At 35.5% G+C, this 72,089-nt stretch overlaps 1 protein-coding gene and 2 long non-coding RNA genes across 3 annotated transcripts; all 3 read left to right on the top strand.

The window, feature by feature from the left end:
* Positions 1 to 38,459: 38,459 nt before the first annotated feature.
* LOC148100157 (uncharacterized) lies at positions 38,460 to 40,437 on the top strand. Its single transcript, XM_087848678.1, has 5 exons — positions 38,460 to 38,564; positions 38,764 to 39,123; positions 39,411 to 39,479; positions 39,588 to 39,734; positions 40,210 to 40,437. Exons 1-5 carry the CDS (start codon positions 38,466 to 38,468, stop codon positions 40,435 to 40,437), a joined length of 903 nt encoding a protein of 300 aa, XP_087704804.1. The 5' UTR covers positions 38,460 to 38,465.
* Positions 40,438 to 41,641: 1,204 nt separating this feature from the next.
* On the top strand, positions 41,642 to 49,893 carry LOC148100158 (uncharacterized). The gene is made up of 6 exons (XR_015719803.1): positions 41,642 to 41,719; positions 44,340 to 44,371; positions 45,225 to 45,250; positions 47,218 to 47,248; positions 48,333 to 48,359; positions 49,337 to 49,893. It is a non-coding gene; the product is annotated as an uncharacterized LOC148100158 (long non-coding RNA).
* A 9,609-nt stretch (positions 49,894 to 59,502) lies between these two features.
* Positions 59,503 to 60,201, top strand: LOC148100159 (uncharacterized). The gene is made up of 3 exons (XR_015719804.1): positions 59,503 to 59,641; positions 59,728 to 59,950; positions 60,069 to 60,201. It is a non-coding gene; the product is annotated as an uncharacterized LOC148100159 (long non-coding RNA).
* The last annotated feature ends 11,888 nt before the right edge of the window (positions 60,202 to 72,089 follow it).

Raw genomic sequence — 72,089 nt, forward strand, 5'->3', positions numbered from 1 at the left:
GTGTGTATGCTTCTTCTATCAAGACTTACAGCTATTTATATGAAGTTGTACAAAAACGCTTTATTTCGTCAAGACAGTGCGTTTCCTACGATTACATGCATTTGAATGGGGAACTCGCCCGAAACAAAGTATAGGTTTTCATTATGTGAATAACTTGAAAATCTTAGCTCAAACAGCTTCAAAACCTGTTTGCCCAGCACGGGGATCTTGAACTGTATAAGATAACGCCTTAAATATGTGTGTATGCTTCTTCTATCAAGACTTACAGCTATTTATATGAAGTTGTACAAAAACGCTTTATTTCGTCAAGACAGTGCGTTTCCTACGATTACATGCATTTGAATGGGGAACTCGTCCGAAACAAAGTATAGGTTTTCATTATGTGAATAACTTGAAAATCTTAGCTCAAAAACAGCTTCAAAACCTGTTTGCCCAGCACGGGGATCTTGAACTGTATAAGATAACGCCTTAAATATGTGTGTATGCTTCTTCTATCAAGACTTACAGCTATTTATATGAAGTTGTACAAAAACGCTTTATTTCGTCAAGACAGTGCGTTTCCTAAGATTACATGCATTTGAATGGGGAACTCGCCCGAAACAAAGTATAGGTTTTCATTATGTGAATAACTTGAAAATCTTAGCTCAAACAGCTTCAAAACCTGTTTGCCCAGCACGGGGATCTTGAACTGTATAAGATAACGCCTTAAATATGTGTGTATGCTTCTTCTATCAAGACTTACAGCTATTTATATGAAGTTGTACAAAAACGCTTTATTTCGTCAAGACAGTGCGTTTCTTACGATTACATGCATTTGAATGGGGAACTCGTCCAAAACAAAGTATAGGTTTTCATTATGTGAATAACTTGAAAATCTTAGCTCAAACAGCTTCAAAACCTGTTTGCCCAGCACGGGGATCTTGAACTGTATAAGATAACGCCTTAAATATGTGTGTATGCTTCTTCTATCAAGACTTACAGCTATTTATATGAAGTTGTAAAAAAACGCTTTATTTCGTCAAGACAGTGCGTTTCCTACGATTACATGCATTTGAATGGGGAACTCGCCCGAAACAAAGTATAGGTTTTCATTATGTAAATAACTTGAAAATCTTAGCTCAAACAGCTTCAAAACCTGTTTGCCCAGCACGGGGATCTTGAACTGTATAAGATAACGCCTTAAATATGTGTGTATGCTTCTTCTATCAAGACTTACAGCTATTTATATGAAGTTGTACAAAAACGCTTTATTTCGTCAAGACAGTGCGTTTCCTACGATTACATGCATTTGAATGGGGAACTCGCCCGAAACAAAGTATAGGTTTTCATTATGTGAATAACTTGAAAATCTTAGCTCAAACAGCTTCAAAACCTGTTTGCCCAGCACGGGGATCTTGAACTGTATAAGATAACGCCTTAAATATGTGTGTATGCTTCTTCTATCAAGACTTACAGCTATTTATATGAAGTTGTATAATCGCTTTATTTCGTCAAGACAGTGCGTTTCCTACGATTACATGCATTTGAATGGGGAACTCGTCCGAAACAAAGTATAGGTTTTCATTATGTGAATAACTTGAAAATCTTAGCTCAAACAGCTTCAAAACCTGTTTGCCCAGCACGGGGATCTTGAACTGTATAAGATAACGCCTTAAATATGTGTGTATGCTTCTTCTATCAAGACTTACAGCTATTTATATGAAGTTGTACAAAAACGCTTTATTTCGTCAAGACAGTGCGTTTCCTACGATTACATGCATTTGAATGGGGAACTCGCCCGAAACAAAGTATAGGTTTTCATTATGTGAATAACTTGAAAATCTTAGCTCAAACAGTTGCCTTAAAAAGAAAAAGAGCTATCAATCTGTCAATCCTTTCCGTGTCCGGGCCGGGTGAGGTTTCCCGTGTTGAGTCAAATTAAGCCGCAGGCTAACTCATTTGATAAATTACAAATGAGTTAGCATTGGGTTTCTTTGGATCAAGCTGAAAAAATCTACCACATTAGATTTTCCCTGTAAACTTCATCCAGAATTCACACAAGTGGACTGCAAACCAAGCTTTACCAAAGTTATTGTATAACTGTTATAGCTTATAACCCTAACCCTAACTCTAAATCTATTTGGAGTATCGATATCATTCTTTCACCGTAAGAGACAGCAGGCTTTGGTGAACAACCATGGAAATTTTCAGGTCTTTGTGGAAATCTATCAAAAAGATATGACGAGAGAAAAAAGTGGCTCATTTCCAGAGTTTGAAATCTGAAGAAATCTGAGCGAAGGACGAATTTCCTACCCTCAAACAAACGTAATTCATGGCCAAATGGTAATAGGTGAGAAAAAAATTCTTGAATTGTGAGCGTCAGGAGTGTCTGAAGATATATCGGGACAAGCCTTATGTCTTAACTTCGCTTCGTTAAGGAGATATGACGATTCGAATATGCCTCTCATTAGAGAAATCCAGCTGTGATTTTGAACAAACTCTCCATTGACTTTCTATGGAGAGTTTTCAGACTTTGTGTTGGTCTGAGGAGATTTGCCAAAATTCTATAAATCCCACAACAATGATAGTGACATTTTCTGAAAGCCAGCAAAAATACCTACGTTTTGATGTACAATTTGTGGGAGTTGAGTGAAAATTGAGCAAGTAGCAAGAAGTTGTTCGGACATGAAGAGAAGACTGCGAAACCTTCAGTGGCTCACTTAGAACCAACTGCATAGCAACCATAACAACGCATGTATTTTGTGAAAAATCACAATTTTGCAACTCAAAACTTAAAGAGGGATAAGATGAAAACCATAACAGATATGAAAAAGCTGAATCATACATGAAATACCCAATAATTTGTGAACATTTTAAAGTTTGAATGGTTGTTCTAGGCGAAAGTATAAGGAAGTAGTTAAGTTTCAAAAAAGAGCAAGTTTAAGCAGAATTGTGGAAGTTTTCCATTCATTTCAATGGGACAAATTAAAGGAAAAAAGCTGAATATTTTAAAAAGTATAATAGCAAAAAATAGCAAAAGTCATAGCAATCATTAGCAGAAATAGCAGAATAGTTTAAAATTTGAACGGTGAAAATCGGCTGAAAATTGTGGAAGTAGTTAGGTGCCAAAAAACGGGAAAAAAAGTGGCAACTAGAATAATAATAACTAGAAAAATTTGCATTTCCTGCGAAAATGCAGTGTGGATGCTTTAAAGCTGAAGCTGTCTGCAAAAACTAGCTGAAAAAGCTAAAAAAATTGCAGAAATTGTAAAAACTTTGCAGAAGCAAAGGAACTTTGCTAAAAAGCAATAACTTAGCAGAACTGCAATATCTTAGAGGAAACATAATACTTGTCAGAAATACAATAGCATAGCAGAACTTGGCAGAAATATTGTAACTTACCAGAAACATGATAACTTCTCAAATATACAAGAATTTAGGAGAAATAGTATAAGATAACAGAAAGAATATATTTAGCCAAAAATACTTAAACATTACAGAAACACTATGATTTAGAAAAATAGTACAACATAGCAGAAATACTGTGATTTACCAGACACTGCGATGAACTATGAATATTGTAATTTTAAATTAATACTATGTTTTAGCACAAATACTCTGGTTTAGCACAAATATTATAACATAGCAGAAATACAATTATATAGCAGAAATGCTATATTTAGAAAGAAAAATATAATATAGTAGAAATAGTATGATTTAGCAGAAATACTGTAATCATCACATATACTGTAACATGACAGAAATTCCTCCACTTAGTAGTAATACTATAACATAACACAAATGTTATGATTTGGCACAAAAACCATGATTTGGCAAAAATACTATGATTTAGCAGAAATACTATGATTGAGCAGAAGTACTAAGATGTAGTAAAAGTACTTTGATTTAACAGAAATACAATTATGGTGGAGTAATACTTTAAAATGGGAGAAATATTGATACACACACACATACACAGAGCCTAAAGGGAACAGTATTTGTGCCATGGAGTGTTAACAAGAATGTGAGGTCCATATTAGAAAAGCTGGTAAAATCATAAAAGTTTGCAGAATTGTAATAACTAATCAATATGAATTACTGGTCTGTGATAGTGTATTAATTTGTAGGGAAAAAAACATGTTGACCAAGGTGGGATTGAACCAACGACCTTTGGCTTGCAGACCCATGTCACTACCAACTGCGCCACTGGGGAAGAGTGTGCAGTCAGAATTAGATCGCGGTAAGAGGCGAAAAACGCCGTTTTTTGGAGTTACAAAACGTCATGTAAGTCAAAAACTAGGTGGACTAGAAGCATAATTCTTGTACTGGGTGAATCAGTGGACTTTGGTGTACTTTGACTGCGATTTTCATTGCTCTTTGTACAACCGTCGCTGAGATATGACGAGAGAAGAAAAGGCAGACCTCAGATATGATTGGCTGTCTGGGAAGCCGTGCAGGCCCTGCTATGTCAATTTGAATGTCTCAGGCCTTACAGAGGATTGGCTGCCTGGGGAACTGACAGTAATATATAGAAATAGTATTTCTACTAAATGTAGTATTTATGCTTAATCATACTATGTTTTAGCACAAATACTATAAAGAGCAGAAATACTATAATTTAGCAGAAATACTATATTAAGCACAAATACTATAAAAAGCAGAAATACTATAATTTAGCAGAAATACTAAAAAAAAGCAGAAATACTATAAAAAGCAGAAATACTATAAAAATCAGAAATACTATAATTTAGCAGAAATACTATAATTTAGCAGAAATACTATATTAAGCACAAATACTATATTAAGCACAAATACTATATTGAGCACAAATCCTATAAAAAGCAGAAATACTATAATTGAGCAGAAGTACTATGATTGAGCAGAAGTACTAAGATGTAGTAAAAGTACTTTGATTTAACAGAAACACAATTATGGAGGAGTAATACTTTAAAATGGGAGAAATATTGATACACACCCACATACACAGAGCCTAAAGGGAACAGTATTTGTCACAAATATTATATTAAGCACAAATCCTATAAAAAGCAGAAATACTATATTAAGCACAAATCCTATTAAAAGCAGAAATACTATATTAAGCTCAAATACTATAAAAAGCAGAAATACTATAAAAAGCAGAAATACTATGATTTAGTAGAAATACTATATTAAGCACAAATACTATAAAAAGCAGAAATACTATAATTTAGCAGAAATACTATAAAAAGCAGAAATACTATAATTTAGCAGAAATGCTATATTAAGCACAATACTATATTAAGCAGAAATACTGTAAAAAGCAGAAATACTATAATTTAGCAGAAATACTATATTAAGCAGAAATACTATAAAAAGCAGAAATACTATATTAAGCAGAAATAATATATTAAGCAGAAATACTATGAAAAGCAGAAGTACTATAATTTAGCAGAAATACTATAATTTTGCAGAAATAATATAAAAAGCAGAAATACTATAATTTAGCAGAAATGCTATATTAAGCACAAATACTATATTAAGCAGAAATACTGTAAAAAGCAGAAATAGTATAATTTAGCAGAAATACTATATTAAGCAGAAATAGTATAAAAAGCAGAAATACTATAATTTAGCAGAAATAATATATTAAGCAGAAATACTATGAAAAGCAGAAGTACTATAATTTAGCAGAAATACTATAATTTTGCAGAAATACTATAAAAAGCAGAAATACTATAATTTAGCAGAAATACTATATTAAGCAGAAATACTATAAAAAGCAGAAATACTATAATTTAGCAGAAATACTATAATTTAGCAGAAATACTATAATTAAGCAGAAATACTATAATTAAGCAGAAATACTATATTAAGCACAAATCCTGTAAAAAGCAGAAATAGTATAATTTAGCAGAAATACTATATTAAGCAGAAATACTATAAAAAGTAGAAATACTATAATTTAGCAGACATACTATAAAAAGCAGAAATACTATATTAAGCAGACATACTATATTAAGCAGAAATCCTATAAAAAGTAGAAATACTATAAAAAGCAGAAATACACACACACGCACACACACACACACACACACACACACACACACACACAGAGGGAGAGAGAAGCAACTTTGTAGGTCAGTAAAGCAGCCTGGGAGCTGCTGAATTTGAATCCACCAATCAGAGAAGCTGTGTACTTTTTCCCGCCAAAACAGCTGCAGCCGTTTTTACACACACAGCAGAGAGACAGGATTTTTGCAGTCTATTTCTCATAGTGAGGACTACCCTCCAAACAAATGGCCATAATTTCCTAACCGTAGGGGCTAGAACGGTCATTCTTACACCGTTTTTTTCAGAAGAGATGGGGGAATCTTCAAGTGTTGACAATTTATCATTAAAATATGAATTATTAAAGATATTTGACTTGTAATGCACCATAACTGAGTAGAGTCAAGCAAAAACTGCCTTGACTTGCCATCAAACAACGCTTTCTAACTCTAAATCTATTTGGAGTATCGATATCATTCTTTCACCGTAAGAGACAGCAGGCTTTGGTGAACAGTCATGGAAATTTTCAGGTCTTTGTGGAAATCCATTAAAAAGATATGACGAGAGAAAAAAGTGGTTCATTTCCAGAGTTTGAAAGCTGAAGAAATCTGAGCGAAGGACGAATTTCCTACCCTCAAACAAACGTAATTCATGGCCAAATGGTAATAGGTGAGAAAATAATTCTTGAATTGTGAGCGTCAGGAGTGTCTGAAGATATATCGGGACAAGCCTCATGTCTTAACTTCGCTCCGTTAAGGAGATATGACGATTCGAATATGCCTCTCATTACAGAAATCAAGCGGTGATTTTGAACAAACTCTCCATTGACTTTCTATGGAGAGTTTTGAGACTTTGTGTTGGTCTGAGGAGATTTGCCAAAATTCTATAAATCCCACAACAATGACAGTGACATTTTCTGAAAGCCAGCAAAAATACCTACGTTTTGATGTATAATTTGTGGAAGTTGAGTGAAAATTGAGCAAGTAGCAAGAAGTTGTTCGGACATGAAGAGAAGACTGCGAAACTTAAAGTGGCTCACTTAGAACCAACTGCATAGCAACCATAACAACCCATGTATTTTCTGAAAAATCACAATTTTGCAACTCAAAACTTTAAGAGGAATAAAAGTAAAACGGTAAAAGATTTGAAAAAGCTGAATCATACATTAATAGCCCAATAATTTGTGAACATTTTAAAGTTTGAATGGTTGTTCTAGGCGAAAGTATGAGGAAGTAGTTAAGTTTCAAAAAAGAGCAAGTTTTAGCAGAATTTTTAAAATTTCCCATTCATTTCAATGGGACAAATTAAAGGAAAAAAGCTTAATATTTTAAAAAGTATAATAGTTATAAATACCAAAAGTCATAGCAGTCTTAAGCAGAAAAAGCAGAATAGTTTAAAATTTGAACGGTGAAAATAGCACAAAAATTGTGGAAGTAGTTAAAGGACAAAAAACGTACGGAAGCAACTAGAATAATAATAATAATAAAGAATAAAGAGAAACAGGAAAACAATAGTGTGGATGCCTTAAAGCATCCACACAATAACTAGAAAAATTTGCATTTCCTGCGAAAATGCAGTGTGGATGCTTTAAAGCTGAAGCTGTCTGCAAAAACTAGCTGAAAAAGTTGAAAAGTTGCAGAAATTGTAAAAGCTTTGCAGAAGCAAAGGAACTTTTCGAAAAAGTAATAACTTAGCAGAACTGCAATTAATAGAGGAAACATAATACTTGGCAGAAATACAATAGCATAGCAGAACTTGGCAGAAATATTGTAACTTACCAGAAACATGAAAACTTCTCAAATATACAAGAATTTAGGAGAAATAGTATAAGATAACAGAAAGAATATATTTAGCCAAAAATACTTAAACATTACATAAACACTATGATTTAGAAAAATAGTACAACATAGCAAAAAGACTGTGATTTAGCAGAAATACTGTAATCAGCACATATACTGTAACATGACAGAAATTCCTCCACTTAGTAGTAATACTATAACATAACACAAATGTTACGATTTGGCACAAAAACCATGATTTGGCAAAGATACTATGATTTAGTAGAAATACTATGATTGAGCAGAAGTACTAAGATGTAGTAAAAGTACTTTGATTTAACAGAAATACAATTATGGAGGAGTAATACTTTAAAATGGGAGAAATATTGATACACACACATACACAGAGCCTAAAGGGAACAGTATTTGTGCCATGGAGTGTTAACAAGAATGTGAGGTCCATATTAGAAAAGCTGGTAAAATCATAAAAGTTTGCAGAATTGTAATAAATGATGAATATGAATTACTGGTCTGTGATAGTGTATTAATTTTCCTAGAACGGTCATTCTTACACCGTTTTGTTCAGAAGAGATGGGGGAATCTTCAAGTGTTTAGATAAAAGTTTGCAGAATTGTAATAAATGATGAATATGAATTACTGGTCTGTGATAGTGTATTAATTTGTAGGGAAAAAAACGTGTTGACCAAGGTGGAATCGAACCAACGACCTTAGGCTTAAGGACCCGTGTCATTACCAACTGCGCCACTGGGAAAGAGAGCGGGCGCCTGGAAAACAGGGTGATGAGCAGTCAGAATTAGATCGCGGTGAGAGGCGAAAAACGCCGTCTTTTGGAGTTACAAAACGTCGTGTAACTCAAAAACTAGGTGGACTAGAAGCATAATTCTTGTACTGGGTGAATCGGCGGACTTTGGTGTACTTTGACTGTGATTTTCATTGCTCTTTGTACAACCGTCGCGGAGATATGACGAGAGAAGAAACGGAAGACCTCAGATATGATTGGCTGGCTGGGAAGCCGTGCAGGCTCTGATTTGTAAATTTGAATTTGTCAGTCCTCACAGAGGATTGGCTGCCTGGGGACCTGGCAGTAATATATAGAAATAGTATGATTAAGCATGAATACTACATTTAGTAGAAATACTATGTTTTAGCACAAATACTATAAAAAGAAGGAATAATATAATTTAGCGGAAATACTATATTAAGCAGAAATACTATAAAAAGCAGAAATACTATAAAAAGCAGAAATACTATAATTTAGCAGAAATACTATAAAAAGCAGAAATACTATAAAAAGCAGAAATACTATAAAAAGCAGAAATACTATATTAAGCAGAAATACTATAAAAAGCAGAAATACTATAATTTAGCAGAAATATTATATTAAGCAGAAATATTATATTAAGCAGAAATAGTATAAAAAGCAGAAATATAATAATTAGCAGAAATACTATAATTTAGCAGAAATATTATATTAAGCAGAAATATTATATTAAGCAGAAATACTATAAAAAGCAGAAATATAATAATTTAGCAGAAATATTATAATTTAGCAGAAATATTATAATTTAGCAGAAATACTATATTAAGCACAAATACTATATTAAGAACAAATACTATAATTTAGCAGAAATACTATATTAAGCAGAAATACTATAATTTGGCAGAAATACTATATTAAGCAGAAATACTATAATTTAGCAGAAATACTATATTAAGCAGAAATACTATAAAAAGCAGAAGTACTATAATTTAGCAGAAATACTATAAAAAGCAGAAATACTATAATTTAGCAGAAATACTATAAAAAGCAGAAATACTATATTTTAGCAGAAATACTATAAAAAGTAGAAATATTATAATTTAGCAGAAATATTATAATTTAGCAGAAATAGTATAAAAAGCAGAAATACTATAATTTAGCAGAAATACTATAAAAAGCAGAAATACTATAAAAAGCAGAAATACTATAATTTAGCAGAAATATTATATTAAGCAGAAATATTATATTAAGCAGAAATAGTATAAAAAGCAGAAATATAATAATTAGCAGAAATACTATAATTTAGCAGAAATATTATATTAAGCAGAAATATTATATTAAGCAGAAATACTATAAAAAGCAGAAATATAATAATTTAGCAGAAATATTATAATTTAGCAGAAATATTATAATTTAGCAGAAATACTATATTAAGCACAAATACTATATTAAGAACAAATACTATAATTTAGCAGAAATATTATATTAAGCAGAAATACTATAATTTGGCAGAAATACTATATTAAGCAGAAATACTATAATTTGGCAGAAATACTATATTAAGCAGAAATACTATAATTTAGCAGAAATACTATATTAAGCAGAAATACTATAAAAAGCAGAAGTACTATAATTTAGCAGAAATACTATAAAAAGCAGAAATACTATAAAAAGCAGAAATACTATGATTTAGCACAAATACTATATTAAGCAGAAATACTATAAAAAGCAGAAATACTATGATTTAGCAGAAATACTATAAAAAGCAGAAATAGTATAATTTAGCAGAAATACTATATTAAGCAGACATACTATATAAAGCAGAAATCCTATAAAAAGTAGAAATACTATATTTTAGCAGAAATACTATAAAAAGCAGAAATACACACACACACACACAGAGGGAGAGAGAAGCAACTTTGCAGGTCAGTCAAGCAGCCTGGGAGCTGCTAAATTTGAATCCACCAATCAGAGAGGCTGTGTACTTTTTCCCGCCAAAACAGGTGCAGCCGTTTTTACACACACAGCAGAGAGGCAGGATTTTTGCAGTCTATTTCTCATAGTGAGGACTACCCTCCAAACAAATGGCCATAATTTCCTAACCGTAGGGGCTAGAACAGTCATTCTTACACCGTGTTGTTCAGAAGAGATGGGGGAATCTTCAAGTGTTGACAATTTATCATTAAAATATGAATTATTAAAGATATTTGACTTGTAATGCACTATAACTGAGTAGAGGCGATGCAAAAACTGCCTTGACTTGCCCTCAAACAACGCTTTCTAACTCAAAATCTATTTGGAGTATCGATATCATTCTTTCACCGTAAGAGACAGCAGGCTTTGGTGAACAGTCATGGAAATTTTCAGGTCTTTGTTGAAATCCATTAAAAAGATATGACGAGAGAAAAAAGTGGTTCATTTCCAGAGTTTGAAAGCTGAAGAAATCTGAGCGAAGGACGGATTTCCTACCCTCAAACAAACGTAATTCATGGCCAAATGGTAATAGGTGAGAAAATAATTCTTGAATTGTGAGCGTCAGGAGTGTCTGAAGATATATCGGGACAAGCCTCATGTCTTAACTTCGCTCCGTTAAAGAGATATGACGATTCGAATATGCCTCTCATTACAGAAATCAAGCGGCGATTTTGAACAAACTCTCCATTGACTTTCTATGTAGAGTTTTGAGACTTCGTGTTGGTCTGAGGAGATTTGCCAAAATTATATAAATCCCACAACAATGATAGTGACATTTTCTGAAAGCCAGCAAAAATACCTACGTTTTGATGTACAATTTGTGGGAGTTGAGTGAAAATTGAGCAAGTAGCAAGAAGTTGTTCGGACATGAAGAGAAGACTGCGAAACCTTCAGTGGCTCACTTAGAACCAACTGCATAGCAACCATAACAACGCATGTATTTTGTGAAAAATCACAATTTTGCAACTCAAAACTTAAAGAGGGATAAGATGAAAACCATAACAGATATGAAAAAGCTGAATCATACATGAAATACCCAATAATTTGTGAACATTTTAAAGTTTGAATGGTTGTTCTAGGCGAAAGTATAAGGAAGTAGTTAAGTTTCAAAAAAGAGCAAGTTTAAGCAGAATTGTGGAAGTTTTCCATTCATTTCAATGGGACAAATTAAAGGAAAAAAGCTGAATATTTTAAAAAGTATAATAGCAAAAAATAGCAAAAGTCATAGCAATCATTAGCAGAAATAGCAGAATAGTTTAAAATTTGAACGGTGAAAATCGGCTGAAAATTGTGGAAGTAGTTAGGTGCCAAAAAACGGGAAAAAAAGTGGCAACTAGAATAATAATAATAACTAGAAAAATTTGCATTTCCTGCGAAAATGCTGTGTGGATGCCTTAACGCTAAAGATGTCTGCTGAAAAAAGCTGAAAAAGTTGAAAGGTGGTGAGGAGGTGAAAAGGCTGAAAACTTTGCAGAAAAGAGGTGAATAAGCAGAATTTGTGCTGAAAAGAGGTTTTTGCTGAAAACAGCTGAAAAAGCTGGGATTTGTGCTCAAAAGTGGTAAAAAATAAAAATTCTGCTGAAAAGAGTTCAATCAGCAGAATTTCTGCTGAAAAAAGCTGAATGAGCAGAATTCTGCTAAAAAGAGGTTTTTTGCTGAAAACAGCTAAAAAAGCTGGGATTTGTGCTGATAAGAGGTGAAAAGTCTGAAAACTTTGCAGAAAAGAGGTGAATCAGAAGAATTTCTGCTGAAAAGAGATGAATCAGCAGAATTTCTGCTCAAAAGACTTTTTTCTGAAAACAGCTGAGATTTGTGCTGATAAGAGGTGAAAAGGCTGAAAATTTTGCTGAAAAGAGTTGAATGAGCAGAATTTCTCCAAAAAGGATGGAAAGAAGCAGAAAGTTGCGCTGAAAAGAGATGAATCAGCAGAATTTCTGCTCAAAAGAGTTTTTTCTGAAAACAGCTGAGATTTGTGCTAATAAGAGGTGAAAAGGCCGAAATTTTTGCAGAAGAGGTGAATAACCAGAATTTGCGCATGCAAGCAGGGAACATGTGCGGCAACTGTCACAGGTAGGATTCGAACCTCCGGGTCTCACGGCAGCTGCTCAACCCTCTGAGCCAAATGAGTTCTGGTCACAAGCAAAGATATGACAAGAAGGAAAATGTGCACTGTGGAGCAGAAGCTTAAATTAGCAGAAAAGAGGTGAAGAGGAAGAACTACTTTGTTGTGAAATGAGGTAAAGAGACTGAAATTTGTGCTTAAAACAAGTGAAAAAGCTGAACTCTGAAATTCTTCCGAAAGAGCTGAAGAGGCTGACATTTTTCAGCTACTCATTGAGCCAAACTGGTTCTCACGTAACAGAAAAACGGTGAAAAAGCTTAAAATTCTAATAAAAACAGCAGAAGAGGCTGAGATTTGTGCTGATAAGAGGTGAAAATGCTGAACAAATCAGAGGTACTGCTTCTGTCTGCTTCATCAGGCTGTGTACTTGTATGTATTTCTGCCATGGAGCGTTAACAAGAATCTGAGGTCCATATTAGAAAAGCTGCCAAAATCATAAAACGTTGCAGAATTGTAATAAATTATCAATATGAATTACAGGTCTGTGATAGTGTATCAATTTGTAGTGAAAAAAAATGTTGAACAAGGTGGAATCGAACCCACGATCTTCGGTCTGAAGATCCGTTTCATTACCAATTGCGCCACTGGCAAAGAGAGCGGGCGCATGGAAAATAGGGTGATGAGCAGTCAGAATTAGATCGCGGTGAGAGGCGAAAAACGCCATTTTTTGGAGTTACAAAACGTCGTGTAACTCAAAAACTAGGTGGGATAGAAGCATAATTCTTGCACTGGGTGAATCAGCGGACTTTGGTGTACTTTGACTGCGATTTTCATTGCTCTTTGTACAACCGTCGCGGAGATATGACGAGAGAAGAAACGGCTTCATTTTCGGAGTTTGAAAACTGAGAGGAGGACAGATTTCCACCCCTCAAACAAACGTAATTTATGACTCAACGGTAAGATGACTGTAAAAACTGCTCCGATCGTGAGTGTCAGCAGTGTCTGAAGATGAATTGGCACAAGCCTCATGTCTTAACTTTGTTTTGTTAATGAGATATGACGATTTGAAAATGGCTCTCATTGGAGAGTCCCAGCGCTGATTTTGAACAGACTCCCCATTGACTTTCTATGGAGAGTTTTAAGACTTTGTGTTGCTCTGAGGGGATTTGATAAAAATCTGTAACTTCCACAACAGTGATAGTGACATTTTCTGAAAGCCAGCAAAAATACCTACGTTTTGATGTATAATTTGTGGAGGTTGAGTGAAAATTGAGTGAGTAGCAAGAAGTTGTTCGGACATGAAGAGAAACTTCAGGAAGCACCAGCTCTCACTCGGAGTTAATTGCATAGCAACCATAACAACGCATGTATTTTCTGAAAAATCACAAAGCTGCAACTGAAAACTTAAAGAGGCATTAAATGAAAACGGTAACAGATATGAAAAAGCCGAATCACACAGGAAAAGCCCAATCATTTGAGAACATTTTAAAGTTTGAATGGAGTTCCTAGGTGAAAGTATGAGGAAGTAGTTAAGTTTGAAAAACAAGCAAGTTTTAGCAGACTTGTGGAAGTTTTCCATTCATTTCAATGGGACAAAAAAAAGGAAAAAAGTGTAATATTTTAAAAAGTATAATAGTAATAAACACCAAAAGATATAGCTGGAATTAGCAGAAATAGCAGAACAGTTTAGAGTTTGAACGGAGAAAATCGGCTGAAAACTGAAGGAGTAGTTAAGTGCTGAAAAACGCGAGCAACTTGAAAAAGAATAAAGTTTAAAGAGAAACAGGAACTCAATAGTGTGGATGCCTTTGAGGGCATCCACACAACTAGAAAAATTTGCATTTCCTGCGAAAATGCAGTGTGGATGCTTTAAAGCTGAAGCTGTCTGCAAAAACTAGCTGAAAAAGCTGAAAAGTTGCAGAAATTGTAAAAGGAACTTTGCTAAAATGTAATAACTTGGCAGAACTGCAATATCTTAGAGGAAACATAATACTTGGCAGAAATACAATAGCAAAGCAGAACTTGGCAGAAATACTGTAACTTACCAGAAACATGATAACTTCTCAAAAATACAAGAATTTAGGAGAAATAGTATAAGATAACAGAAAGAATATATTTAGCCAAAAATACTTAAACATTACAGAAACACTATGATTTAGAAAAATAGTACAACATAGCAGAAATACTGTGTTTTACCAGAGACACTGTGATGAACTATGAATATTGTAATTTTAAATTAATACTATGTTTTAGCACAAATACTATAAAAAGCAGAAATACTATAATTTAGCAGAAATACTATATTAAGCACAAATACTATATTAAGCACAAATCCTATAAAAAGCAGAAATAGTATAAAAAGCAGAAATACTATAAAAAGCAGAAATACTATAATTTAGCACAAATACTATAAAAAGCAGAAATACTATAATTTAGCAGAAATACTATATTAAGCACAAATACTATATTAAGCACAAATCCTATAAAAAGCAGAAATACTATAAAAAGCACAAATACTATAATTAAGCAGAAATACTATCATTTGGCAGAAATACTATGTTTCAGCACAAATACTCTGGTTTAGCACAAATATTATAACATAGCAGAAATACAATTATATAGCAGAAATGCTATATTTAGAAAGAAAAATATAATATAGTAGAAATAATATGATTTAGTAGAAATACTATAATCAGCACATATACTGTAACATGACAGAAATTCCTCCACTTAGTAGTAATACTATAACATAACACAAATGTTATGATTTGGCACAAAAACCATGATTTGGCAAAAATACTATGATTTAGCAGAAATACTATGATTGAGCAGAAGTACTAAGATGTAGTAAAAGTACTTTAATTTAACAGAAATACAATTATGGAGGAGTAATTCTTTAAAATGGGAGAAATATTGATACACACACACATACACAGAGCCTAAAGGGAACAGTATTTGTGCCATGGAGTGTTAACAAGAATGTGAGGTCCATATTAGAAAAGCTGGTAAAATGATAAAAGTTTGCAGAATTGTAATAAATGATGAATATGAATTACTGGTCTGTGATAGTGTATTAATTTGTAGGGGAAAAAACATGTTGACCAAGGTGGAATCGAACCAACAATCTTTGGCTTGCAGACACATGTCACTAACACCTGCGCCAGTATGACAGAGACCGGGCGCCTGGAAAACAGGTTGATGAGCAGTCAGAATTAGATTGTGGTGAGAGGCGAAAAACGCCGTTTTTTGCAGTCACAAAATGTCGTGTAACTCAAAAACTAGGTGGACTAGAAGTATAATTATTGTACTGGGTGAATCAGCGGACTTTGGTGTACCTTGACTGCGATTTCCATTGCTCTTTGTACAACCGTCGCGGAGATATGATGAGAGAAGAAACGGAACACCTCAGATATGATTGGCTGGCTGGGAAGCCGTGCAGGCCCTGATTTGTAAATTTGAATGTCTCAGTCGTCACAGAGGATTGGCTGCTTGGGGACGTGGCAGTAATATATAGAAATAGTATGATTAAGCATAAATACTACATTTAGTAGAAATACTATGTTTTAGCACGAATACTATAAAAAGCAGAAATACTATAATTTAGCAGAAATACTATATTAAGCAGAAATACTATAAAAAGCAGAAATACTATATTAAGCAGAAATACTATAATTTAGCAGAAATACTATAAAAAGCAGAAATACTATAATTAAGCAGAAATACTATATTAAGCACAAATACTATAATAAGCACAAAACCTATAAAAAGCAGAAATAGTATAATTTAGGAGAAATCCTATATTAAGCAGACTTATTATATTAAGCAGAAATCCTATATTAAGCACAAATCCTATAAAAAGCAGAAATAGTATAATTTAGCAGAAATACTATATTAAGCAGAAATAATATAATTTAGCAGAAATACTATATTAAGCAGAAATACTATAAAAAGCAGAAATACTATAATTTAGCAGAAATACTATAATTTAGTAGAAATACTATAATTGAGCAGAAATACTATAATTGAGCAGAAATCCTATATTAAGCAGACATACTATATTAAGCAGAAATCCTATATTAAGCATAATTCCTATAAAAAGCAGAAATATTATATTAAGCAGAAATACTATATTAAGCAGAAATACTATAAAAAGCAGAAATACTATAATTTAGCAGAAATACTATAATTTAGTAGAAATCCTATATTAAGCAGAAATACTATAAAAAGCAGAAATACTATAATTTAGCAGAAATACTATAATTTAGTAGAAATACTATAATTGAGCAGAAATACTATAATTGAGCAGAAATCCTATATTAAGCAGACATACTATATTAAGCAGAAATCCTATATTAAGCACAATTCCTATAAAAAGCAGAAATACTATATTAAGCAGAAATCCTATATTAAGCAGAAATCCTATAAAAAGTAGAAATACTATAAAAAGCAGAAATACTATAAAAAGCAGAAATACACACACACACACACACACACAGAGGGAGAGAGAAGCAACTTTGTAGGTCAGTCAAGCAGCCTGGGAGCTGCTAAATTTGAATCCACCAATCAGAGAGGCTGTGTACTTTTTCCCGCCAAAACAGGTGCAGCCGTTTTTACACACACAGCAGAGAGACATGATTTTTGCAGTCTATTTCTCATAGTGAGGACTACCCTCCAAACAAATGGCCATAATTTCCTAACCGTAAGGGCTAGAACGGTCATTCTTACACCGTTTTGTTCAGAAGAGATGGGGGAATCTTCAAGTGTTGACAATTTATCATTAAAATATGAATTATTAAAGATATTTGACTTGTAATGCACTATAACTGAGTAGAGGCGATGCAAAAACTGCCTTGACTTGCCCTCAAACAACGCTTTCTAACTCAAAATCTATTTGGAGTATCGATATCATTCTTTCACCGTAAGAGACAGCAGGCTTTGGTGAACAGTCATGGAAATTTTCAGGTCTTTGTGGAAATCCATTAAAAAGATATGACGAGAGAAAAAAGTGGTTCATTTCCAGAGTTTGAAAGCTGAAGAAATCTGAGCGAAGGACGGATTTCCTACCCTCAAACAAACGTAATTCATGGCCAAATGGTAATAGGTGAGACAAAAATTCTTGAATTGTGAGCGTCAGGAGTGTCTGAAGATATATCGGGACAAGCCTCATGTCTTAACTTTGCTTCGTTAAGGAGATATGACGATTCGAAAATGCCTCTCATTACAGAAATCAGGCGGCGATTTTGAACAAACTCTCCATTGACTTTCTATGGAGAGTTTTCCGACTTTGTGTTGGTCTGAGGAGATTTGCCAAAATTCTATAAATCCCAAAACAATGATAGAAATATTTTCTGAAAGCCAGCAAAAATACCTACGTTTTGATGTATAATTTGTGGAAGTTGAGTGAAAATTGAGCAAGTAGCAAGAAGTTGTTCGGACATGAAGAGAAGACTGCGAAACTTACAGTGCCTCACTTAGAACCAAGTGCATAGCAACCATAACAACCCATGTATTTTGTAAAAAATCACAAAGATGAAACTCAAAACTTAAAGAGGGATAAGATGAAAACGGTAACAGATATGAAAAAGCTGAATCATACACGAATAGCTCAATAATTTGTGAACATTTTAAAGTTTAAATGGAGTTTCTATGTGAAAGTATGAGGAAGTAGTTAAGTTTCAAAAACGAGCAAGTTTTAGCAGAATTGCGGAAGTTTCCCATTCATTTCAATGGGACAAATTAAAGGAAAAAAGCTTAATATTTTAAAAAGTATAATAGTTATAAATAGCAAAAATCATAGCATAAATTAGCAGAAATAGTAGAATAGTTTAAAATTTGAACGGTGAAAATAGCACAAAAATTGTGGAAGTAGTTAAACGGCGAAAAACGGGAGCAACTTGAAGAATAATAATAATAATAACTAGAAAAATTTGCATTTCCTGCGAAAATGCAGTGTGGATGCTTTAAAGCTGAAGCTGTCTGCAAAAACTAGCTGAAAAAGCTGAAAAGTAGCAGAAATTGTAAAAACTTTGCAGAAGCAAAAGAACTTTGCTAAAATGCAATAACTTAGCAGAACTGCAATATCTTAGAGGAAACATAATACTTGGCAGAAATACAATAGCATAGCAGAACTTTGCAGAAATATTGTAACTTACCAGAAACATGATAACTTCTCAAATATACAAGAATTTAGGAGAAATAGTATAAGATAACAGAAAGAATATATTTAGCCAAAAATACTTAAACATTACAGAAACACTATGATTTAGAAAAATTGTACAACATAGCAGAAATACTGTGATTTACCAGAGACACTGTGATGAACTATGAATATTGTAATTTTAAATTAATATTATGTTTTAGCACAAATACTATAATTTGACAGAAATACTATCATTTGGCAGAATACTATGTTTCAGCACAAATACTCTGGTTTAGCACAAATATTATAACATAGCAGATATACAATTATATAGCAGAAATGCTATATTTAGAAAGAAAAATATAATATAGTAGAAATACTATGATTTAGCAGAAATACTGTAATAAGCACATATACTGTAACATGACAGAAATTCCTCCACTTAGTAGTAATACTATAACATAACACAAATGTTATGATTTGGCACAAAAAACATGATTTGGCAAAAATACTATGATTTAGCAGAAATACTAAGATGTAGTAAAAGTACTAAGATGTAGTAAAAGTACTTTGATTTAACAGAAATACAATTATGGAGGAGTAATTCTTTAAAATGGGAGAAATACTGATACACATACACAGAGCCTAAAGGGAACAGTATTTGTGCCATGGAGTGTTAACAAGAATCTGAGGTCCATATTAGAAAAGCTGGTAAAATGATAAAAGTTTGCAGAATTGTAATAAATGATCAATATGAATTACTGGTCTGTGATAGTGTATTAATTTGTAGGGAAAAAAACATGTTGACCAAGGTGGAATCGAACCAACGACCTTTGGCTTGCAGACCCATGTCACTACCAACTGCGCCACTCTGAAAGAGACCGGTTGAAGGAAAACAGGGTGATGAGCAGTCAGAATCAGATCGCGGTGAGAGGCGAAAAACGGCGTCTTTTGGAGTTACAAAACGTCGTGTAACTCAAAAACTAGGTGGACTAGAAGCATAATTCTTGTACTGGGTGAATCAGCGGACTTTGGTGTACTTTGACTGTGATTGCTCTTTGTACAACCGTCTCTGAGATATGACGAGAGAAGAAACAGAAGACCTCAGATATGATTGGCTGGCTGGGAAGCCGTGCAGGCTCTGATTTGTAAATTTGAATTTGTCAGTCCTCACAGAGGATTGGCTGCCTGGGGACCTGGCAGTAATATATAGAAATAGTATGATTAAGCATAAATACTACATTTAGTAGAAATACTATGTTTTAGCACAAATACTATATTAAGCAGGAATACTATAATTTAGCGGAAATACTATATTAAGCAGAAATACTATAAAAAGCAGAAATACTATAAAAAGCAGAAATACCATAATTTAGCAGAAATACTATAAAAAGCAGAAATACTATAATTTAGCAGAAATAATATATTAAGCAGAAATACTATAAAAAGTAGAAATACTATAATTAAGCAGAAATACTATAATTTAGCAGAAATACTATAATTAAGCACAAATACTATATTAAGCACAAATCCTATAAAAAGCAGAAATACTATAATTTAGCAGAAATACTATGTTTTAGCACAAATACTATAAAAAGAAGAAATACTATAATTTAGCAGAAATACTATATTAAGCAGAAATACTATAAAAAGCAGAAATACTATAAAAAGCAGAAATACTATAATTTAGCAGAAATACTATATTAAGCAGAAATACTATAAAAAGCAGAAATACTATAATTTAGCAGAAATACTATATTAAGCAGAAATACTATAAAAAGCAGAAATATTATAAAAAGCAGAAATACTATAATTTAGTAGAAATACTATGTTTTAGCACAAATACTATAAAAAGAAGAAATACTATAATTTAGCAGAAATACTATATTAAGCAGAAATACTATAAAAAGCAGAAATACTATAAAAAGCAGAAATACTATAATTTAGCAGAAATACTATATTAAGCAGAAATACTATAAAAAGCAGAAATACTATAATTTAGCAGAAATACTATATTAAGCAGAAATACTATAAAAAGCAGAAATATTATAAAAAGCAGAAATACTATAATTTAGCAGAAATACTATATTAAGCAGAAATACTATAAAAAGCAGAAATACTATAATTTAGCAGAAATACTATATTAAGCAGAAATACTATATTAAGCAGAAATACTATAAAAAGCAGAAATAATATAATTTAACAGAAATACTATAATTTAGCAGAAACACTATAATTTAGCAGAAATACTATAAATAGCAGAAATACTGTAATTTAGCAGAAACACTATATTAAGCACAAATACAATAAAAAGCAGAAATACTATAATGTAGCAGAAATACTATAATTTAGCAGAAATACTATAAAAAGAAGAAATACTATAATTTAGCAGAAATATTATAAAAAGCAGAAATACTATAAAAAGCAGAAATACTATAAAAAGCAGAAATACTATAATTTAGCAGAAATACTATATTAAGCACAAATACTATAAAAAGCAGAAATACTATAAAAAGCAAAAATACTATAAAAAGCAGAAATAGTATAAAAAGCAGAAATACTATATTAAGCACAAATACTATAAAAAGCAGAAATACTATAATTTAGCAGAAATACTATATTAAGCACAAATACTATATTAAGCACAAATCTTATAAAACGCAGAAATACTATAATTTAGCAGAAATACTATATTAAGCAGAAATACTATGAAAAGCAAAAATACTATGATTTAGAAATACTATAACACACACAGAAAGAGAGAGAAGCAACTTTGTAGATCTGTCAAGCAGCCTGGGAGCTGCTGGATTTGAATCCACCAATCAGAGATGCTGTGTACATTTTCCCGCCAAAACAGGTGCAGCCGTTTTTACACACGCAGCAGAGAGAAACGAATTTTTGCAGTCTATTTCTAATTGTGACGACTACCGTCCAAACAAATGGCCATAATTTCCTAACCGTAGGGGCTAGAATGGTCATTCTTACACCGTTTTGTTCAGAAGAGATGGGGGAATCTTCAAGTGTTGACAATTTATCATTAAAATATGAATTATTAAAGATATTTGACTTGTAATGCACCATAACTGAGTAGAGGCTAAGCGAAAACTGCCTGGACTTGCCCTCAAACAACGCTTTCTAACTTTAAATCTATTTGGAGTATTGATATCATTCTTTCACCGTAAGAGACAGCAGGCTTTGGTGAACAGTCATGGAAATTTTCAGGTCTTTGTGGAAATCTATCAAAAAGATATGACGAGAGAAAAAAGTGGCTCATTTCCAGAGTTTGAAATCTGAAGAAATCTGAGCGAAGGACGAATTTCCTACCCTCAAACAAACGTAATTCATGGCCAAATGGTAATAGGTGAGAAAAAAATTCTTGAATTGTGAGCGTCAGGAGAGTCTGAAGATATATTGGCACAAGCCTCATGTCTTAACTTCGCTTCGTTAAGGAGATATGACGATTCGAATATGCCTCTCATTACAGAAATCCAGCGGTGATTTTGAACAAACTCTCCATTGACTTTCTATGGAGAGCTTTGAGACTTTGTGTTGGTCTGAGGAGATTTGCCAAAATTCTATAAATCCCACAACAATGATAGTGACATTTTCTGAAAGCCAGCAAAAATACCTACGTTTTGATGTATAATTTGTGGAAGTTGAGTGAAAATTGAGCAAGTAGCAAGAAGTTGTTCGGACATGAAGAGAAAATTGCCAAAGGTACAGCAGCTCACTTAGAACCAACTGCATAGCAACCATAACAACCCATGTATTTTGTGAAAAATCACAAAGATGAAACTCAAAACTTAAAGAGGGATAAGATGAAAACGGTAACAGATATGAAAAAGCTGAATCATACATGAATAGCCCAATACTTTGTGAACATTTTAAAGTTTAAATGGAGTTTCTATGTGAAAGTATGAGGAAGTAGTTAAGTTTCAAAAACGAGCAAGTTTTAGCAGAATTGCGGAAGTTTCCCATTCATTTCAATGGGACAAATTAAAGGAAAAAAGCTTAATATTTTAAAAAGTATAACAGTTATAAATAGCAAAAATCATAGCATAAATTAGCAGAAATAGTAGAATAGTTTAAAATTTGAACGGTGAAAATAGCACAAAAATTGTGGAAGTAGTTAAACGGCGAAAAACGGGAGCAACTTGAAGAATAATAATAATAATAATAATAATAAAGAATAAAGAGAAACAGGAAAACAATAGTGTGGATGCCTTAAAGCATCCACACAATAAAGAATAAAGAGAAACAGGAACTCAATAGTGTGGATGCCTTAAAGCATCCACACAACTAGAAAAATTTGCATTTCCTGCGAAAATGCAGTGTGGATGCTTTAAAGCTGAAGCTGTCTGCAAAAACTAGCTGAAAAAGCTGAAAAGTTGCAGAAATTGTAAAAACTTTGCAGAAGCAAAGGAACTTTGCTAAAAAGTAATAACTTAGCAGAACTGCAATATCTTAGAGGAAACATAATACTTGGCAGAAATACAATAGCATAGCAGAACTTGGCAGAAATATTGTAACTTAGCAGAAACATGATAACTTCTCAAATATACAAGAATTTAGGAGAAATAGTATAAGATAACAGAAAGAATATATTTAGCCAAAAATACTTAAACATTACAGAAACACTATGATTTAGAAAAATAGTACAACATAGCAGAAATACTGTGATTTACCAGAGACACTGTGATGAACTATGAATATTGTAATTTTAAATTAATACTATGTTTTAGCACAAATACTATAATTTGACAGAAATACTATCATTTGGCAGAAATACTATGTTTCAGCACAAATACTCTGGTTTAGCACAAATATTATAACATAGCAGAAACAAATTATATAGCAGAAATGCTATATTTAGAAAGAAAAATATAATATAGTAGAAATAATATGATTTAGCAGAAATACTGTAATCAGCACATATACTGTAACATGACAGAAATTCCTCCACTTAGTAGTAATACTATAACATAACACAAATGTTATGATTTGGCACAAAAACCATGATTTGGCAAAAATACTATGATTGAGCAGAAGTACTATGATTGAGCAGAAGTACTAAGATGTAGTAAAAGTACTTTGATTTAACAGAAATACAATTATGGAGGACTAGTACTTTAAAATGGGAGAAATATTGATACACACACACATACACAGAGCCTACAGGGAACCGTATTTGTGCCATGGAGTGTTAACAAGAATCTGAGGTCCATATTAGAAAAGCTGGTAAAATGATAAAAGTTTGCAGAATTGTAATAAATGATGAATATAAATTACTGGTCTGTGATAGTGTATTAATTTGTAGGGAGAAAAACATGTTGATCAAGGTGGAATCGAACCCACGACCTTTTGGTTGAAGACCTGTGTCATTAACAACTGCGCCACTGGGAAAGAGACCAAGCGCCTGGAAAACAGGGTGATGAGCAGTCAGAATTAGATCGCGGTGAGGGGCGAAAAACGCCGTTTTTTGGAGTTACAAAACGTCGCGTAACTCAAAAACTAGGTGGATTAGAAGCATAATTCTTGTACTGGGTGAATCAGCGGACTTTGGTGTACTTTGACTGCGATTTTCATTGCTCTTTGTACAACCGTCGCGGAGATATGACGAGAGAAGAAACGGCAGACCTCAGATATGATTGGCTGGCTGGGAAGCCGTGCAGGCCCTGATTTGTAAATTTGAATGTTTCAGTTCTCACAGAGGATTGGCTGCCTGGGGACCTGGCAGTAATATATAGAAATAGTATGATTAAGCATAAATACTACATTTAGTAGAAATACTATGTTTTAGCACAAATACTATAAAAAGCAGAAATACTTTAATTTAGCAGAAATACTATATTAAGCACAAATACTATAAAAAGCAGAAATACTATGAAAAGCAGAAATACTATAATTTAGCAGAAATACTATATTAAGCAGAAATACTATAAAAAGCAGAAATCCTATAAAAAGCAGAAGTACTATAATTTAGCAGAAATACTGTGATTTAGCACAAATACTATATTATGCACAAATACTATATTAATCACAAATACTATAAAAAGCAGAAATATTATAAAAAGCAGAAATACTATATTAAGCACAAATACTATAATAAGCAGAAATCCTATAAGAAGCACAAATACTATAAAAAGCAGAAATACTATAAAAAGCAGAAATATTATAATTTAGCAGAAATATTACACTAAGCACAAATACTATAATTTAGCAGAAATACTGTATTAAGCAGAAATAGTATAAAAAGCAGAAATACTATAAAAAGCAGAAATACTATAATTTAGCAGAAATACTATAAAAAGCAGAAATACTATAATTTAGCAGAAATACTATATTAAGCAGAAATACTATATTTAGCAGAAATACTATAAAAAGCAGAAATACTATAAAAAGCAGAAATAGTATAATTTAGCAGAAATACTATAAAAAGCAGAAATACTATAATTTAGCAGAAATACTATATTAAGCAGAAATACTATATTAAGCAGAAATACTATAAAAAGCAGAAATACACACACACACACACTCACACACACAAACACACACAAAAAGAGAGAGAAGCAACTTTCTAGGTCAGTCAAGCAGCCTGGGAGCTGCTGAATTTGAATGCACCAATCAGAGAGGCTGTCTACTTTTTCCCGCCAAAACAGGTGCAGCCGTTTTTACACACACAGCAGAGACAGGATTTTTGCAGTCTATTTCTCATAGTGAGGACTACCCTCCAAACAAATGGCCATAATTTCCTAACCGTAGGGGCTAGAACGGTCATTCTTACACCGTTTTGTTCAGAAGAGATGGGGGAATCTTCAAGTGTTGACAATTTATCATTAAAATATGAATTATTAAAGATATTTGACTTGTAATGCACCATAACTGAGTAGAGGCTAAGCGAAAACTGCCTTGACTTGCCCTCAAACAACGCTTTCTAACTCTAAATCTATTTGGAGTATTGATATCATTCTTTCACCGTAAGAGACAGCAGGCTTTGGTGAACAACCATGGAAATTTTCAGGTCTTTGTGGAAATCTATCAAAAAGATATGACGAGAGAAAAAAGTGGCTCATTTCCAGAGTTTGAAATCTGAAGAAATCTGAGCGAAGGACGAATTTCCTACCCTCAAACAAACGTAATTCATGGCCAAATGGTAATAGGTGAGAAAAAAATTCTTGAATTGTGAGCGTCAGGAGTGTCTGAAGATATATTGGCACAAGCCTCATGTCTTGACTTCGCTTCGTTAAGGAGATATGACGATTCGAATATGCCTCTCATTACAGAAATCAAGCGGTGATTTTGAACAAACTCTCCATTGACTTTCTATGGAGAGTTTTCCGACTTTGTGTTGGTCTGAGGAGATTTGCCAAAATTCTATAAATTCCACAACAATGATAGTGACATTTTCTGAAAGCCAGCAAAAATACCTACGTTTTGATGTATAATTTGTGGAAGTTGAGTGAAAATTGAGCAAGTAGCAAGAAGTTGTTCGGACATGAAGAGAAAATTGCCAAAGGTACTGTGGCTCACTTAGAACCAACTGCATAGCAACCATAACAACCCATGTATTTTGTGAAAAATCACAAAGATGAAACTCAAAACTTGAAGAGGGATAAGATGAAAATGGTAACAGATATGAAAAAGCTGAATCATACATGAATAGCGCAATAATTTGTGAACATTCTAAAGTTTGAATGGTTGTTCTAGGTGAAAGTATGAGGAAGTAGTTAAGTTTCAAAAACAAGCAAGTTTTAGCAGAATTTTGGAAGTTTTCCATTCATTTCAATGGGACAAATTAAAGGAAAAAAGCTTAATATTTAAAAAAGTATAATAGCAAAAAATAGCAAAAGTCATAGCGATCATTAGCAGAAATAGCAGAATAGTTTAAAATTTGAATGGTGAAAATCGGCTGAAAATTGTGGAAGTAGTTAAGTGCCAAAAAACGGGGAAAAAAGTGGCAACTAGAATAATAATAACTAGAAAAATTTGCATTTCCTGCGAAAATGCAGTGTGGATGCTTTAAAGCTGAAGCTGTCTGCAAAAACTAGCTGAAAAAGCTGAAAAGTTGCAGAAATTGTAAAAACTTTGCAGAAGCAAAGGAACTAAAAAGTAATAACTTAGCAGAACTGCAATATCTTAGAGGAAACATAATACTCGGCAGAAATACAATAGGATAGCAGAAATATTGTAACTTACCAGAAACATGATAACTTCTCAAAAATACAAGAAATTAGGAGAAATAGTATAAGATAACAGAAAGAATATATTTAGCCAAAAATACTTAAACATTACAGAAATACTATGATTTAGAAAAATAGTACAACATAGCAGAAATACTGTGATTTACCAGAGACACTGTGATCAACTATGAATATTGTAATTTTAAATGAATACTTTGTTTTAGCACAAATACTATAATTTGACAGAAATACTATCATTTGGCAGAAATACTATGTTTCAGCACAAATACTCTGGTTTAGCACAAATATTATAACATAGCAGAAATACAATTATATAGCAGAAATGCTATATTTAGAAAATAAAATATAATATAGTAGAAATACTATGATTTAGCAGAAATACTGTAATCAGCACATATACTGTAACATGACAGAAATTCCTCCACTTAGTAGTAATACTATAACATAACACAAATGTTATGATTTGGCACAAAAACCATGATTTGGCAAAAATACTATGATTTAGCAGAAATACTATGATTGAGCAGAAGTACTAAGATGTAGTAAAAGTACTTTGATTTAACAGAAATACAATTATGGAGGAGTAATACTTTAAAATGGGAGAAATATTGATACACACACACACACATACACAGAGCCTAAAGGGAACAGTATTTGTGCCATGGAGTGTTAACAAAAATGTGAGGTCCATATTAGAAAAGCTGGTAAAATGATAAAAGTTTGCAGAATTGTGATAAATGATGAATATGAATTACTGGTCTGTGATAGTGTATTAATTTGTAGGGAAAAAAACATGTTGACCAAGGTGGAATCGAACCCACGACCTTTGGCTTACATACCCGTGTCATTACCAACTGCGCCACTGGGAAAGAGAGCGGGCGCCTGGAAAACAGGCTGATGAGCAGTCAGAATTAGATCGCGGTAAGAGGCGAAAAACGCCGGTTTTTTGAGTTACAAAACGTCATGTAACTCAAAAACTAGGTGGACTAGAAGCATAATTCTTGTACTGGGTGAATCAGCGGACTTTGGTGTACTTTGACTGCGATTTTCATTGCTCTTTGTACAACCGTCGCTGAGATATGACGAGAGAAGAAACGGCACACCTCAGATATGATTGGCTGGCTGGGAAGCCGTGCAGGCTCTGATTTGTAAATTTGAATGTCTCAGTCGTCACAGAGGATTGGCTGCCTGGGGACCTGGCAGTAATATATAGAAATAGTATGATTAAGCCTAAATACTACATTTAGTAGAAATACTATGTTTTAGCACAAATACTATAAAAATCAGAAATACTATAATTTAGCAGAAATACTATAAAAAGCAGAAATACTATAATTTAGCAGAAATACTATAATTTAGCAGAAATACTATAATTTAGCAGAAATACTATATTAAGCAGAAATATATCCACACTGCATTTTCCTTCGAAAATGCAGTGTGGATGCTGTAAAGTTGAAGTTGTCTGCCGAAAACAGCTGAAAATAGCTGACAAAGCTGAAGTCAGTATTTGAAAAGTAGTTGAACTTTTAATAATTTTGCAGAAGCATAACAACTAAACAGAAATGCAATAACTTAGCAGAAATAGTACAACATATCAGAATTATTTTAATTCAGTAGAAATGTTAATATTTAGCACAAACAAAACAACTTGGAATAAATGGTACAACAGTATAACTTAATAGACAGTAGTATAATAGTATAATTTATTAGAAATGTAACATAGTAGCAGAAATACTATAATTTAGCAGAAAATTCATAATAATAAAATATTGTAGCTTAGCAGATAAATAACAGTACAAATAGCAAAAATATTATAATCTAGTTAAAAATGTGATTACTTATAAGACTTATGACATTTATAACACAAACACTGAATAAAAGCTAAACAAGCTGAAGTTACCTCAACTACCTGTTGCTGAACTGTGAAAAATTGGCAGAACATCATGAAATTGATCCACCTTATTCAATGCAATTGGGATATGGCTCTCTCATGAGACGACTGGAACCATGATGCCAATGTGTTTTGAAAGTATTCTGACGCCCACGTCAGAATACTAGCATAAAATGTTTTCACAGTACAAATCCCACCACACACACTAGTCGTGTAAAACATTTCACGTCTAATGATATCTGAGGAGAGAGCAATTAGAAGCATCAAGGAGAACAAAATATTTGACACCATTATCCCTCTGACGACTGCTGGCAGTGCACATGTCAGCTTGCTAAGTATTATCAAAACAAACCCCTGGTTAAAGCTTGGGCTAAGGATCTCACTGAGTTAAGTTACACAGTTCACTTGGAGATCAGATAGCTCATCTGATAGAGTGGGCACAATAATGGTGTCAAATATTTTGTTCTCCTTGTTCTCCAGTATTCTGACATACATCTCAAAATAGAGCATTCTCTGTACAATTTCACCCCTCACATAACAAGAGAAGATGTGATCCTTGCGTTGTTGAGCTGATGCCATTCCTGGTCAGCTGTCTGTTCTCCTTTTGCTGTCTCAATCTTATGTACCATGTCCTCTGTGACCAGTAAGCTTTCAAGGTTGAAGAGTTCCTCCTCACTGTAGACATGCACACTCTGTGTGGGATCCAGCCTGTACTAACTGAGTGGCAGTGGCAGGTAAAGAGGAGGATCTTGGTAAATGTTTACAGATTTTGTGGGTAATCTGGGCTCCTGGTTAGAGAACACGCTCACCAGTGCTGTCTTAAGACTGGTCTTCTTGTCACTGAAGGCCATGGTTGCGGTAAGAGGTCAATTTGTTACATCAATGTCTTTACATGATTCTCCAGTGTTTAGCAAGGAGATGTAAAGTGGGTCACCAGCCAAGTTCTTGTACAGCGTACTCCTTTAAAGGACCATAATAATGTGAGGATAAAACAAGGCACTGTGAAAGTCATCTGTGCAATAACAATAACAATAATAATAATAATAACTTGACATTGTACCTGCATCATTATTCAAAAATGTCTTTGAATGAACGTTCATTGATCCATGGAACTGGCCCTGGTTCCAAACCCTGAAAAAAAAATATCAATAACAAATATAAAAGAAAAAAAAATACTTATACATATTACTTATAACAGGTTATAAAAGAACATTAAAGGGTCAGTCCTGAATATGAATGTCAGCACTTACTGCTGTTTGGATTTGTGCCACTGTTGCTCTGTCTCGGTGCAGGTGTGAAGATACAACCTGCAGCTTCAGTTCTGAAAAATGTACTGTTTGAAAGGGCAAAACAACTGTGTGCTTACACACTGCATTGCCAGCTACACACCAGCACCGATCAGAAAAAAGGACAACAGGGTCCCGAAGCTCTGTCTGCACTAAACCATATAGAAAGCCAGTCTTACACATACTGACAAAGGCTAGACACTTTTTCAGGGGCAGAGCCACCCACCAGGTAGCAACAGGGTTAGATGATGGGGCTCAAGATGGAGCAGGAGTTACAGTCATTTATAATTCTGTGAACAAGCATTATTTACCAGGGCTCACAGAATATGATCACTCTCCTTTCTTAGTGTCCTACAGAGTACAGTACCTAAAAGGATACCTTTATCACAGTAACATTCTAATATAAGTATAAATAATTTTAATAAATAGCATTTGAGTACAAATAACTGATATTAAAATTACCTGTGTATTAAAAGTTATTTCTGGGAATAAATTTAAGTGTCAAAATTAAACCTTTTTCTTATGTGCCATTTTGTTAAGAAAAAAAGCACATTGCTGCAGGTTTAATTAAAACAATATGGTGAGCTTTAGGCTTCAGGAAAAAAATGGTATTGGTTGTGAGACAAACAGTGGTAATAAGGGGACTTGTCATAATCGCTGAGTGCTCTACTGTTCTTTCTTACCCTGAGAGGCTTGATGTCTCTCCCTAAACAGGAACAGGTGAGAACTGAACACCCAGCCCATGCCTAACTTACAGTGTGATGCAAAAGTTTGGGCAACATTGTTAATAGTCATTATTTTCCTGTATAAATGATTGATTGTTACGATAAAAAATGTCAGTTAAATATATCATATAGGAGACACCCAGTGATATTTGAGAAGTGAAATGAACAGAAAGTGTGCGATAATTGCTTAAACAAAATCAGGCAGGTGCATAAATTTTGGCACTGTTGTCATTTTATTGATTCCAAAAACTTTAGAACTAATTGTTGGAACTCAAATTGGCTCGGTAAGCTCAGTGACCCCTGACCTACATACACAGGTGAATCCAATAATGAGAAAGAGTATTTAAGGGGGTCAACTGTAAGTTTCCCTCCTCTTTTCATTTTCTCTGGAGAGTAGCAACATAGCGGCTCAAAACAACTCTCAAATGACCTGAAGACAAAGATTGTTCACCATCATGATTTAGGGGAAGGACACAGAAAGCTGTCTCAGAGATTTAAGCTGTCTGTTTCCACAGTTAGGAACATACTGAGAAAATGGAAGACCACAGGCTCAGTTCAAGTTAAGGCTGGAAGTGGCAGACCAAGAAAAATCTCGGATACACAGAAGCGACGAATGGTGAGAACATTCAGAGTCGATCCACAGACCAGCACCAAAGACCTACAATATCATCTTGCAGCAGATGGAGTCACTGTGCATCGTTCAATCATTCGGTGCACTTTACACGAGGAGATGCTGTATGTGAGAGTGATGCAGAGGAAGCCTTTTCTCCGCCCACAGCACAAACAGAGCTGCTTGAGGTTTGCTAAAGCACATTTGGACAAACCAGCTTCATTCTGGAATAAGGTGCTGTGGACTGATGAAACTAAAATTGAGTTATTTGGGCATAACAAGGGGCGTAATGCATCGAGGAAAAAGAACACGGCATTCCAAGAAAAACACCTGCTGCCTACAATAAAATATGGTGGTGGTTCCATCATGCTGTGGGGCTGTGTGGCCAGTGCAGGGATTGGGAATCTTGTCAAAGTTGAGGGACACATGGATTCCACTCAGTATCAGCAGATTCTGGAGACCAATGTCCAGGAATCAGTGACAAAGCTGAAGCTGTGCCGGGGCTGGATCTTTCAACAAGACAACGACCCGAAACACTGCTCAAAACCCACTAAGGCTTTCATGCAGAGGAACAAGTACAATGTTCTCAAATGGCCATCTCAGTAACCAGACCTGAATATTATTGAAAATCTGTGGTGTGAGTTAAAGAGAGCTGTCCATGCTTGGAAGCCATCAAACCTGAATGAACTAGCGATGTTTTGTAAAGAGGAATGGTCCAAAATACCTTCAACCACAATCCAGACTCTCATTGGAACCTACAGGAAGTGTTTAGAGGCTGTAATTTCTGCAAAAGGCGAATCTACTAAATATTAATTTCATGTCTTTTTTTGTGGTGCCCAAATTTATGCACCTGCCTGATTTTGTCTAAAAAAATATTGCACACTTTCTGTAAACCCAATACACTTCATTTCACTTCTCAAATATCACTGTGTGTGTCTCCTATATGATATATTTAACTGACATTTTTCATTGTAACAACCAACAATTTATACAGGAAAATAATGACTATTAACAAGGTTGCCCAAACTTTTGTATCCCACTGTAACTCTCAGCCTGGCCATTTCACTTTTCCTGCTGTGCTGGCCTGCCCTGATGATGACAACACTGGTCACCCAGTCATTGTTTGACACTGGTTAAAAAGGGAAGTTATCAATGCACAACTTACAAACATTCCAAAAAGCAAAGCAAAAAACCTTTAGTATTTTGTCAAATGCCATACTTATTTTTATCGTTTTTAACCAAATCTAGCTCTACTCAGAGTAGAGGAGAAATTCTCCATGTTTCACCATTGGATTCAGCAAAGATGACTCTACTAAGCATTACTTATTAATATAGATAAATGAAACATTTGCTTTATTTATGAAAGCTGATTCATCAGTGTTAAAACTACAATAAAAGGTGTTACAATCAAGAATTGCTGACATTTCAAATACTCATTAGTCTAAGCTGAGAAACCCCGTGTGACTTGGCCTCAAAAGCACACAGTCCAGTACTTAACCACATAATAATGATTAAAAGTAAGTAATAGTTTTTGTCGTCTAAATATGAAAGCTTGCCTGTTTAATATGCATCTTTGAAACTATTTTTCCCCAAATGTTGTATACTTGTCACAAATATTCCTCTCTGTAGCTCTGACATATCACAGGTCACCTGATGCCTTCAGTTTCTCTCTTGCCTTTCAGTAATCACCTACTTAGAATTCACAAAAGACCAACAATTACACCATCGACAGAAATGTCACAAAAGTCACAAAAAGGTTCTGGTGCAGAGTTCTACTTCTACTTCAGCTTCTTGGAGGCAGGAAGTGTGACAAAAGTGAAGCTTTACAGACAGAGTAGGGCAAAGTAACTGGGACAAATTTAATCTCTAAATGACTATTTACCTGTTCTTGAGAGGGCTCGAACATCATAGTTACTCGATGTTTACACTCTTACAGTCAGTCTTGATCAATTCAGCAAAAACATCTGAAAAACAAAATGTTGCACAATTTTTAAAAATAAAACAAGTAGAATTTTAAGCAAATTCTAACATGTCTGATTCTATACTGTTCAATATTATTTCATTTTCATTGTGACATCACTAGTTACATCTGATATTTCCGAGAAAACACTAAAACAATCAGCTGTTTGTGAGCTGGACACTATGATTGTGATAAAACATTTAAACTTTGTAGCTCATACAGTTATACCTCTGCTTTACGGTCTTGTGGCTTTAAGTTTATTAGGCTCTTATTGCATAAGCATCAGAGAAATAATTGGATAGTAGTCATCTGAATGTTACAGTTACTGAGGCAAAATGTGTGGAATTAGGAGAAATGTGATGATTTTATGGATAATTAAAGTCAGTCATATATCCACAAACACAACAAGCTGAAAGTCAGTGATGCTGCTCGGTTTGCAGTCCTGAATATCACGGCACAAGCAGGATTCACTGCACTGTTAATGTTAGCTCTGTTATATTGCTGCCTCTGTTCGGTGGTGTCGAGCCAAACGGACTTTAACGTGTGTTTGAACGAGCTGACGGTTCACTCGTTAAGCTGAAAGAAAGATGCTTTAATCACAGCAGTCACACATGTGTCCACTGTACCATCTGGGAACTCTTCTTGTTCAGCACTCGTAATAACTCAAACACTAAATCCTCCTTTTCTTGTGCTGTTGTGTAGCAGTGTATACACCTGAGACTGTCACCTGTCTGTCTGTCCTGCACTCTCTCTCTTTTTCTTTCTCTCTGATTGTGGAATAAAAGTATGAACATGTGTTTATAAGTTACACTTGTGTTTGAATCCTGCAGCTTATCACACATTTGATTTCCATGTGTGACGACTGCAAGTGTCCAGAGTGAGGACAGACTGAGGGACCCACTGCTGCACATCATCTGTGAGGCTTTGCAGCCCTGATGATCCACCAGGACAAACTCAGCAGTGTGTGAGGAAGAGGAGGAGGAAGAGCCAGCAGCAGCTGACAGATGGAGAGAATAGACAGACTGTTCCCTGTTTCTGAAGGACTGCTAGGAAAGTTTAACATAACTAACTGTCTGTCCTGAATCAGTCTTATTAGGTAATGTTCAAATAATGTTATCATCCAGTGTTTTCAGTGTGGGAGAAAGTACTCAGGGCCTTCAAGTTACACACTATGAAAGGCAGCAACAAGTTTAATGTTCAGAAACCTAAAGTATGTATCAGCAGCAGAATGGAGCTAAAAATAAATGTTTGTTTCAGTTCTATGAAGCTTTGAGTATTTTGGATCAGTAGCACTGCTGTGTTTGTTGCATCATATTGCTGTAATTGTTTATATGCTTTATATATTCTGAGGTAAGTTGATCTATAGTGTTACATCATATTCATAATAATCTGACAGTACATATAATATTGGCCATATTATATTTACATTACCACAGTGAGATGACTTTAGTCTCATGAACAACATTAGCTAATTGTTATTTACTAGCTAATCTTAAATGACTGTTCAGTACAGAAATGAAGCCCAACAATCGTGTTTTACAGTCCTGTGGTCTCAGCCTCAGATACTCAACTAATCAAAGTGATCTCATGACAAAAATTAAAAACCAAAAAAAACATTTTTCCTCCTTCACTTATGTCACACAAAGCTGTATGAAACGTTTCTCACAGTTAGTATCATGGTTGCTAGGTAACCTGAACAGCGCAAGGAAGGCAAGACCGTCCCATTTCACAAGCCTCTCACTTCCGCACTTCTGGTATTTATAGTACTCATCGTACGTAGTACATGTAGTGCGCGTACTTCAAGCGTGCGGTCTCTTAATTGGGAAACAACCTAAATGTACACACAGAGGGAAACATGGAAATAGCACACAGGAGAGAGACACAGATGACACTAATCAGAGGAGACCAGGAGGAAGCAAAAGAGATTACACTCAAGCACGGGGCACGAGACTCTCAAAAGTAAAACAGGAAACATGAACATAGAACCAAGAACACTAGACACAATACAAGGAATGCACAGAGAACACGTAAACACTGCAAATAACAACAAGTAACCAGAAAAAGAATTAAAACAAAAAATATTAATAATCACAAAACATAGACACTGAGTGATCAAACTCTGGACAATGACAGTGAGCTCTTTAGTCTGCTCTGTTTTCAGGCAAAATGTAAGCGATTTACTGAAAACATGTTATATCACCTACAGCTTCTCTTACAAATGTAACTGCACTGCAAATAGCGTCAGTGCAGCATACATGTCAGTATTGCTTTTTCCCTGCTCAGCAGATGGCTAACTACAAACTCATACAAATCTTCATCCCGAGTCTCTGCTGTGTCTCTTTACTATAGAATTGGATTTTTGCCAAAAAGAAACCGTGATATTATTGCGGGGTTTTTTTGCATGCTTGCAGAAACTCCTAGCATGTAAACTCCCACTGTCATTGCCCCCATGGGTAAGCTGGCCAGAGCAGAAGGCCCAACCTGCTCCCTCGTCCGGTGCATTCTGGGAGTTGTAGTTATACTTGGTAAAGTTTGGTAAATTTTCTTTACATCAATGTTGTTCATGATTGAAAGTCATACTAACTTTGACATATTTCTTCATATATTTGTTGAATTAAATGGTTATATGAATTGAACAGTCTGTCTGTAGATAATTCTGACAGATTTTAAGGAGGCTGTAAGCTCACCAAGCCAAAACCCCAACCATGCTATAGCTTTTACATCATTACATTTCTCAGTTTCATAACTGTGGTGGTGCAACTACATAATACATTATTTTAAACATACCCTAAACAACAGCTTTACAATGAACACAACTGTAAAGATTTCTGACCTCAAGTGTTTTACCCTACAGCAATCTATCATGATTAGGCACTTATATTTAACATAGCTAATACATTTACCTTTTCCTTTCATGTGTTGACCAAGTCTGGCTTACCTTTTTGAAGTAAAACCTTGAAGCTTGAACCTTTGTTAGGATGCTCAGTCACCGTGTGCAGCCTTGAAACCTGCGCCTTCGGGCGAAATCTGGAGGGAATTAGCACTCCTGCGTCCATGAACGTATTTGAACCGCATTGATTTCCCGCACTCTGTCCCGGGGACTAGCAGTAACGTGGATCTGTCGGGCGTGCTTCCCCTTGACACCAGGAAAAGAGATCGCCACTTTCAAAATAAAAGCTCATCTAAAAAATACATGCAGGGCTTTAGCAGTCGAACTACATAACTACATTAACTACATAAAAAATAAAAAAGACCAGTAATTTTATACGTTTTAAATTGTAAGTTTGAGACTTATAAAATAGTACTGATAATTTCATAATTCAAATTAGACAAGAATCGGGTCTGATCACCAACAAAAACCGCCCTAAAGTAAAGGGACAAAATCAACACAAGGCAGTACAATTGGGAAAAACAACAATCATAGTTAGCCAATCAGGCAGGTAACAACAGATTGCATCACAATTTGTAACATAAAAGACCAGCGGTCCCTTTCCCGGTCTTTCTGAAGAAACTTTCGGTCAGAGTCACAGCTCTTCTACTTTGTGCTCTTGTGATTCATAAAACGTCATAAAACGTAAGTATTGATATTGGAGCCGTTTTTTTTAGTGCCTTTATACTATGTACAACACATTATAATGTAGTGAAAGATAAAAGATCTAGCCATTTAAGTTCCTGTAAATATAAAGACTGTCAAAGTACCCCTAAAATTGGGTCTGACTTTTCTATCGGCCTACGAATGTTTTATATATGTGTATCTTCATTTTTCTCTCGAAGAAAAAAAATCACTTTTGATAAATTCACATTTAGTATTGATAGCAATGTATTTGTAGGTGTCATAGTTTGATGAACTTATTGTTTCAGGGATATTTAATTGAAAAAACTATCTGAATGTATTCATGAAAATGGCATCTATTTTTTTATGAAATATTAAGATCTTACAGAATCAGACAAATCTTCCAGATCTATAACAGTTTTATAAACTTTAAGACGTTACGTTTGGGCTGTTAGTAGGAAAAAATTGCTTAAGGCTGGCACTCTGCCCTGGCAACCGCCTCCCAACTTTGCAAGCCAATTACTTTCCCAGTCTATACAGCAGCTGAGTAACCAATAGGAGTATAGCTAAGTATTTATCGTATTCATAGCCCTGTATTGTCATGAAATTGTACTGTGCCGGAAGACAATATACATAGCAGACAGGAGGAATAGTTGACAGGAACATATATAAAAGAGAAATCTATTCAGCCCTAATGTTTCCACTGCCTGGTGCAAAGGGTGGTGGTCATCTCCCACAGAGCTATTTTCTGGTCAAAAAATTGCCATTTTCTGCCCAGTTAAGGAGGGCGGGACTCACCTAAAAGCAGGGACAGTAATTCTATAATTTTATCGTCTCAAATGATTAAAAAGGGGAGCCAATACGAACTAAAGCCACAGAGACCAAGCAGGTGCACTATGTTTTTGTTTGTGTGTGTGCGCACCTGCCCTGTGTGTGTTGGGGGAGGGGGAAGGGCAGGCAGGCAATCTTTAAGATGTAATGTTGCTGTTTTTCACTTCAGGAGCATGAATCCTTTTTCAGATAATCTTCCTATGATGATTCATTGTTTTCTATTGTCCACTGTAACCTTTTTTCAAGTATTATTTTAATTAATAATTATTTTAATTATTATCTGAAAAAAATTAAGTGGGGAAAAGAAAATTGTGATTTTTTTTTTTCTGCGTTCCATCCAGAGTGAATTGGATAGACTTACATGTGCTGTAATATTTGTATGTATTTTATGAAGGCTCATAAGCATTAAATTAATTTTCAGACCAACATTTTGTAAAGATAATTTGTGTTTTTACAGAAATATTGAAATGTTTTCAGGTATGTAAATATCAAGCAGGAACCTCAGAAACACACTTAGGGTTGAGGAAGTTCATGATGTGTTTGTTTTATATCAAAATGTGAATAGACGACATGAAAGCAACAGATGTTACTGTATTCTATCAGAACTGGATCCAGCAGAAATGTATGAACCTGTTAATGTGTTTGTTTTGCTTTTTTTTTTTTTCAGAATGGCCTTAAAGAAATTGACAGATAACCGGCCTGAGACGCCGTACTTCCGGCCCCCACCCATTCACATCAGGGTGTTAAAATCCTGCGACCAGCTAAAGGTGATTCAATTCAATTTTATTTATATAGCATCAAATCACAACAACAGTCGCTTTAAGGCGCTTTATATTGTACAGTAGATCGTACAATAATAAATACAGAGAAAAACCCAACAATCATATGATGTAGACTTTCACATGTATGAACGTGGCTATGGAGTAAGATCATAGAAATACATTTCTTTATTTATGTATTTATCAGGTGATCAGCTGGGATATGCAGGATGGAGGGGTCAAACCACTGTCAACAAAAAAAAATAAAGTGGCAGCCATCACTGATGGTGAAACAGTGGTAAAAATCACTTTATTTGAAGAATTCTCCTCCAAAGTAAAAGAAGACATGTCCTACATGATGAGGGGACATGAGCTGAGGGGCCAAGATCCCCCTTATCTCATTAACATTACAGCAAGGACCCAGTTCTTTAAAGCTCCTGCCCTTGCTGTGTCAGAGGCCCTCATCATAAAGGCGGAGGAGCTTCTTAATCCACCTTCCCCAGCAACACCACTAAAGATGAGCCCAACATCTGGAGGGTTCATGACAGTGGAAGGGGAGGTTGTGGAGGTAAATATTTGTGGTTCCATCAGAATTGATATTGCTTTAGGTTTTCTAAGAAACCATTACTTTTTTGTCTTTAAAAGTAAAAATAATAATTTTATTGTTCTTGTCAAACAAACACAAAATTGTGAGAACAAGATCAACCACTATTATTTTGTAAATGGTTGTAGATTTATCATTAACAACAATAATAAAATAATAGATGTAGTAAGTCAAGAAAGAAGCACCTATATGTACACACACAGATTTATGCAATCACTATAACTGACATTATATTTTAATTGAATTTTCAGTGTTCGGCAGTGAGGACAGTTTGCTCAGGCAAACAACTGGTGCCAATAAGAACGCTCCAGCTAAAGCAGGTAATGGTGCAACTAAAGTGAAATATTGAAAATGGTGAAAATAGGCATATTTGAGATTTCTATTAGTTAATGAATAAATGTTTCATTCTGTCATTTTTGTGATTTCAGGATGGGCATACCATGACTGTCTCCTTGTGGAGGGAGGCGTCAGTTGTCGATGTTCATGTGGGAGATCAGCTAAAGATCTCCCATGTGAAAGTGCACCGCTCTGCCTATGGAGTACAGCTCCAGACGACTTCCCATACAAAGATTGAGGTATGAAGAAGCCATATGTTTGTACCAACATGTAATAGTAATGTCATTTGCCAAAATGTTTAGAATTATAGGTGGTCCAAAAGATTGACTCTGTTCATCTGGACGTAGCATTTTCAAGTGGGAGAAATGTTTCATCACTCATCCAAGTGACTTCTTCAGTCTCAGCGGACTGCAGGTTTCTGTGGTCTTTGATCAGTGCGCATGACAATTTGTATATTATTGACCAATGAACTGACCTCCCAGCCTATTGTTTCTTCAGTGGGCTAGTTTCAGTCATTATGCAATGTACTGTTTAAAAGATTGGGTAAAAGAGACTGAAGAAGTCACCTGGATGAGTGACGAAACATTTCTCCCACTTGAAAATGCTACGTCCAGATGAACAGAATCAACCTTTTGGGATTTACTTACATGGATCATTGAGCATGCATCAAGACGTGATTACCATATTAAATATATGCTTTTTGTGTATCGACAGACAAAGGAAGATGAAAGGACTGAAGTATCTATAGTTGGTGTGGCCACTGCAGAGCAGTGCAGTGCACTGCAGTCCACCCAGCTGCAGGTTCTCCTTCAAACTGGAGAAACCCTCTTCATTGAAGAGAAAATGTGGAAGCCCTACGAGGAGGAGTTTGAGAAGGACACGATCACTGTTACTGTAAAAATCAAAGGAAAACAAATAGTAGACATAAAAAAACCAGAATAAATAAATAAATAAATATATATATCTATATCTATATATATAGATATATATAGATATAGATATGTGTATATATATATATAGATCTATATATATAAATATAGTTCATTTGTTTTGTTTGTATTTTTTAAAATGTTCAAGTTGCTATGTTCATTCATTTAAACAATATTTAAAAGTTATAGTTTCAATTGCATTCTTATGCTAAGTGTTTTGTAATCTGATAAAATCTAATAAATAGCTGAATATGCATAAAGCAGTCTCATGTTTATTAAATGAAACAGAAGACATGGTTTATAAAACACTCTCTAATGTACAGTTACATTGCATGCTCTGTACAGAGATTAACAGACGTTTTAAGCACTTAAAACCTTTGATAAAGAACACTCCTCCTGTAGGCCAACAACTGCCTATCTGTATGTTCAACATCATATAATACTGTTTTTATGTGTGTGTTTTTTAGAAGGCTGAAAGATTATATACATTTTTCTTAAACAGTTTGAAAACATTAATAACAGTCATTTTCAGTTTCCCTAAGTGTTGTGGTGTATTAGCTTCTGTGCTGGCTGAAGCCTATCAGGGCAAGTCCATTTAGCTCAGAATTTATATGATTACTACCAATGTTTATTAGAATAAAAGAAATAAATGTGAGAAGAACATGTGAGTAGTTGCTGTTAAAAAGCCTCATGGCAATGGGGATAAAGACCCTCCTGAACCTCTGAGTCCTGCAGTGCAGTGAGATGACCCTCTCACTGCAGTTCATCTTGTCCTGTGAGGATGCTTAGGTGGCTGTATTTATTGTTCTCCATTTTAGATTACAACTTCTTCCTCATCTGCTCTGCACAATGTCTGACTGACTCGACATCTTTGCAGACTGTCCTGCATTGTTTTGTTTTTTTAGGTCTGGTGAACTCTTTACCACCTCCTTGGTGTTGGTGTTCAGGAGAAGACTGTTGTCATTGCTTCAGTCAGTTAAATAAATCTATATTAATACATCACATTTTAACACAATGACCTTATATTGATTTATGACTTTTAATCATTAATTCAAATTTAAATAATCATGTTTGAAATATTTAATCAACTTTAAAAAATTAATTTCTGCTAGTTTTTTTCTGTGGCAAAAAATACTGTAAAATTATTATTAAATTTACATTTACATTACATTTTTTTTTTTACGTTCTCAAGGTCCATTTTGTGTAATTTCCCACTACCAGTGAACGCCTCTTTTTTCTTACGTCTCTGGCTCACTTCTGAACCTCCGCCCACTTTCCCCCGGATCGCTGCCCCGGTAAGCTGCTTCTCTTCTCTTCTCTGAAATGTTTATTATCTGTTTGAGTGATTCACCGAGTTGTTGTTAGTGACTTAAAAAGCCAGTCAAAGTATAAGTCATATTAAAGCAATACAATGTCTGCTTTTTTAGTGAGAAGTTGTAAATTTTCTATTTTAAAGGAGTTTTCGAGAAGCTAGCCCTGACAACCCAATGCTAACGCCTAGCGCTTTTATAGACCCAGTTTGAAATGACAATGGTTCATTTGACTGTATGCTACACTTTATTGTGTTGTTTCATCAGCTTCATTCGGCGTGTTAGTATTTCTGAGTCTGTTACGGAAGGTGCAGTTAGTTCTAACAAGTCAGTCGGTTAAAACCGCCTCATTATTTAGGCTGTAAGGGTATGTAACGTGCCGCCATTTTAGAACCATGGCGGTACATTACATAATTGAAGCGGCAGGTTCTGCAACTTTGAAGGAGCCATTTTACCGCCTCTGACCCAACAGCGGGAGAAAAAAACAGCCCATGAATTTGGATTTTCCTCCTGAGTACCCGGCCTTCGCGTTCTACGTGGGCCGGGTCCTCGGAAGGTCGGGTAGGCCGGAAGTAAACGGCTGGGGAAATTGGACGGTCTAGCCTTCTGATTAGCATCACCGCTGTCTCGGTGGAGTTTAATAAACTCGGCGTCTGCTCCTTCCTATCTAGGCGTAAATTCTCAACCATCTCATAATTATTTTTAATCAGTTTTCTGTTTGACGTTTAGTCAGCTGTGTGAAAACCAAGGAGGAACCCCCCGGGGGATTAATACAGTTTTATGTTATCTAATCACTTTAATCTCAGCCAAACCGATTTACTCACGAAAAAATAAAACACTGAAAAAAGCCAAACAATATTTTTTTTAGGTTGTCTAAGTGACTTATATATTACGTTTAACCCAGGTATCGAAAGTCCGCGGTGATCTGAAAATGATGTGCCGGAGTTGTGCCGTTCTCGGCGGCTTCAGTGACCCTCGAGCTCCCGGCTTGCTATCGAGCTGGTGGGTAACAGACGTCTCCAAAAACGTTGAAGCACTTTTGCAAATATGCAATATCTTGATAAACCGAGCAGATATTTGATGTTTACACAGGTACTTTCCCGCCTGAAAATATGTTAAAAGTTTATTTTGTGACTCAGAAAGATTAGTAAGAGTAACTTTAAAACTTAGTAGCGGCCGCCATTGTTGGAAACTGAAGTTTGGCTGGGCCGCATAGTCGTGTCCAAATTCATGGGCTGCATCCTCCTGAGGCCGCATTTGTAGACCGATTACGTCACAGCGACGTGCCGAAGGCTGTCCAAATTCGTAGGCTCCTCCGAATGCAGCCGACAAATGCGTCGTCCTATTCCCCGAATTTGAAGGATGGGTCGGGTGTGTCCTTCCTGGCCCACCGTATCCCAGAATTCATAGCGCGGCCCAGCCAAACTCCAGTTTCCAATAATGGCGGCCGCTACTAAGTTTTAAAGTTACTCTTACTAATCTTTCTGAGTCACAAAATAAACTTTTAACATATTTTCAGGCGGGAAAGTAGCTGTGTAAACATCAAATATCTGCTCGGTTTATCAAGATATCGCATATTTGCAAAAGTGCTTCGACGTTTTCGGAGCATCTGCTACCCACCAGCTCGATAGCAAGCCGGGAGCTCGAGGGTCACTGAAGCCACCGAGAACGGCACAACTCCCGGCACATCATTTTGAGATCTCCATGGAGTTTTGCTACTCAGGTTAAACGTAATATATAAGTCACTTTTTAGACAACCTAAAAATGTTATTGTTTGGCTTTTTTCAGTGTTTTATTTGTTCGTGAGTAAATCGGTTTGGCTGAGATTAAAGTTATTAGATTAGATAAAATAACATTTTATTAATCCCCCGGGTGGGTTCCTCCGGGATTTTCACACACACAGAAAACTGATTAAACAGAAGTTTGAGACGGTCGAGAGTTTACGCTAGTGTCCTGTTATATTTTAGATAGCAAGGAGCAGACGGCCGAGTTTATTAAACTCAGAGACAGCGGTGACGCTAATCAGAAGGCTAGACTGTCCAATTTCCCCAGCCGTTTACTTCCGGCCCACGTAGACCGCGAAGGCCGGGTCCTCAGGAGGATGCAGCCCATGAATTTGGACACGTCTGTGTTGGGGGTTAATTAATGGAAGGGGGGGAGAGAGAGAGAGAGGATAAAATACATATTAAATACAAGAATAATAACATCTCTTAATGAGAAGGAGACTTTTCACATTTTTAAAAACTGTTTAACAAAAGCTTGTTTGTTCAGGCCCGCATTTAAATACAACCTAAATCTGCAGCTCTGTTTAACTTTTCACTTTATGAAAAATTAATGAAATAAAAAAGGCCACCTTTAAATAAATAAAATTCAGCAGTGGGCCATTAATATTACTAATAAGGTGTATAGATATTTATTTTAAAACATCAGCATATTAAATGATACTGTGTGCACTTGATAATATTTTCAGGAAGTAGAATTTGAATGCAGGCCACCTCAAATGTTAAAGCCTCCAAATATATCATACAAGTTAACTGAATCTTAACTGATGCTGATTTAAGTTGTCTGATTCTGTACTTTTTCCTCTTTGTCTTTTGTTACACAGAGTGAAATACATCGTGAGTTTTGCCTTTGCTGGTAAGTAAACAGTCATTGTAACTGAAGCAATATAAACCCAGCATTGTGTAACATGTTTAGCAATTAGCATACAATAGTTTGGCTTTTTGTGACATCCATTGACTGACAGGCAAAAACACATAGTCAGGATTTATAATCTGTAGCAGCAAAGCCCCCACACAGGACCTATGTCTCTCCCTGAAAATGTCCCTGAAGTTTAATACACCATTTATGTCTGATTTTAATTTTGATGGCTTCTCAAATCATACATGTTTTAGGTGAGTCAGTATAAGTGGTAACTTAAACACCACAGCTATTGATTTATATTGTGTCTCATATTCTGCTCAAGTATTACATTAAAGTCAGAACATGAGTGAATGGAAGTGGTAGCTTAAACACTTGAGCAATAATTTAAAAAAATAAGTTAACCAAAGTTCTGAGTCGATAATCTTTGCTATATTAAAGCCAGTGTGTAATTTATGTAGACTATCATTTTTGTATCCAATATTTTTAATATGAAATGAAATTTAAAGTTATGGTTTTTCAAATTTTATTAAAACTGACTTGTGATAGAAAATGTTGGAGCCACAAAGCTTCTTTGTAGGAAATATTTGGTATATCCTGCATTGTGCCAATAAATATTGGTGCCTTTTCTTTGCACTTCTGTAGTAGTGAATGCTTTTATTACACATGTTATAGCCATGTGAGACCCTGCAACTAATGTTTTTCATGTTTAGAGTGCAGTAAGGTAAAGGCTTTAGGAAATCGAGGATCTTAATGGTTAATTTTTGTCACAGTAAGCTGGATTGAGTGTAAAGAGGGTCAAAAGTCTGAATCATTACACAGTGATCTGATTATTGTTTCGTTTCTCTAGACTGGTGATCTGATCGTCTTAGTCTGGTAAGTAAAGGTTGTATTTGAAATACAGTGCTGGGAAAAGTCTTTCTTCCTTGCAGGTTTATTTTGTTTATGCTTTTGTCACATGTTTCATATCATCTAACAAGGAGAACCTGGATGAATACCAAAAAGCATTTTTAAAGTCATGATTTTTAAAGTCATGATTTTATGTATGAAGCAGAGAAAAACAAACCAGAACAACCTAAGATAATCTAATGAGCAACAAGTACCATCATGCATTTACAGTAATTAATAATGACTGGTTTACATCACTGAGGGGATTTTGGTCCACTCTACTTTCAGAATCGTCTTAATTAAGGTCCAATATAGGGTTTTCAAGTCATACCAACTATCTCAATTCCATTCAAGTACAGACTCTAATTAGTCTACACCAAGAGTTTTGTTTCATTCGATCGTGGCTCAAGAGTTGGGAGTTCGCCTTGTAATTGGAAGGTTGCCGGTTCGAGCCCCGGCTCGTACAGTCTCGGTCGTTGTGTTCTTGGGCAAGACACTTCACCCGTTGCCTACTGGTGGTGGTCAGAGGGCCCGGTGGCACCAGCGTCCGGCAGCCTTGCCTCTGTCAGTGCACCTCAGGGTGGCTATGGCTACAATGTAGCTGCCATCACCAGTGTGAATGGGTGGATGACTGGATGTGTAAAGCGCTTTGGGGTCCTTAGGGACTAGTAAAGCGATATATAAATACAGGCCATTTACCATTCAGAGTTGGACTTGCTCGTGTGCTTTAGATCAATTTCCTGCTGTGAATCCCAAGTGTGATTAAACTTAAGCTCAGGACCTGATGGCTTGATGTAGGTCCTGAAGGAGTAAAATAACAGCACCATGTTTGACTTTATTGCTGGTGTTTGTTTCTTTATTGTTGTTGTTTTTTTGGTAATGTTTTGTCTCACTATAGAAGATTCAGTTTAGTGCAGTGAGTCAGCACAGCTCTTGGTTATGATCAAGATATTTTTTGGCAAATGTGAGAAAGGAGTTGTTCTTTTTGGCCAGTCATTGATTTTGCCTGTTCACCTACAACATCTGGGAGGATTTTTGTTTTCTGGGGTCTCCAAATCTGTATAATCTGTAGCAGCAAAGCCCCCACAGGTTTTTGTAAATCTTTCCAGAATTATAACTCTCTCTGAGTTTGTTTCACATTAGAGCGGCTCACGACTAGCAGTTTAAATAAATAAATTAAATATTCACATAGGGCAGGGGTCACAAATTTCAGTCTTTAAGGGCTGGCGTCCTGAAGCTTTTCCATCTGTCTCTGTTACAACACTGGTGATGGCAGCTACATTGTAGCCACAGCCACCCTGAAGTGCACTGACTGACTGGCACCGGACACTGGCGCCACCAGGCCCTCTGACCACCACCAGTAGGCAACGGGTGAAGTGTCTTGCCCAAGGACACAGCCACCGAGACTGTCCGGGACTCGAACCGGCAACCTTCCGATAAGTCTTTAAAGCAGGTTTAAAGAAACTGTCTGCTCTAACCTCAGTGTGTGGTTTTTGTTGGACCACACAATATTTAGTAAGTTATTGTAGCAGCACATCTTGGTTTAAGTTTCCAGACTCTGTTTGTTTTTGTTTTAATAGAATTTCAATGCAGGCCACCTCAAATGTTAAAGCCTACAAACATTACATACAAGGCATCATTTGTGATTGTTGTATGCTTTTAAATAGCAAATCACTGGTTATGATTTCTACTCTGTTATGTAATAGAACCTAAATTTTAGAACATTACACGACTAAGAAACTTGTGTGGCTTATTGCAAATGGATAAAATCTCATATTACCTTTATGAGGAGAGTGATTAAGGTGTAGAAAAAAAAAAAGAGTTGTTGTTGTTTGTATTCCAACTGTGGTAAACAAAGAAATTTCCTGAATCTTTTTGACTACAGAGAGTGATGCATTATTGACTCTGATGCTGATTTGAGTTGTCTCATTCTGTATTTTTGTCTTTTGTTATAGAGTGAACAGATCTTTGGTTTTGCCTTTGCTGGTAAGTAGACAGTGATGGTGATGTTTAGTAATTTACTTACAGTTTGGCTATTTGTGTCATCTTGCCATTTGCTCTGGGCAAAAACACATAGTCGGCATTTATAATCTGTAGCAGCAAACCCCCCACAGAGGACCTCTGACTGCCCCTGAAAATGTCCCTGAAGTTTAATAGCCCATTTATGTCTGATTTTCATTTATGATGACTTATCAAGTCCAAATGTAGCTAAATGTCAGAGTTGTCTTTATACAATTGTTCGATTTCTCATTATGTTTGTGGATTTAAGTATCAAACAAAACTATGAAAGTGCTTTAGGTGAGTATAGGTGGTAACTTAAACACTTAAGAGCACCACAGCTATCAATTTTTATTGTCTCTCATATTCCACTTATGAATTAGCATGAAGTCACAACACTAGAAGTATTTTGCCTGAGTGACTAGAAGTGATACTTTGACACTTAAGCAATAATAAAAAGTAAGAAAATCAAAAGTGTGAATAGGTATATTAAAGCCAGTATTTTAGAATCAAATATAAATGTTCCCAAAAAGGGACATACTGCAAAATACATAAATATTCCTGCCAATAGGTACAATGGAAGGACTTTTTAGTATAATATTTTAAGAAATTTTAATTTCAATGACAAAACGATGTGCCACTGACATTGCTGTAACATGTCAGTATTTACTTGTATTTTGGATTTACATATTCAGACCAGACTAACTAAAACCTGGGGAGGTTTTCTGTTACTTCTGATTTAAACAATTATTTTGCATCCAATGTCTTTAATCTGAAATGAGATTAAAATTTGTGGTTCTTCACATTTTATTAGAAACATTTGGTATATCCTGCATTTGTGCCAACAAATATTTGTGCCTATTTTTTGCACTTTTGTAGTAATGAATGCTTTTGTTACACGTGATAGCCACATGAGACCTAAAAATTAAGAGTACAGTTAAGTTTATAAAGGCTTAAAGAAACTGAGGATTTTACTAGTTATTTTATGACAAAGTAAATTTAATTGTGTGTGAAGAGGCTCAACAGTCTGAGTGATTAAACAGTGATCTGATATATTGTTTCCTTTCTCTAGACTACTGATCTGATCGTCTCAACGCTGGTAAGTAAAGGTTTTGTCTGAGGTACAGTCCTGGGAAAAGTATTTTTTCCTTGCAGATTCATTTTGTTTATGCTTTCTTTTTTTGTCACGTTTCAAAATCATCTAACAAGGATAACCTGATACACCTAAACCTGCCTATGTATACCTAAATACAAAAAGCAGTTTTAAAGGGATGATTTCATGTATAAAGTGGAGAAAAACACTAAGTTGCTGTAGCAGCACATCTTGGTTTCAGTTTATAGACTTAGTTTATTGTTTAAATAGAACGCAAGTATCCTTATAACAGCTCCACCACCATTTGTTAAACATTGTCATTCAGTTCAGTCCAATACTTTACTGTAGAAATCTTAATTGTGTAAAGCTCTATGTACTGTATTTTTCAGATTACAAGGCATGTAAATAAATTAGTCTGTTTTTAAGCATAAGGTACATTAAGGTAAACAAAACAGTCAGATAATTTGATCTTCATTTAACTCATAGTAACTCTCAACATTTTTAATTTGTAGCCCAGAAAATACAGAACAATACACTCACTTTTTCAGTTAATTCCTCTTCCACAAATCCATCAAATTCTTGATGGGCTGATCAGTTTGAAATCTGCTTCGTAAGCATGTCTCTTAACAGTTGCCACGTCCTTGTACACACACCATACTATTATGTTAAAGCACCATACGAATTACTCCAAGAGGCTCCTGGCTATGGTAGCCATAATGCTCCAACAGTACAGCAAGCGGTGCAGCTTTGTAGCTTACCAAACTCTTACTAAATATTTGACAGAATTTTGAGCACCGTGTACCACATAAATCCAGTTCGAGGTCAGTAAGCACAACCAGAATCAATACATAATGCACACTGTTTATTTTATTTACCTATTTTAGAAAATGACAGGATTTTAAGTGCGCCTTATAGTCTGAAGAATATGGTAAAGCCAAGCTTATTGGAAATACCACTAATTCCAGTCCTTTTGTGTCTTACAGGTGACCTGCTGCAGACAACCCTCTCCCTCTATCATTATAAGCAATTCTGTCTGTCCTATCACTCTCCCGACTCTATCTAATTTGAAAGCCATTCTGTCTTGTATCCCTCTATCCCTACTGCTCTATCTAATTTGAAAGCCATTCTGTCTTGTATCCCTCTATCCCTACTGCTCTATCTAATTTTATCAGAACCCATTTTCAGAAATCCAAGTTTTCAGAAATTGTTATCAGAACTTTGTCGATCTGTATTCAGAATTCTGAGAGATCTCCACTCTCACTGCTCCTTCTTTCCTGTCCTCTCACATCCAGTCATTTTGTTAGAAATTACAAGTAGAAGGTTGAATATACAGTAGTAGAATTACAGTAGACTACTTACACAGCCCTACATTTGCAGTTTTAGTCTCAGCATTACACTTTGTAATAAACACTGATAGTTTGGCTTACAGGTGAAATTACCTGAATATACCTTTTTAAAGGTTTATTTGTAATAAGATAATCTTGTTATTCTGTAATATATCCAAAGTGCTATATTCACATAAATATTAGATTATTTCAAATACATTTGGCTAGTTGTTTCATTGACTATAACATTTGACTGCAGTAAGTGTGTACTATTATTATTTAAAGACAAAGCCATTTCTGTTACTGAGTGTAAGTGTTCAGCTGCAGTTATCATCGAGAAGCTGCCCTGAGGACCCAGACTTCCTGTTTCCTGACTGCTGCACAACATTCAGCTGAAGAATCCTCATTGCCTCTCATTTGATCACCACACCACCACAGCTGTTTATATTTGCTTTAAAATTTAGATATCTGAAAGATTTGCAGTACTTCTACTTAAAAGCTAAGAGTTTTATTATAGTATTTTGATTGTTGCTATTTTTTCTGCATATCCATATACAGATTAACCAGTCTGGTTAAAAGAAATATATGTAAGATTTTGAAAAAGCTAAAATAAAACTGAGCCAAGTGTTTTGAGAGACCTTTGAATATCTTTCATATTGAGTTTAGATTAAAGTCAACCTTGTACATCTATTACAGATTCACAAGAACATTTGAGTAACTGTACATTTATCAGATTCAATAGTAGAAGAGCTACAAGTTTTTCAGTGTTTCCAGGTTGAGTTCTGTTTATATTTGTGTATAAATACATATCAGCTCCAGTTTGTACTTAAGCAAAATGCCAAGAAAAGGTCAAAGATCACAGGCCCAGAAGCTTAGATGGCAAAAGGAGAAAGAACAGGTAAATGTTTCTCAGAGTGGTGAGCAGGTAAAGGTGTCTGTTACAAGTATTCCCAGTCCAGAAGTGCAGCGCAGTGTTCAGACATCCGCAGTGTCCTATGCAGACGTGGTAAAGAGAGGTGCACAGTCAGTGTCTGTACCAAATGCTAAAGTACAGCAGGTAATCCAGACAGAACCCCAGGTAACTGTGCAAACGCAGCATGATGGAGAAGCTCCAGGACCATCTCATGTACAGGTTACAAACAGTGAAACTCGTTCACGAGTGAGTAGCATCTGTGCATCCCGAAGCCAGGCTTCTGCTAAGTATGGAAAGTACCGGAATCAGCAATGCATGGCTAATAGTTTGGTTTTCCTGTCATTCTTACACGAGGATGAATTCATTACCAGAGCAGATCTTAACCGTGTGTTGGACAAAGGCCATGACGTGTATTCAGATGCCAGAAAGAGGTTTGTGAACAGTGTGTTTCTAGCCTGTGATGAGCTTCCCACAGTGGTCACCAGCCGCAGACGCGAGTATCAAGTGGACATGTCTCAGTTTGCTCGTTACGGCACATTTGATGGTACCGATCATCTTCCGAGCCTTGAACAGGGACTACAGTGTTTGGCTTCAGACATTCGCTATGCTTTGCTAGTCATGGGAGGAACAGTCATCGCAGTTTGCAGGCTGACTTCAGGTGAATACGCATACTTTGACCCTCACCCACGTAAGTCTACAGGAATGCCATTGTCACTAAGTGTAAGTGGTGGAACTGCAGTTCTGTTAAAGTTCACACGTCTTAACGACATGATTGACAGGATCAAATGCTTATACCGAATGTTTAGCATCGCCCCAACCTGCACTTATGAGCTACAGCCTGTTGAGTTCCACAGTGAAAACGCCGTTGACCAAAAAGATGCTAATCAAAACACCGAATACAGACAACCAGCTACAAGTGTTCCAGTACCAACTTTAGATCAACCTGTTTTTGAGGTAAACTCCCAAACATCTCCTGAGCAGACACGTAAAACTACGAGTTTAACCACTGAAGTGACGTCATCCAGAGTGGATCATTCGAATGAGACAGCTGCTCCCGAAAAAGGCCATTGTGCTTCTGATTATTTACATAAAGAAACCTCTGCATCTTCTGTGACAGAAACTCAGGTAGCATCAGATTCTGTTCCTCAGAATGATTCAAACACTGCCTCCTGTTCAACTAAGACAGCAGAAGAACTCTCACATAAACTGCTGAAATATAATAAACAGCAAAGGAAAAAAATGAGGAGAAGACTATTGTCCCAAGAAAAACTACCACAAAGGAAGGAAAATCAGAAAAAGAAAGAAAGGCAAATGTACACTTTGGATGAAAGCTTTAAAGCAAAGAAAAAAAATTCCAGTATAAAGTCTAATGATCCTGATCACAGACAGAAGAAAAGAGTGTACAAAAGTGACCTGTATAAACTAAATGCTACATATAGAGAGAAACAGACAGAATATTTCAGACAGCTCTATAGACAAAGAGATAAAATCAGAGAGAGAAAAAGAGAATGTGTCATAAGGACATATAAAGACAACCCTATAGTCAGAGAAAAACAGAAGGAACGTATAAGAAGTGCATATAAAGATTCTCCCATATTCAGAGAAAAACAGAAGGAACGTATGAGAAGAACATATGAAGATTCTCCCATATTCAGAGAAAAACAGAAGGAACGTATAAGAAGTGCATATAAAGATTCTCCCATATTCAGAGAAAAACAGAAGGAACGTATAAGAAGTACATATAAAGATTCTCCCATATTCAGAGAAAAACAGAAGGAACGTATAAGAACAACCTACAGAACTTGTGCAGAATTCAGAAAGAAACATAAAGCTTACATGAAGTCATATGTATATAATCTTTATAAAGAAAGTGAAGAATTTAAACAGAAAAAAAGATCTTATATCACTAAACGTTATGGAGAAGAGAGACGATTTCAGCAACAACACAAGGACAATATGAGAGAACGAATGAGAGTAAAATATTGGAACAGTTTTTCTTTTAGACAGATGCATAATGTCAGCTGTGCAATGAACATAAAAAGAAAATATCGTCAGATGCATCGACCAGCTGAAAGTTTACCATGTCATCCAGATAACACTTTAATGAATGAGGCCATATCTCGTTTCAGATCAAACATTAAGTCAGCACCATCGTATGTTTGTACTGTTTGTCTAAAAGCTTCTTTTCCTAATCAGGTGAAAATCTGCAAAAGAGCAAATTACTCAAAACACCAAACTGTAGCTCACCAGTGTCTAACTGGTAAATTTGTTCATGTGTGTGATGAAGCATGTCATGATCAATGCAGCTTTCCTATTGAGAGAAAAAGGGAGTATATCTGTCACACGTGTCACAGTTCCCTCAAAAGTGGACGCATGCCAAGGCTTGCTGCTGTCAATGGTTTAGAACTGCAGGATATTCCAGCTGAACTGTGTGATCTCAACATTCTGGAGAGACATCTGATTGCCAAATGCATACCTTTTGCTAAGATTATTCCACTTCCAAAGGGCAGACAAAGACTCATACGTGGTAATGTGGTGTGTGTACCATCTGAAGTCCAACAAACAGTTGACTGTTTACCCAGACTCAGAAGCCAATCACAGATAATGAGGATCAAGTTGAAAAGACGACTGTGCTACAAAGGCCATCAGCTGTTCCAGACTGTCACCTGGTCTAAACTCATTGAAGCCCTTCGTAAACTGAAACAGATTCACCCACAGTACACAGATGTTGTTATCAGAGATGATGCATTGCTTTGTGATCCAACGTTACCTGATGATGACAGCAGTGATGAAGCTAGCATGGGAAGCGATGATTATGATGAAGCAGATTTAATGGAAATTGACAACTATGAAAAAGATGCCCTTTTGTGCGAAAGTGAGTCTGAAAGTGAACAAGATATTAATATGCAATCCTGTGATGAACAACCAGAGGAAATCAATCCAGAGGAACCAGAAAGTGATTTGAACAATGGAGGTTTTGCTCTAGAAAGTTGTCTGCAGCCTGTTGACATTTCAGAAGAGATTCTCTGTTTCACTGATAACACATATTGTGTGGCTCCTGCAGAAAGAAACAACCCTGTTAGCTTCTTCAGAACTCCTCATTTGGAAGCCATGGCATTTCCTGTGCAGTTTCCTACTGGTCAGAATACACTGGATGAAAAGAGACTTCTTAAACTCACACCAAGTGCTTACTTCAAGTCAAGGCTTTTCAACATTGATGCAAGATTTGCTAAAGACACAAATTACCTATTTTTCTCACAGTTTGTTACTGAAATACACTTGGCTAATTCCAGCATGACAATACAGCTAAGGAAAGGTAAAACTATGACCAAAGATGGACGCAAAATCACATCAGGAATGTTACAAAGTAAGACAGAAGTAGAGAAGCTGGTAAGAAATAAGGATGCAATCAGATTTATGCAGCCACTCAGAGGAACTCCAGCTTACTGGCAGAAAACTACCAAAGATTTATTCAGTATGGTTCGTCAAATAGGAACACCTCAGTTCTTTGTCACTTTCTCTGCTGCTGAGATGAGATGGCCTGAAGTGATTCAAGCAATAAAGAGACAGCAAGGTGAAGAGGTTGATTTTGAAGCCCTGGACTGGTCAGAAAAGTGTGAAATCCTAAGATCAAATCCAGTAACCACCATGCGAATGTTTGATAAACGTGTTGAGGCTTTGTTCAGAGATTTGCTTTTTTCTGCTGCACAGCCCCTTGGTGAAATCATTGATTACTTTTACAGAGTTGAGTTCCAGCACAGAGGTAGTCCGCATATACACATGTTGCTGTGGATTAGAGAAAAGGTAGAAGTAGATGTGGACGATGACCAAACGGTCTGTGACTTTGTGGACAGATACATCTCAGCTCAACTCCCTGATCCAGAAAAAAAACCTGAACTGCACAAAAAAGTCACTGAACTACAAAAGCACAGCAAAAACCACACAAAGACATGCTTTAAGAGTGTGAACTCTGGTTGTAGATTTGGGTTTCCAAAACCACCAGCCACAAGAACAATGATTGTGAGACAGGATGAGGATTCAAACACTGAAGCTGCAAAAGCCAAACTCAGACCTTTGTTGAACCTGCTGAAGGAACCTGAAGCTGCTTCCCTCACCATAGAGCAGATTCTGTCACGATGCAACTTGACAATGAATGAGTATGAACAATGCCTCCAAGACATAAACAAGAAAACAGCGCTGATTCTGAAACGTGACCCAAAGGAGTGTTGGATCAACAATTACAACCCAGACCTGCTTGAAGCCTGGAACTCTAATTTAGATGTCTCATTAATTTTGAATGCCTATTCATGTATAGAATACCTCTGTAAATATATAACGAAGAAAGAATCTGGCCTCTCTGAATACCTGAAGACAGTTCTTGATAACTCTGATAAGAACACAGTCAATGAATGTGATGAAATGAGAGCTGTGATGCAGGCTTACTCAAAAAAGAGAGAAATCAGCGCACAGGAGTGTGTGACTCGAGTCTGTGGCCTAAAAATGAAAAAATGTTCCCGCAGTGTTGTATTTGTACCAACAGATGATAACCCAGTAAAAATGAGTCGCCCGATGAGCTACCTGGAAAGCACAACACACGACAGTTGTAATATTTGGATGACAAGTTTGAGTGATAAATACAAATGCAGACCTGAGACACCAGAATATGAGGAAATGTCGCTGGCTGATTTTGCTGCCTTGTGCAGGTTGGTGAGTGGTCCAAATGAAGGAAAAGATGTGCTTCCTCTTCTGAACCAGCTTGGATTTGTACAAAGGCGAAAGAATGATAAACCAGCTATAATCAGGTATTACCACTGTTCACAGGAAAAAGATCCTGAGCAATATTATGGTCGACTGTTGAGACTTTACCTTCCACACAGATCAGAGCAGGAACTGAAACCACAAGGGTTCCAAACCTATCAGTCCTTCTACAACTCAGGTTGTGTACGACTTCCATGTTCAGACCACAGTGAGTCTGTGAAAAGGATTGTAAAGAGAAATAAAGACAAGTATGAGAAGAACTCTGAGGATATTGAGAGTGCACTGGAAGAGTTTGAACAAAATAGGGACGTTGTGATCGATGAATGGTGTAATCTTGCTCCTGAATCGGAAGTTGTGAGGCTGCAATGTGATGAGAATCTTCCTGAGAGACATGATGATGATGAGAACGAACAGGAGAATGTTCCCGACTACAGTCGTCAGTCTGATGCTGTAACAGAGATCAGAGCCATCAGAGAACAACCTGCAGTAGATCCAGCCGTGGTACGTGTAATGTATCAGAATCTGAACCAGAAGCAGGCCTGCGTGTTCTATGCCATAAGAGACTGGAGTATTCAGCGAGTTTGTGGTTTGAACCCAGATCCATTTTTCTTCTATATCAACGGTGGTGCAGGAACTGGAAAGTCACATCTGATTAAGTGTATTCACTCTGAAGCATCAAAGATCCTGAGCAGACTGCCTGCTAATGCAGAAGAAGCTGACATATCAAATCCAACTGTTTTACTGACTTCATTTACCGGGACAGCAGCTTTTTCTATCAATGGCTCTACATTACATTCTCTACTGAAACTACCCAGGAGTCTGAAACCACCCATTCAAGGACTTGGTAACCAACTGGATGAAGTCAGATCTGAGCTCATAAATGCTGAAATTATTGTTATTGATGAGATTTCGATGGTTTCAAAACCCCTTTTTGCCTATGTGGATGCAAGACTGAAACAAATCAAAGGCACTCAGAGACCTTTTGGTGGAATGTCAGTTTTAGCTGTTGGAGATTTTTACCAGCTGCCACCAGTGCGACAGTCTAAACCTCTCTGTGTTTATGATCCAGAACAGATTGACCTATGGCAGGAACATTTTCAGATGATCACTCTAACCGAAATCATGCGTCAGAAAGATGATGTTGCCTTTGCAGAGATGTTGAACAGGATTAGAGTGAAAGAAAAGACAGATGAGCTTTCTCAGTGCGACAGAGATTTGTTGTCACAGGCTGTGACTGCACCAGAAGAATGTCCAACTGAGGTCTTACACATTTATGCCACCAACAAGAATGTGGAATCCCATAACACAGATACCCTGAAGAAGCTTCATCCAAACATCATAATCATCACTGCAGACGATTTCCAGAAGGATAAACGTACAGGCAGAATGGCACGAAGAGACAAACCATTTACAGGTGGGCGAAATGATTTACCCGACACCCTGAACGTTGCTGAAGGAGCTCGAGTGATGCTGACCAGAAACTTGGACACACTAAACGGTTTAGTCAATGGTGCTTTTGGTATACTGGTAAAGGTGGTGAGATCTGAAAATGATGGACAAATAATTAAACTGGGGCTCAGAATGGACAACCGGCAGCCTATAAGAAGCAACCGCAGTGCTAATGCAGCATCTGATGATCTGGTTTACATTGAGAGAGCAGAGGAGAGTCTGAAGTTTAAAGGAGCGGTACGCAGACAGTTTCCTGTAAAGCTAGCATTTGCCTGCACAATTCACAAAACTCAGGGTCTTACAACACAGACAGCTGTAGTTTCAATGAAGAACATTTTTGAACCAGGTATGGCTTATGTTGCTCTCAGCAGGGTGACGTCTCTCAGTGGACTCTATTTACAGGACTTGGATGAGAAAAAGATTTACGCCAATCCCGAGGTAACTGCAGCGCTCCAAACCATGAGACAAGCCAGTGTTGAGGAAATGATGCCTCTTCTTCAGGTCAGAGAAACAGCCAGCAGACCTGACACTCTTACACTGATCCATCACAATACGGAGGGTTTGCCATCTCACATCAGTGACATCAAGAGTCATCATGAAATGTGTTTAGCAGATGTTTTGTGTCTCACTGAGTCTCACCTCCAAGGGTCCTTTGTTGCAGATAGTCTTCATTTGGACGGCTACACCATGTTCAAACGCAACAGACATGTGTCCTACACAAACTTTCCTCACATGGCCAGCAGAAGTGGTGGTGGAGTTGTTGTGTATTTGAGGAATCATTTTCAGGTTCAGGTAAAACAGTATCTGCATAATGTCACTGATCTTGAGTTTTTAGTGTTGAAGGTTCAGGCTCCATTCCCTGCGCTCATTGCTGTTGTGTACAGACCCCCTGACTACAGTTTGACACCGTTCATGCAAAACCTGGTAAGTCTTTTAGATTCACTTGAAATAATGGACTGTCACCCAATAATTGTGTGTGGAGATTTTAATGAGAACCAGTTACAGAGTGGAAGAAAACAGATTCTGGAGCAGTTTCAGTCGAGAGGGTATTCACAGCTGATCACTTCTGCCACTACAGACAAGAACACCCTGCTTGACCTCATTTTTATTTCTCAGCCACAGCTGAGAGCTCTCAATTCAGGTGTCCTGAGAACATATTACAGTTACCACAACCCTGTGTTTTGTGTCCTGTCCTTGAGCCAATCATGAAGTCGTCTGGTGAGTTTTGAAACAATTACAGATCATGTTTGTTACAGAGTTTACTGATTGTAGAGTATGAAAAAGATTTTTCATTGAAAAAAGTGTCTTCCCTACTCTGTCTGTCAGAAGACCCTTTCTTATTGCAATGTTATTAATCATTTCACCAAATCATTGGCTGAACTTCATGCAAAGCAGGGAACATCTGCTATCATGCACCTCTGATCTGAAATGTGCTGCAACATTTATTAAACCAACATCATTTTTTTATTCTCATGTTTTAAATGATCAAATCTTTTTACTGTGACGTATGTAGCTCAACAAACAAGATCTTCCCCTCCAAGGGCTTTAAAATATGAAATAGTAAATAAATAAATCCCAGATAAATGCAGGTATTTATTATGGGTCACATGAATAAATACAGACAATTATATTTTCTTGATTATAGTAGATTTTGTAGAATCAAAAGTTTTTGTGATGAATGAGTTTTTGCTTATCATGTTTTACAGGTAAAAAATGTCAAAAGTTTTAAATTATTTTTAGGCTACCAGAGATGTCTATAATGATACATTATGTAGAGAAAAACATTCGTACAGCTTACAGAATATGTATAAAAACTGATTTAGAAGTAAATGGATAGTTTTCTGAATGTTCCCGACTACAGTTTAACACCACCCACCCAGCTCAGCCCCCCAAGTGTCTATGTAATGCTGGTATGGTGTGTGAGTTTGACTTGGCCTTTATCCGGGTGGGTTTGGGTTTGGGTGGATAAAGGCCAAGTCAGAATTCTCTGAGCAGCTGGAAAAAGCTGCTAATAAACAAAGACATCAGAAAGTGGGGGCTTTAGGTGTAGCCCACGCTTTCTGATGCACTAATTAGACTTAGTAACCGACACCCCATACCAGCATTACATAGACACTTGGGGGCTGAGCTGGGTGGGTGGTGTTAAAAGCACTTGTTTTGTAGATGTATTTTTTCAGACAGGGCACAGTCTCCTTTGTGGCAAAACCTTCAAACGTCACCATCCTCAGCTGAAACAACAACATCTTAACACCATCTTCATGAACTGCTGAGCCAAACCTGATCCATCAGTGCTGGACTGCACAGATAACTACATGCCACACAGACACTGCTGTTTTATGAACTGCCATACCAGTGTGTCTTCAATGGAGAAGATGACACACCCATCACCTGACCTCCTGCCTGATCTGGAGACCATCATCATGCTGCCACACTAAACACCTCTGAGACCATCAATTATGACTGATACTGAGGAAACTGTATTTCCTGTCAGAGATGCGCAGTGATCCTCAGAGCAGAGAGAGGTATGATTCTTTATCTTTGATAAAAAAAAATGTCAGTGTTTTTAATTCAATTAATTAATTTAAATCCTGTTTATTGCATAAATAATTCCACACTGAAATGATTATACTTGTTGACACTTTTTGAGTTTTAATTCACATTATGGATTACAAATCTATACTTTTCCTACTCTGTCTCTCTGTGCAGGTATTGCTGTCTTCTGAGTTCTTCAGTGTCCCAACTGAGACATTCAAACCTCATTGCAGAGCTCATGTCTTTCCTCACCATCATGTGAGTGTGAGATTGCTCTGGATTCTGGTTATTTGGCCTGCAGCACCTATAAGGTATTTCAATATTGTTCATTGTATAACTTATTTGTAGTTTTTAGGCCTTAACACAAATAAAATGTTCCTTTTTCTGTATTTTTTAGAACAAGCTCGTCCAGTGTGCCTGCATTCCAGCTTCTTAGACTCTACGGAAGTGGACAGAGTATCAGTGTTTGACCACTCTTACAGACACCGACTTCTGTCAACTCACTTCTACTGATCAGGCACCTCACTCCAGGAAGACAGAGGGCTGCAAGCCCGTCATCATTTCCAGTGTGGCTTTGTATTCTTGGGGTAGCATCAGATTTTTCCCACAAATATTCAAAGGTAACACTTGTTTTAAGCTTAGTTATTAAATCAAAAGTCTTCCCTTGTGTTATGTCTGTGAAGGTTCTTATGGTGTCCTTTGATGTAGTCTCCCTCTTCACTTGCATACCCACTACAGAGGCAGTGGAGACTGTCAGAAAATGACTACAAGAACACAGCTCCTTGGAAGACAGGACCAACTTCACACCCGATCAGATTTGCACACTGTTAGACCTCTGCCTTACCACTACATATTTCAAATACACTTCATAAGCGCATGGCACAACATAGAAGAGCCACCTCCACGGGACAAGACTCAGCTGTCCATCTGCATCTAAAGGACAAAGGTCACTCTTTCGAGGATGCCAATGTTCACATTTTGGACAGAGAGGACAGATGGTTTGAAAGAGGAGTGAAAGAAGCCATCTATGTCCACTGTGAGCGACCATCTTTGAACAGAGGCGGTGGTTTACGACACCAACTGTCTGCCATCTATAATCCAGTTTTGAGATCCCTTCCCAGACACCTTAACGCCCACTCACATCCTGGGCCATCTGACCTCAGGAAATCACATGATAGGGTGGGGCCAGGTTTCACAATAAGCTCACTCGAAACCCTGGCTGATTGGGACCCACACCCACTTTCACACCTTGGCTCATGTGATTAGGTAGAGGATCATCAGGGGGTCCTTTGTCCCTCTTTGGGGGGAAACTCCCACTGGTTTTAAATCTGGGACTCTCCACCATTTGACCTTAGAACTGAAGAAGCTTCTCGGATGAGAGGTGAAACGTCTTCAAGCAACTCAAAGAAGTCCAGACGCTTTTCTTTCCAAGCTCATTAGACTTCCCTTGTGTTAATTACATTTTATTTGTTGTTGTTTTCTTTTAGATTTATATGCAGTGATCGGATGTGGTGGAGCTTTGTTAACTGTGTGTAAAACATCTGTTTGTGATGATATTTACAATGAGGCTTTAAGGTGACAGTTTCCATGTTATTTCAATCCTTTTACTAAGCAAAAACATGTTTGCAATTAACATATTTTTTCAGTTTTGTCTTTTGTATTTATGGTTAACATTCCTCTATGACAGCAAATGCTAAACTGGTCCAAGTAACCAGCATATCATTGGTCAAAGGCAAAAAGGACCACATGTCACATTAGCAATGAATTTTTGACTGTGTTTGTGTTAGTATAGAGTAGGTCTAACAGTGGTTTTCCACATCTGCTCTAATATATATAGATAATGGGTCAGGCATATAAAGTCATTTTGAAAAGTTCATAAAGGTCATTTATATGTGTTCCTCTTTATCATTTTATATCAGGTCACACAGCTGACTTGAGTTTTGATCAGAGTAGAACCATAACATTCATGCTAATGGTTCTACTGTTTACAGTTACTTTATGATGGATTTAACCCTGGTTACAGCACTATGTGAAAAGCTGTTAGAGTTAAAGTTAAGCCAATTAATACCTCATCATAAGTCATTTTCTAACACAGGGTAGTGATTATTTTTCACTGTAATTTATTCCACAACAATGTTCTTTATTTGATTCTTTAAATATGCATATTGATTGTTCAGCTGTGTGACTCTCCACACCTGAAATATATCACAATGTGGACTTCATTTCGACAGTATTTTGTAGATTGGTACCATATTTATCATCAAATCATCTTGTGCATTTATTACCTAAATGTTTTTTGTTTGTTTGGGGGTTTTTTTGTTTTTGTTTTTGTTTTTTTGCAATTTTTACATTTCACCAGCTGTGTAAACTCCGCAATTTTACCTTGGTTTTGTTCCACATCAGTTTATCTGCTGCCTGGTATTCCTGTCTTCCTTCTCTCACCCCAACCGGTCGCAGCAGATGGCCGCCCCTCCCTGAGCCTGGTTCTGCCGGAGGTTTCTTCCTGTTAAAAGGGAGTTTTTCCTTCCCACTGTCGCCAAAGTGCTTGCTCATAGGGGGTCATATGATTGTTGGGTTTTTCTCTGTATCTATGAAGCGCCTTAAGGCAACTTTTGTTGTGATTTGGCACTATATAAATAAAATTGAATTGAATTGAATTGGTTTTCTTCCTTTTCTATTGTTTTTCGTAATTTTTCACAGTTAAACAAGTAACTTTGAGGTTACTTCAGCGTTTTCAGCTGTTATCTGTTGACAGTTTTGCCTAATTATTACATTTCTGCAAAATTATAGCAGTTCTGGTAAGTTGTAATATTTCTGCCAAGTTATTAATTTTCTACTAAATTAAATCATTTCTGCTACGTTATGTTATTCTAAATTATTACATTTCTGCTAAGTTGTAGCTTCTGGTAAACTACAATATTTCTGCTGAATTGTTATGTTTCTTCTAAGTTATTGCATTTCTGCTAAGTTATTACATTTTTGTTAACTTGATGTTGTTCTGCAAAGTTACTAAAATTTCAAACAACTTTTTAAACACTGACTTTGATTTCTTCAGCTTCTTCAGCTATTTCAACTATTTTAAGCAGACAGCTTCAGCTTTGAAGCATCCACACAGCATTTTCGTAGGAAATGCTGTGTGGATGCTTTAAAGCTGAAGCTGTCTGCAAAAACTAGCTGAAAAAGCTGAAAACGTGCAGAAATTGTAAAAACTTTGCAGAGAGAAAGGAACTTTGCTAAAAAGTAATAACTTAGCAGAACTGCAATATCTTAGAGGAAACATAATACTTGGCAGAAATACAATAGCATAGCAGAACTTGGCAGAAATATTGTAACTTACCAGAAACATGATAACTTCTCAAATATACAAGAATTTAGGAGAAATAGTATAAGATAACAGAAAGAATATATTTAGCCAAAAAAACTTAAACATTACAGAAACACTATGATTTAGAAAAATAGTACAACATAGCAGAAATACTGTGATTTACCAGAGACACTGTGATGAACTATGAATATTGTAATTTTAAATTAATACTATGTTTTAGCACAAATACTATAATTTGACAGAAATACTATCATTTGGCAGAAATACTATGTTTTAGCACAAATACTCTGGTTTAGCACAAATATTATAACATAGCAGAAATACAATTATATAGCAGAAATGCTATATTTAGAAAGAAAAATATAATATAGTAGAAATAATATGATTTAGCAGAAATACTGTAATCAGCACATATACTGTAACATGACAGAAATTCCTCCACTTAGTAGTAATACTATAACATAACACAAATGTTATGATTTGGCACAAAAACCATGATTTGGCAAAAATACTATGATTTAGCAGAAATACTATGATTGAGCAGAAGTACTAAGATGTAGTAAAAGTACTTTGATTTAACAGAAATACAATTATGGTGGAGTAATACTTTAAAATGGGAGAAATATTGATACACACACACACATACACAGAGCCTAAAGGGAACAGTATTTGTGCCATGCAGTGTTAACAAGAATGTGAGGTCCATATTAGAAAAGCTGGTAAAATGATAAAAGTTTGCAGAATTGTAATAAATGGTGAATATGAATTACTGGTCTGTGATAGTGTATTAATTTGTAGGGAAAAAAACATGTTGACCAAGGTGGAATCGAACCAACGACCTTTGGCTTGAAGATCCATGTCACTACCAACTGCACCACTGGGAAAGAGAGCGCGCGCCTGGAAAACAGGGTGATGAGCAGTCAGAATTAGATTACAGAAACACATTACAGAAACACTATGATTTAGAAAAATAGTACAACATAGCAGAAATACTGTGATTTACCAGAGACACTGTGATGAACTATGAATATTGTAATTTTAATTGTAATTGTAATTTTAAATTAATACTATGTGAGAGGCGAAAAACACAGTTTTTTGGAGTTACAAAACGTCATGTAACTCAAAAACTAGGTGGACTAGAAGCATAATTCTTGTACTGGGTGAATCAGCGGACGTTGGTGTACTTTGACTGCGATTTTCATTGCTCTTTGTACAACCGTCGCTGAGATATGACGAGAGAAGATACGGAAGACCTCAGATATGATTGGCTGGCTGGGAAGCCATGCAGGCCCTGATTTGTAAATTTGAATGAGTCAGTCCTCACAGAGGATTGGCTGCCTGGGGACCTGGCAGTAATATATAGAAATAGTATGATTAAGCATAAAACTACATTTAGTAGAAATACTATGTTTTAGCACAAATACTATAAAAAGCAGAAATACTATAATTTAGCAGAAATACTATATTAAGCAGAAATATTATAAAAAGCAGAAATACTATAAAAAGCAGAAATACTATAAAAAGCAGAAATACTATAATTTATCAGAAATTCTATAATTTAGCAGAAATAGTATAATTTAGCAGAAATACTATAAAAAGCAGAAATAGTATAAAAAGCAGAAATACTATAATTTAGCAGAAATACTATAATTTAGCAGAAATACTATAAAAAGCAGAAATACCATAATTAAGCAGAAATACTATGATTTAGCAGAAATACTATGATTGAGCAGAAGTACTAAGATGTAGTAAAAGTACTTTGATTTAACAGAAATACAATTATGGTGGAGTAATACTTTAAAATGGGAGAAATATTGATACACACACACACATACACAGAGCCTAAAGGGAACAGTATTTGTGCCATGCAGTGTTAACAAGAATGTGAGGTCCATATTAGAAAAGCTGGTAAAATGATAAAAGTTTGCAGAATTGTAATAAATGGTGAATATGAATTACTGGTCTGTGATAGTGTATTAATTTGTAGGGAAAAAAACATGTTGACCAAGGTGGAATCGAACCAACGACCTTTGGCTTGAAGATCCATGTCACTACCAACTGCACCACTGGGAAAGAGAGCGCGCGCCTGGAAAACAGGGTGATGAGCAGTCAGAATTAGATCGCGGTGAGAGGCGAAAAACACAGTTTTTTGGAGTTACAAAACGTCGTGTAACTCAAAAACTAGGTGGACTAGAAGCATAATTCTTGTACTGGGTGAATCAGCGGACGTTGGTGTACTTTGACTGCGATTTTCATTGCTCTTTGTACAACCGTCGCTGAGATATGACGAGAGAAGAAAAGGAAGACCTCAGATATGATTGGCTGGCTGGGAAGCCGTGCAGGCTCTAAAAATTTGAATGAGTCAGTCCTCACAGAGGATTGGCTGCCTGGGGACCTGGCAGTAATATATAGAAATAGTATGATTAAGCATAAATACTACATTTAGTAGAAATACTATGTTTTAGCACAAATATTATAAAAAGCAGATATACTATAAAAAGAAGAAATACTATAATTTAGCAGAAATACTATAATTTAGCAGAAATACTAGAAAAAGCAGAAACAATATAATTCAGCAGAAATACTATAAAAAGCAGAAATATTATAATTTAGCAGAAATACTATATTAAGCAGAAATACTATATTAAGCAGACATACTTTATTAAGCACAAATCCTATAAAAAGCAGAAATACTATAATTTAGCAGAAATACTATAATTTAGCAGAAATACTATATTAAGCAGAAATACTATAAAAAGCAGAAATACTATAAAAAGCAGAAATACTATAATTTAGCAGAAATACTGTATTAAGCAGAAATACTATATTAAGCAGAAATACTATAAAAAGCAGAAATACTATAATTTAGCAGAAATACTATAAAAAGCAGAAATACTATAATTTAGCAGAAATACTATATTAAGCAGACATACTATATTAAGCAGAAATCCTATAAAAAGCAGAAATACTATAATTTAGCAGAAATACTATAAAAAGCAGAAATACACACACACACACACACACACACACACACACACACTCAGAGGGAGAGAGAAGCAACTTTTTAGGTCAGTCAAGCAGCCTGGGAGCTGCTGAATTTGAATCCACCAATCAGAGAGGCTGTGTACTTTTTCCCGCCAAAACAGGTGCAGCCGTTTTTACACACACAGCAGAGAGACAGGATTTTTGCAGTCTATTTCTCATAGTGAGGACTACCCTCCAAACAAATGGCCATAATTTCCTAACCGTAGAGGCTAGAATGGTCATTCTTACACCGTTTTGTTCAGAAGAGATGGGGGAATCTTCAAGTGTTGACAATATATCATTAAAATATGAATTATTAAAGATATTTGACTTGTAATGCACTATAACTGAGTAGAGGCTAAGCGAAAACTGCCTTGACTTGCACTCAAACAACGCTTTCTAACTCTAAATCTATTTGGAGTATTGATATCATTCTTTCACCGTAAAAGACAGCAGGCTTTCGTGAACAACCATGGAAATTTTCAGGTCTTTGTGGAAATCTATCAAAAAGATATGACGAGAGAAAAAAGTGGCTCATTTCCAGAGTTTGAAATCTGAAGAAATCTGAGCGAAGGACGAATTTCCTACCCTCAAACAAACGTAATTCATGGCCAAATGGTAATAGGTGAGAAAAAAATTCTTGAATTGTGAGCGTCAGGAGAGTCTGAAGATATATTGGCACAAGCCTCATGTCTTAACTTCGCTTCGTTAAGGAGATATGACGATTCGAATATGACTCTCATTACAGAAATCCAGCGGTGATTTTGAACAAACTCTCCATTGACTTTCTATGGAGAGCTTTGAGACTTTGTGTTGGTCTGAGGAGATTTGCCAAAATTCTATAAATCCCACAACAATGATAGTGACATTTTCTGAAAGCCAGCAAAAATACCTACGTTTTGATGTATAATTTGTGGAAGTTGAGTGAAAATTGAGCAAGTAGCAAGAAGTTGTTCGGACATGAAGAGAAAATTGCCAAAGGTACAGCAGCTCACTTAGAACCAACTGCATAGCAACCATAACAACGCATGTATTTTGTGAAAAATCACAATTTTGCAACTCAAAACTTAAAGAGGGATAAGATGAAAACGGTAACAGATATGAAAAAGCTGAATCATACATGAATAGCTCAATAATTTGTGAACAATTTAAAATTTAAACGGTTGTTCTAGGTGAAAGTATGAGGAAGTAGTTAAGTTTCAAAAACAAGCAAGTTTTAGCAGAATTGTGGAAGTTTTCCATTCATTTCAATGGGACAAATTAAAGGAAAAAAGCTTAATATTTTAAAAAGTTTAATAGTTATAAATACCAAAAGTCATAGCAATATTAAGCAGAAAAAGCAGAATAGTTTAAAATTTGAATGGTGAAAATAGCACAAAAATTGTGGAAGTAGTTAAAGGACAAAAAACGTACGGAAGCAACTAGAATAATAATAATAATAATAAAGAATAAAGAGAAACAGGAAAACAATAGTGTGGATGCCTTAAAGCATCCACACAATAATAATAAAGAATAAAGAGAAACAGGAAAACAATAGTGTGGATGCCTTAAAGCATCCACACAACTAGAAAAATTTGCATTTCCTGCGAAAATGCAGTGTGGATGCTTTAAAGCTGAAGCTGTCTGCAAAAACTAGCTGAAAAAGCTGAAAAGTTGCAGAAATTGTAAAAAATTTGCAGAAGCAAAGGAACTTTGCTAAAAAGTAATAACTTAGAGGAAACATAATACTTGGCAGAAATACAATAGCGTAGCAGAACTTGGCAGAAATATTGTAACTTAGCAGAAACATGATAACTTCTCAAATATACAAGAATTTAGGAGAAATAGTATAAGATAACAGAAAGAATATATTTAGCCAAAAATACTTAAACATTACAGAAACACTATGATTTAGAAAAATAGTACAACATAGCAGAAATACTGTGATTTACCAGAGACACTGTGATGAACTATGAATATTGTAATTTTGAATTAATAGTATGTTTCAGCACAAATACTCTGGTTTAACACAAATATTATAACATAGCAGAAATACAATTATATAGCAGAAATGCTATATTTAGAAAGAAAAATATAATATAGTAGAAATACTATGTTTTAGCACAAATACTATAATTTGACAGAAATACTATCATTTGGCAGAAATACTATGTTTCAGCACAAATACTCTGGTTTAGCACAAATATTATAACATAGCAGAAATACAATTATATAGCAGAAATGCTATATTTAGAAAGAAAAATATAATATAGTAGAAATACTATGATTTAGCAGAAATACTGTAATCAGCACATATACTGTAACATGACAGAAATTCCTCCACTTAGTAGTAATACTATAACATAACACAAATGTTATGATTTGGCACAAAAACCAGGATTTGGCAAAAATACTATGATTTAGCAGAAATACTATGATTGAGCAGAAGTACTAAGATGTAGTAAAAGTACTTTGATTTAACAGAAATACAATTATGGAGGAGTAATACTTTAAAATGGGAGAAATATTGATACACACACACACATACACAGAGCCTAAAGGGAACAGTATTTGTGCCATTGAGTGTTAAGAAGAATGTGAGGGCCATATTAGAAAAGCTGGTAAAATCATAAAAGTTTGCAGAATTGTAATAAATGATGAATATGAATTACTGGTCTGTGATAGTGTATTAATTTGTAGGGAAAAAACATGTTGACCTAGGTGGAATCGAACCTACGCCCTTTGGCTTGTAGACCCATGTCACTACCAACTGCGCCACTGGGAAAGAGACCGGGTACTTGGAAAACAGGGTCATGAGCAGTCAGAATTAGATCGCGGTGAGAGGCGAAAAATGCCGATTTTTGGAGTTACAAAACGTCGTGTAACTCAAAAATAGGTGGACTAGAAGCATAATTCTTGCACTGGGTGAATCAGTGGACTTTGGTGTACTTTGACTGCGATTTTCATTGCTCTTTGTACAACCGTTGCTGAGATATGACGAGAGAAGAAACGGCACACCTCAGATATGATTGGCTGGCTGGGAAGCCGTGCAGGCCCTGATATGTAAATTTCAGGGCTAAATGTCTAAGTCCTCACAGAGGATTGGCTGCCTGGGGACCTTGCAGTAAAATATAGAAATAGTATGATTAAGCATAAATACTACATTTAGTAGAAATACTATGTTTTAGCACAAATACTATAAAAAGCAGAAATACTAAAATTTAGCAGAAATACTATATTAAGCACAAATCGTATAAAAAGCAGAAATCGTATAAAAAGCAGAAATACTATAATTTAGCAGAAATACTATAATTTAGCAGAAACACTATAATTTAGCAGAAATACTATAAAAAGCAGAAATACTGTAATTTAGCAGAAACACTATATTAAGCACAAATACTATAAAAAGCAGAAATACTATAATTTAGCAGAAATAGTATAAAAAGCAAAAATACTATATTAAGCACAAATCCTATAAAAAGCAGAAATACTATATTAAGCACAAATCTTATAAAAAGCAGAACTACTATATTAAGCACAAATACTATAAAAAGCAGAAATACTATAATGTAGCAGAAATACTATAATTAAGCACAAATCCTATAAAAAGCAGAAATACTATATTAAGCACAAATCTTATAAAAAGCAGAACTACTATATTAAGCACAAATACTATAAAAAGCAGAAATACTATATTAAGCACAATTCCTATTAAAAGCAGAAATAGTATAATTTAGCAGAAATACTATAAAAAGCAGAAATACTATAATTTAGAAATACTATAACACACACAGAAAGAGAGAGAAGCAACTTTATAGATCAGTCAAGCAGCCTGGGAGCTGCTGGATTTGAATCAACCAATCAGAGATGCTGTGTACATTTTCCCGCCAAAACAGGTGCAGCCGTTTTTACACACACAGTAGAGAGACAGGATTTTTGCAGTCTATTTCTCATAGTGAGGACTACCCTCCAAACAAATGGCCATAATTTCCTAACTGTAGGGGCTAGAATTGTCATTCTTACACCGTTTTGTTCAGAAGAGATGGGGGAATCTTCAAGTGTTGACAATTTATCATTAAAATATGAATTATTAAAGATATTTGACTTGTAATGCACCATAACTGAATAGAGGCAAAGCGAAAACTGCCTTGACTTGCCCTCAAACAACGCTTTCTAACTCTAAATCTATTTGGAGTATCGATATCATTCTTTCACCGTAAGAGAGAGCAGGCTTTGGTGAACAATCATGGAAATTTTCAGGTCTCTGTGGAAATCTATCAAAAAGATATGACGAGAGAAAAAAGTGGTTCATTTCCAGAGTTTGAAAGCTGAAGAAATCTGAGCGAAGGACGAATTTCCTACCCTCAAACAAACGTAATTCATGGCCAAATGGTAATAGGTGAGAAAAAAATTCTTGATTTGTGAGCGTCAGGAGTGTCTGAAGATATATCAGGACAAGCCTCATGTCTTAACGTCGCTTCGTTAAGGAGATATGACGATTCGAATATGCCTCTCATTACAGAAATCAAGCGGTGATTTTGAACAAACTCTCCATTGACTTTCTATGGAGAGTTTTGAGACTTTGTGTTGGTCTGAGGAGATTTGCCAAAATTCTATAAATCCCACAACAATGATAGTGACATTTTGTGAAAGCCAGCAAAAATACCTACGTTTTGATGTATAATTTGTGTAAGTTGAGTGAAAATTGAGCAAGTAGCAAGAAGTTGTTCGGACATGAAGAGAAAATTGCCAAAGGTACAGCGGCTCACTTAGAACCAACTGCATAGCAACCATAACAACCCATGTATTTTGTGAAAAATCACAAAGATGAAACTCAAAACTTGAAAAGGGATAAGATGAAAATGGTAACAGATATGAAAAAGCTGAATCATACATGAATAGCCCAATAATTTGTGAACATTTTAAAGTTTGAATGGTTGTTCTAGGTGAAAGTATGAGGAAGTAGTTAAGTTTCAAAAACAAGCAAGTTTTAGCAGAATTGCGGAAGTTTTCCATTCATTTCAATGGGACAAATTAAAGGAAAAAAGCTTAATATTTTAAAAAGTATAATAGTTATAAATAGCAAAAATCATAGCAGGAATTAGCAAAAATAGCAGAATAGTTTAAAGTTTGAATGGTGAAAATAGCACAAAAATTGTGGAAGTAGTTAACGGACAAAAAACAGGAGCAACTTGAAGAATAATAATAAAGAATAAAGAGAAACAGGAAAACAATAGTGTGGATGCCTTAAAGCATCCACACAACTAGAAAAATTTGCATTTCCTGCGAAAATGCTGTGTGGATGCTTTAAAGCTGAAGCTGTCTGCAAAAACTAGCTGAAAAAGCTGAAAAGTAGCAGAAATTGTAAAAACTTTGCAGAAGCAAAAGAACTTTGCTAAAATGCAATAACTTAGCAGAACTGCAATATTTTAGAGGAAACATAATACTTGGCAGAAATACAATAGCATAGCAGAATTTGGCAGAAATATTGTAACTTACCAGAAACATGATAACTTCTCAAAAATACAAGAATTTAGGAGAAATAGTATAAGATAACAGAAAGAATATATTTAGCCAAAAATACTTAAACATTACGGAAACACTATGATTTAGAAAAATAGTACAACATAGCAGAAATACTGTGATTTACCAGAGACACTGTGATGAACTATGAATATTGTAATTTTAAATTAATACTATGTTTTAGCACAAATACTATCATTTGGCAGAAATACTATCATTTGGCAGAAATACTATGTTTTAGCACAAATACTCTGGTTTAGCACAAATATTATAACATAGCAGAAATACAATTATATAGCAGAAATGCTATATTTAGAAAGAAAAATATAATATAGTAGAAATAATATGATTTAGCAGAAATACTGTAATCAGCACATATACTGTAACATGACAGAAATTCCTCCACTTAGTAGTAATACTATAACATAACACAAATGTTATGATTTGGCACAAAAACCATGATTTGGCAAAAATACTATGATTTAGCAGAAATACTATGATTGAGCAGAAGTACTAAGATGTAGTAAAAGTACTTTGATTTAACAGAAATACAATTATGGTGGAGTAATACTTTAAAATGGGAGAAATATTGATACACACACACACACACATACACAGAGCCTAAAGGGAACAGTATTTGTGCCATGGAGTGTTAACAAGAATCTGAGGTCCATATTAGAAAAGCTGGTAAAATGATAAAAGTTTGCAGAATTGTAATAAATGGTGAATATGAATTACTGGTCTGTGATAGTGTATTAATTTGTAGGGAAAAAAACATGTTGACCAAGGTGGAATCGAACCAACGATCTTTGGCTTGACGACCCATGTCACTACCAACTGCGCCACTGGGAAAGAGAAAGGGCGCCTGGAAAACAGGGTGATGAGCAGTCAGAATTAGATCGCGGTGA

This window comes from Neolamprologus brichardi, chromosome 12 (assembly GCF_056152115.1).
Source record: "Neolamprologus brichardi isolate AB-2024 chromosome 12, ASM5615211v1, whole genome shotgun sequence".
Taxonomy (NCBI): Eukaryota; Metazoa; Chordata; class Actinopteri; order Cichliformes; family Cichlidae; genus Neolamprologus; species Neolamprologus brichardi.

Coding starts and splice junctions, on each gene's coding strand:
- LOC148100157 (XM_087848678.1), top strand. CDS start 38,466: ATGGCCTTAAAGAAATTGACAGATAACCGGCCTGAGACGCCGTACTTC. Junction 38,565..38,763: donor AATCCTGCGACCAGCTAAAG/GTGATTCAATTC, acceptor TGTATTTATCAG/GTGATCAGCTGGGATATGCA. Junction 39,124..39,410: donor TGGAAGGGGAGGTTGTGGAG/GTAAATATTTGT, acceptor TTGAATTTTCAG/TGTTCGGCAGTGAGGACAGT.